Source organism: Vicia villosa, unplaced genomic scaffold (assembly GCF_029867415.1).
Source record: "Vicia villosa cultivar HV-30 ecotype Madison, WI unplaced genomic scaffold, Vvil1.0 ctg.001083F_1_1, whole genome shotgun sequence".
Classification (NCBI taxonomy): Eukaryota; Viridiplantae; Streptophyta; class Magnoliopsida; order Fabales; family Fabaceae; genus Vicia; species Vicia villosa.
The window spans coordinates 4,757-76,845 of NW_026705475.1; the positions used below are offsets into that span (position 1 = coordinate 4,757).

General features: G+C 34.2%; 4 protein-coding genes across 4 annotated transcripts; 2 read left to right on the plus strand and 2 right to left on the minus strand.

The window, feature by feature from the left end:
- Positions 1-23,545: 23,545 nt before the first annotated feature.
- Positions 23,546-25,464, minus strand: LOC131633164 (uncharacterized). The gene is made up of 3 exons (XM_058903881.1): positions 25,363-25,464; positions 24,753-25,147; positions 23,546-24,043 (listed from the first exon to the last, which is right to left on the minus strand). The coding sequence occupies exons 1-3, from the start codon at positions 25,462-25,464 to the stop codon at positions 23,803-23,805; spliced, it is 738 nt and encodes a 245-aa protein (XP_058759864.1). The 3' UTR covers positions 23,546-23,802.
- Positions 25,465-32,168: 6,704 nt separating this feature from the next.
- Positions 32,169-35,205, minus strand: LOC131633183 (uncharacterized). Its single transcript, XM_058903897.1, has 3 exons — positions 35,050-35,205; positions 33,368-34,866; positions 32,169-32,666 (listed from the first exon to the last, which is right to left on the minus strand). Exons 2-3 carry the CDS (start codon positions 34,735-34,737, stop codon positions 32,426-32,428), a joined length of 1,611 nt encoding a protein of 536 aa, XP_058759880.1. The 5' UTR covers positions 34,738-34,866; positions 35,050-35,205; the 3' UTR covers positions 32,169-32,425.
- Positions 35,206-54,988: 19,783 nt separating this feature from the next.
- Positions 54,989-55,447, plus strand: LOC131633165 (uncharacterized). Its single transcript, XM_058903882.1, has one exon. It carries the CDS (start codon positions 54,989-54,991, stop codon positions 55,445-55,447), a length of 459 nt encoding a protein of 152 aa, XP_058759865.1.
- Positions 55,448-57,002: 1,555 nt separating this feature from the next.
- Positions 57,003-58,967, plus strand: LOC131633166 (uncharacterized). Its single transcript, XM_058903883.1, has one exon. It carries the CDS (start codon positions 57,003-57,005, stop codon positions 58,965-58,967), a length of 1,965 nt encoding a protein of 654 aa, XP_058759866.1.
- Positions 58,968-72,089: the final 13,122 nt, after the last annotated feature.

A 72,089-nucleotide genomic window follows, 5' to 3' on the forward strand; every position in this document is an offset into this window, starting at 1 on the left:
GTTTTCAACAGAATTTGTAGCAGATTGTTTTCAACTTTAGTACAAGTGTCAAAGATACTTGAGATCTTTTCTCAAGTCCTCTCATAAAGGCATGGTTATTGAGGTTGAAGAGGTTCATATGATCAGTGTTCCTCATGTTCATCTGCAAAGTTGCTTGATAATCCTCAAGATTGTCAAGAATTGTGTGTTCCAAGAAGAAGGAACTGATGGCATACTGGTATGCAGCTACCAGTTGAAGAACAGATGTTCTGGTGCTAAACTTATGTAGTGTGAGTACATTTGTTTGGAACCTACTCCTGATCTGGAAGAGGAGACATCTGCTTTTTGTGTTGATTGGTCAGAATACAATCAACTGAACCTTCCATCCCAAATGTCAGCTTATTTCAGGCATAAGCTTATGGGAGTTGGAAGTAGAGCTCAGTGCAAGTGAAAGGATTCATTCAGGTTTTCTTTTCAAGACCTCTATGAAAATTCAAGATGAGCTTATATCTGGTATGTTCTTTTGATCAAAGGAACCAGATGTGTGAATTGTTTTCTTAATCATAGAACAGTTAATGGTGAAAACTGAATACTGTGTATCGTGCATAGTGAAATATGGTTTTGAATATTGTGTGATGATTCAAGGGAGTCAGATTACTGTGTGGAATCTGAGGTATTTTCAGGAGTTATGTCATAAGTGAATCTGTTCCAGAAACCTTGTTGAGATATGACATATATTATCCCTTAATCATGAATGATGTGTAGCTGACTGATGCAAAGGTTATTGTTTTAGGCCTGAGGTTTATTGAGGATAAATTTTAGTTGTTTTCCGCTGCATGGTATCTCTGTTAACCATGGTTTATGTAAGTTTAGTATCCTCAACTGGTGTATGAAGTATGTATAGGTATAACTCATGGAGTTAGTTGCCTCTAGTAGGGATGTTGTATAATGAGACTTTTATGTACAATGCATGGATAAGCTGTGTGGAGTTTCCATGATTGCTTGTTTGAGGGGGAGATTTGGTTAACCTCCCCACGTCTGATTCAGCCTTGTGTTTAGTTGGCTATTGAATGGTGTCACATGGGTTCTGGTTGTTGTGTGACACATTTGTAAGGAAAGATTCATCTCTCTCTTTCCTAAGGGTGAATCTAACTGGGAAAGGATTTAAGATCAATTGTTATTTGTGCAAAGTACAAGTATTTAATTGATTATCCTTGGAAGTTCAAGATAACTGATGTTCTTAAAGATGTTGGAACATCTCTTCTTCAAGACGATGTACAGGAAGGATAGTGCAATTGTTTTAAGATCTATCTCTTTGGTGGCAGCAGAAGCATATGATCACTGAAAAAGGTTTCCTGGCAAGAAACATGTTCAGCTTTGGAGTGCACAAGAAGAAGAAGACATCATAATCTTGATGGTGGTTACTTGGATCAGTTTATTTCTGATCTAGGTAAGGAAGTGCATTGGCTAATGCACACTGTGAAGTCAAGAACAAGTGGCAGTAGTCTTGACATCATGGAAATAGCTTTGCTCAAGGAAGTGGCATCCTTGGTACAGCTAGAGGATTAGTCTCTAACTAGTCCTTCTGATGACTCATGCATCAGAGTGTCTGATGTTGTTGGAAAAGAAGCAGGGATTCATAAAAGTGTGAGCTTGGATGACATAACTGCATAACTGCAGGATGGAGGTTGCGTACTCAAACTTGGTTTCACAATCAGGTATATGAGAGCATTGAACTCTGGTTCTGTAAAGGGAGGAAGTTCTTTCAAGTGGCAGAAGAAGGAGCTGAATTCAACAGCTAGATGTTAAAACAAAATGTGTTGACATTTGGTTCATCTCAGAAGTGGGTTCGAAGGATCAAGATAATCAACATATGGCAGCTGATTATTCTTGAGGATAGTCTTAGACAAATTACTTTTGGGCAGAAGAGTAATAAGTTGAAGACAAAAAGGAGGTGTTTTCTACTCACCTCTTGGAGCTTGTGGTAGAAGTTATGAGCTATCTATGAAAGAGTGCATCTTGTAATATAGATCTCCTATTGTGGGTGACTTATTGTATCCTAATCAAGCTGGTGGCGAAGTGGTATCTAAAGATTATCAGATGGTGCTTTTTTTTGTGTGTGTCGTGGTCATGTCATGCAGAGTAACTTTTAAGGGGGAGCTGTACGTTGCTTTGGCAACATTTATGGCCAAACAGGGGGAGAAGAGATTGTCACCCCAGATCATATTGAACAAGTTATTTCTATTCATGGTATGTGATAGTGTAGCTTGTGGAACTTATTCAGCAGGTCTGATGTTTTGATGTGCTTTAGCAATTCTGCATAACTGGTAGTTTGCTAGTTGTTTTTGTGCTGCTGTGGTGACAGAATGTTTTAGCCAAAAATTTGCCAAAGGGGGAGATTGTAGATGTTTTGATTGGCTGCATTTTGTGGTAAAACATTCATGTGTATTCTGTTGTCTTGACTAAGGTCATGACATGTGGTGTGTAGTGTTAAAGGTTATGCAGGTTCTGGTTGTGTAAGAATATACATGCTGTGAGTTGGATGTCATGCTCGATGTCATGACATCAGTGTACTGTTTGCTGTGAAGAATTGAAGTGAAGAATACTGTTTGCTGTGATTTATGCAGAACAGGTACAACATCAAGATGTTCTATGGAATGTCACGACATGCTCTGTGACATCAGTATTTGACAGCAGTTACTGTTATATTTAGCTGTCACGCGCCTGCTGAGCTGGAATATAAAGATTCAGTAAGTACTCAAAAGATGCAGAATATTCTATGGAATATTATGCAATCCTATGTGGCGCAGGTTTAAAGGTCAAGAGAATCAAGATTAGAATATTCGAGAATTATGCAGTTTCTAATTATGAAGATAAATTAGGAAACTTATGATTGAAGACCTTGTTTTTAGCAGAAAGTTTTCTGTGATTTGTAACAGCAAATAATGCTGTGATTGTAAGCCCAAGTCCAGTTGGGAATAGGTTATAAATAGGAAACTTTGTAACCTAGTTTATTGAGCTAGCCGGCGTGTAGAAAGATGTAACCATTAGGGTTAGCCGTGTAGGTGAACCTCCCGGTTTGTGGGAAGGTCACTGATTTGTGCCTCGAAGCCTGTAGGTAAGAGGTTTGTTTTATTCACTCAGAAGTTGTAAAACAATGAGTGGAGTTGTGTTCTTGGAGGAAGCTTTGAAGAAACTCTAAGATATGTTTATTTGTGTGCTTTGAATGTTGGTGATTAAGCCGTCGATGCAGTGGCTGAGTTGTTGACTGCTAGACATCATTGCGATGATTGGGAGTGGAATGGAGATATTCCATATCTAGGGAGAACCTAGGTAGAGGGGTCATTGGGTAGTGATTAAGTGAGGAGTTGTAAACTGGGAGTTTAGCTCTGAATTGATACTGCTAATAGTGGACTTCATCCCTGGCTTGGTATGCCCCCAGAGTAGGTTGATTGAACCGAACTGGGTGAACAATTCTGTTGTGTTGTTTATTTTCTGCAATGTTTATTTGTAAGTTCAGTTTGGATGTCATAACATCGTGCCTGACATTAGTGTGTGATTTAATGACTGTGCTAACACAGAATCTCTGCAAAGCAGATTTGTTTATGTTAACTGAACTGATATGTGATCACAACACTTTCAGACTTCTGGATGTTAGAAGTAATAAAAAAAATTGGGGGATCTGTATGTACTGCCTCAGCTAAGCTGATGACAGACCAGATGTCACGGCATCGTATATGACATCTGGGTTCTGTCTTACCAGAATTTCAATACCTCTCATTTTTTCCATAAAATCTCACATCAAATTCTAAATCATTTCTCAAATTTCTACTTCATATCCATTCTCTCTTCCTCCCCGGCAAAATGGCGAAGCGGTGGGAAACGTGTTTTCTTATGGTCATCACCGTTGTGGTGGTGATCATGTCCTTCTTCTGTCTACATAGTCCTGAAAAATGTGGACCTGCGATGGTTACACTCCCGATCATCTATTTTCTGTTAGTCATAGCATGGGTTATTAATCGTCATTCTTAAAGTTTGCCGTACCTCTTATTTTCTTAAATGTACCGTTTATTCGTCGTACTGTTCATTATAGTATGTAATGTTTGTACTGTCAGTATTAAATGTTGTACTGTTTGTCATATTGTTGCTTAATTATTCAGATAATATTTTGTGTGTTTTCTGCCAGTCAAATATTTATTTTTCTGTGCATTAAATGATTTTCAGGGTTATTATCGGTAATTTTGCTCGTGTACAGTAAATATTAGTTATTTATTATGTCTGTGTTTTTTAACAAGTCATGTAAATAAACTTTCATCTTTCACATAAAACAAAAACAACAAAAAGAAAATTAACTTTGACTGTTGATTTTTCACTCTAACTGTTACATGCCTGAATAGTCAGTTGACAGTCAAACTGCTGACAATACAATTCTCCGTGTTTTGTACCATCAATCAAATCAAACTTTTGCATTTCAAAATTCCAAGATTTTTGTCCTAGAAGTCTTCTGAATATCACATGATTAGCAGAGACTCAGCACTGCACAAAAATCAGGTACGCTTAATTGTCTCCTACACAAACAGTCCCTGATTAGGGTTTTTTTTTTTCAGGAGAAACAAGTTTTTGAGACCTCAAATGGATTTCATGGACCTCCATACATCTCAAAGTACCATCATACAAATTTTCAAACTTCAATTCACTCAGACGCACCGTCAGCAGCTCAAACAGTCAACAGACGACCCGTTTGACCCAAAAAGTCAACAGACAGTCAAAAATGAAATTTTTTGTCAACATCCATATTTTGTCAAAGGATTCATCATTTGATCATTGGATGATCATAATTCATCAAGGAAAGATCAAAAATCAACAAAACCCTAAGATTCAAAATTAGGGTTTTCTCCTAAAAAGTCAACTGAACTTTGACTGGTCATAACTCTCTCATCCTTCATCCAAAAAATTCAAACCAAAGCTCATTTTGAAGGAAATTCAATTATCTTTCAAATGCAATTGGTCCCATGGTCATTAGGTTCACCATTTCAAAAATATGAACCAAGACATTACAGGTCATTTTCAAAGTCAACAAAAAGACACTTTTTTCAAAAGGATACACAAGGAGCATCAAAAATCATTTTGACATGAGACAAAAGACATTGGTTAGAGGACTCTTTGAGGTTTCCAAAAAGTGCAAGATCTCCTTCATATGAAAAAAATTGAGGGATTTACACCTTGTTGAAGTTGGCTAAATTTTGGGAAAATGCATAAAACCAAGATTGCTCAAAAATGTATTTTTTCCAAATGGGGCCAAGTTTTCATGGTTCAAACATGTTTGCCATGATATAATGGGCCTCCCACGACCAAGACAAAGCCCACACCATTTTTTTTCCATTTTTGGTTTAATTTTATCCCATTTAAGATTAAAATGAAAATGGAAAATGGAAGGATAATGGATGGCTTAATTTCTAAGCATGACTCATCAAGGGAATCAATCAAACTCTGCCCCAAGCCAAAGTACAGCAGAAGGAGGGTTGAAAGTCAAGCCATGGTAGCTTAAATGCAAAGCCATAAGTGTTGAAAAAGTCAAGAATTCAACAAAAGCACTTAATGCTTTCTAGCTTAGTTCTTAAGCACTTCAATGCCTATATAAGAGCTATAACACTTCAGTAACAAAGGAGACACGAATTTAGAACCATTCTATGCTTGTAAACACACTTGTATCAATTTGAAATTTTGAAGGAAATTTAAAATTCGAATTTTAATTTCCAGCTTGTTTTAACACAAACTAAGTACTCAAACACATTCCCTGACCCTCACTAAACGTAACCAGATCAATTGCAAGCCTTGAAAACTGAATCAAGCACTACAGGTCACGATTTGTTCAAACAAAAATCAACTCGTATCTCATAATACATGCATGTTTAACAAGATGTAGACATATATTTGAGTTTAGTTTGATGTCCTGATCGTTTCTGGACATTTAATTAAGGTTTGGTTGAGTATTCACGAAACTACCATTTTAGGGTTCTTAGATCCTATTTAGGGATTTTTGTTACAAGCAAAATTAGAAGAAACTAAGGCCATATTTGAATTCAGGGGAGAAAACCCAATCAAAAGAGCCTATCGCGAAAAATTTCTGTTTTGGTTTACCCCTCTTCGCTATTTTTGCAGATTTAGGGTTCATCAGTTACAGCGCTTTTGCATAAAAGCGCTGTTAAAAGTGGCGTCTGGAGGTTGAAGACGAATATGTGTCCTCACCCCATTGGTTTACATGCGCGCGTTTTCTAAATTTAATTTTTCTAATCCAGTGTGCTGCAGGTATATCACGTGTCACACGCCTTCAGGCCTTCCACCATCAGATCCATCCATCTGCCAATCCAACGCTTCAAAACACGCACCCCCACCATAACTCATCATGATTTACCACACATGATCACTGCTTTATTTATTTTTCTATTTTATTTTAATTTCTTTGCAAAATTATTTTAAAATAGTTTCAAAAATCCAAAAAATACACAAAAAATATTTTTAAGTTGATAAAATAATATTTTATTTTCTGAAATAAAAATATTTTATTTTTCTTCATAATTTCAATATTTTATATAATTAATTAGTATATATTTATATATTTGCTTTTTAATTATTTTCAACCAATCAAAAAAAATCATAAAAAAAAAATTGTTCTTTATATTAAATATTGTTTATATATTATAAACTAATTTTTTACATATTTAGAATAATTTTCTCTTTAAGTTTTAATTATTTGTATAATTATTTGTATAATTATGTATTAATTAACTTAATAAATTTCAAATTAACTTCAAAAATTCCAAAAAAAATAGTTTTGTTTTAAAATTAATTGAAAAGCATTTTGAACATATTTTAAACTTAATCTTTAGGTTTAAATTTATTTTCATCTTTTTTCCTAATTTTAATTTAATTAATCATGCATTAATTATAATTAAAAACAAATCATAGAAAATCCAAAAACATTTCTTTATTTTTCTTGCAATTTAAATTCCTAGATAAATGTATAGGTTGTCAAACTCATGTAAATAGGCTAGTTTACATTTCCCGCAAAATCGATGTAATAGCGTAGATTTACTTTCCGCATTTTACATTTCTGCATTTAAATTCCAGCACATATAAAACTGTGTGTATGTCAAAGATAAAAATTGAATCGTTAGATCACTAACTTCAAAGATAAAATACCTGAATCAAAACACAATCACATTTGCACCTCTGAAGGTAATCCCTTTCTCATTCTTTTCAAAATCAAAAAATCAAATTCTATTATTTCAAACGCAAAATCGAACTTTTGTTTATATCCGGTGAAAGGATAGATTTTTAAAGGAAATGGGATAAAGACCTTATAACTCAGGGTAGACCTCCTAATTTGCTTGCTCAAATCAAAACAAACAAATCTCTCATATATCATTGTTTTTCAAAATAAAACTTTCAAAAAGACAATACTTTGTATATATCCAAACAAGGATCATTACGAAGTTAACGTTCTTTTTTCAAAAACATCTTTTGAAAGATAAAAACACTTTGTATACATCCGCACAAGGATCATTACAAAGTCAATTTACAAAGGTATTTGGAACCACATACGAGCATTTCAAGGCAATCAAAAGTAATTGAAAACAAGTGAGCTAAGCAAATAAAGAGCCCATGGATAACCATGGATACAAAGGGTGCTAACACCTTCCCTTTGTATAACCTACCCCCTTACCCAGAATTTCTTAAAGGTCTTTTTTTTGTTTCTTTTATAAACCTTTCCTTAATTGGATAAAATAAAAGGTCGGTGGCGACTCTCTGATTTTCAAACACAAAAGCAGAAACAAAAAGAGTCAGTTCGCGTATCTCTCCACGAGTGGTATGGCCAAAAAACCGAGTGCGCGACAGAGATGAACAGGAAACTTCTCACGGTGTCAACGTGATCTGAGACAAATCCATGGCCAATCGACAAGATGTAACACCAATGGTGTTGCCTAAACCTCTAATCTATCAAAAGCGGATTAGAGCCTCTCCAAGGGGAAAAGGGGTGATCAAACCTAACAAAATATATTTTTGTAACATATATATAAATCTGATTTACGAAGACCTCGCTAAGCGAGATGGAGGTCGCTAAGCGAGACTTCACTTATTTGAGTTAAACCCCCTCTGGGAGAAAATATCTGGAACAGTAAAAATGAACCCACTAAACGAGATGGACCTCGGTAAGCAAGCTTGCAAACACAGCTTTGGCTACTGTCTTGAAAGTGGTAGTGCACTACAACTCTGGCTAAGCGAGCTTATGCATAATTTTCTCCTTATTGCTCCAAAACTGCGTATTTGAAGTCGTGCCTTCGACACTTTATTGCTCGGGCTCTGATATACATCAATAACTATAAAACGAATGAAAATGGCCAAACGGTACAAAAAATGAATCAAAACTCAAGAAAGCACAATTTATACATATTAATAAACTAAGCGGGGAATTATTCAAAGAATATTAACAAAAGAACCGATAAGTGCCACAAATTACATACACAAAATATCGACATTTTGACACTTATCACCATCATACGAGCTTTCCAGTAATCATATTTGGTTCCATCCAAAATAGGAAGTGTGTTAACAAATACTCCTTGCATAGTATCAGAAAATATCTTCCATGGAGCTCACCCAAAAAATAGATCAAAGTGTTTGCTCTGATGCCAATTGAAATTATGGCACTAGCAATCCAGATGTTAAGAGAGATGTCTTAACACAATACACAATGTCAGGACAGATGTTATAACATCACCTGTTGACATAAAACACTTTCTAAAATAGGAGATTATGCATAAAGATAAACAAAACAGTCAATTGTTAACCCAGTTTGGTGCAACTTGTTAGAACAAGATTTGTTCAGATCAATATTCTTAGTTTTGATGATAACAATGTATATGAATTTTGCTTGAGATAATGTGGTACTCTAATCCTATGCAATTTCCATTTCAGGAAATATACAAAGAGTATGCACAAAATCAGCGCAAGAAGCACTGACTCAGAAGGTTCAAGTATGCAACATCAGAACATGCTCTCGCAAGACATCAGAAGATGGTCAAGCAGAATCAGAACATGGTCTAGTGAAGCATCAGAAGAACTTGAGATCAGAAGCAGAAGCACTGAAGTTCTCATGGTATCACGCTAGAAGCACTTCAAGGTCAGAAGACAAGAAGATGCTCTGCACCAAGCTGTTTGACTCTGATGATATTCAAACGTTGTTTATACAAACATCAGATCAGAAGCAAGTACAAGATGGCAGGCTACACTGACTGACAAAAGGAACGTTAGAAGCTACTAAAGGCAACGTCACTTAAAGCAGGAAAAGCAAGGCTCGAGGTAGTTGACAAAAGAGTGAAACATTAAATGCAATGCTGTACGGATCATGCAACGCATTAAATGCTCCCAACGGTCATCTTCTCAAACGCCTATAAATAGAAGTTCTGATGAGAAGCTGAATATAACACTTTGCGCAAACATACAGAAATGCTGTCAAATTCAAAAGCTCTCAAACTTCATCTTCAACCTCACTTCATTACTGTTGTAATATCTTAGTGAGATTAAGCTTAAACTTTAAGAGAAATATCACAGTTGTGATTATAGCTTTTAAGAAGCATTGTATAACTCTTGTAAGAATTTGTTTACATTCATTTGTAAAGAACTAGAGGAGATCAAGTTGTGATCGGATTCTCTAGAAAGTCTTAGAGGGTATCTAAGCATTGTGTTCCTAGAGTGATCAGGTTGTGATCAGAATACTCTAGAAGACTTAGAGGGTATCTAAGTGGAAAACCATTGTAATCTTGTGTGATTAGTGGATTAAATCCTCAGGTGAGGTAAATCACTCTAAGGGGGTGGACTAGAGTAGTTTCGTTAACAATGAACCAGGATAAAAATATTGTGTTCATTGTTTTTATCTTAAGAGTTTTTTAAAGTCACACTTATTCAAACCCCCCCTTTCTAAGTGTTTTTCTATCCTTCAATTGGCATCAGAGCGCCGGTTCTAAGGTGCAAGCACTTAACCGTGTTTAGAAAAGATTCAGGAAGAGAAAAACTCTAAGTCAAGATGGTTGAAACTCCAACACCTACATCTACATCTAGCTCTGCTGAGCAATACAATGGAAATGGTAACAATGGCTACACTAGACCACCAGTATTCGATGGTGGAAACTTTGAATATTGGAAAGATAAACTCGAAAGTTACTTTCTTGGTTTAGATGGTGACTTATGGGATCTTCTGGTGGATGGTTACAAACATCCAGTGAAAGCTAGTGGTGTAAAGCTATCAAGACAAGAAATGAGTGATGATCAAAAGAAGCAATTCAAAAATCATCACAAGTGTAGGACTGTTTTGCTAAATGCTATCTCTCATGCTGAATATGAGAAGATATCTAACAGGGAAACTGCCTATGATATATATGAGTCACTGAAAATGACTCATGAAGGAAATGCCCAAGTCAAGGAGACCAAAGCTCTTGCCTTGATCCAGAAATATGAAGCCTTCAAGATGGAGGATGATGAAAACATTGAGAAAATGTTCTCAAGATTTCAAATGCTAACTGCTGGATTAAGAGTTCTTGACAAGGGATACACCAAGGGCTGATCATGTCAAGAAGATCATCAGAAGCTTGCCAAGAAGATGGGGTCCTATGGTGACTGCTTTCAAAATTGCCAAGAATCTGAATGAAGTCTCTCTTGAAGAATTGATCAGTGCCCTGAGGAGTCATGAAATAGAGCTGGATGCTAATGAACCTCAGAAGAAAGGTAAGTCTATTGCATTAAAATCCAATTATAAAAAATGCACTAACGCTTTTCAGGCAGAAGAACAAGAGTCTGAAGAATCAGAATCAGAAGAAGAAGATGAACTGTCCATGATCTCCAAAAGGGTAAACCAACTCTGGAAAAGCAAGCATAGGAAGTTCAAGAACTTCAGAAGTTCTAAGAAGCTTGAAAAAGGAGAATCTTCTGGAAGCAGAAGATCTGACAAGAAGAAAGTCACATGCTATGAATGCAATGAGCCTGGTCACTACAAAAATGAGTGTTCAAAACTTCAGAAGGAGAATCCCAAGAAGAAGTTTCATAAGAAGAAAGGTCTTATGGCAACATGGGATGATTCAGATTCAGAATCAGAATCAGACTCTGAAGGCGAGCAGGCAAACATTGCACTGATTGCCACAGTTGATGATGGACCAGAATCTACATCAGAATCAGATTCTGAAGAGGTATTTTCTGAACTATCTAGAGAAGAGTTAGTTTCCATATTAACAGGACTTCTGGAACTTAAGGCTCATCTTAGTATCAAATACAAAAAGCTGAAAAAGCTATTTGATTCTGAAACTAAGAAGCTGGAAGTGGAAAATTCTAAACTGAAGGAAAAAGTTTTAAAATTATCCAAAGATATTAGATCTCCTTCTGACTCAGAAAAATCCATTCCCAGTCTCAATCATATTATGAAAGAATATGACTCGACTTTTAGAAAGTTCTTATCTAGAAGTATTGGCAGAAGTCATCTTGCTTCTATGATATATGGTGTTTCTAGAAACAAAAGGATTGGCGTTGGTTATGAGGGTGATACCCCACACAAATTTGAACCTGTAGATGATATGAAAATCACATACAAGCCATTGTATGATCAGTTCAAATATATCCACTCACATGATATTAGGCTAACTTCACATGCCAAAAGCTTTCATGATACACACACTAAGAAGCATGTGACATAACCTAGAAAATATCATGCTGCTAAACCTAAGGAATATCATGTTGTACCTCCTGTTGTTTATTATGCTAAAACCAAGTTCAATCAGAACTTGAGGAAAACTAACAAGAAAGGACCCAAGAAGTTGTGGGTACCTAAGGAGAAGATAATTTCTGTTGCAGATATCCTTGGCAGCAAAGAAGACAAAGCACAACATGTCATGGTACCTGGACTCTGGGTGCTCGCGACACATGACGAGAAGAAGTTCTATGTTCCAAGACCTAGTGCTTAAGTCTGGTGGAGAAGTCATGTTTGGAGGAGATCGGAAGGGCAAGATTATTGGCTCTGGAACCATAAGTACTAGTAACTCTCCTTCCATATCTAATATACTTCTCGTAGAAGGATTATCGCATAACTTATTATCCATAAGTCAATTAAGTGACAATGGTTATGACATAATCTTCAATCAAAAGTCCTGCAAGGCTGTAAGTCAGAAGGATGGCTCAATCCTATTTACAGGCAAGAGAAAGAACAACATTTATAAGATTGATCTTTCTGATCTTGAGAAGCAGAAGGTGACTTGCCTTATGTCTGTTTCTGAAGAGCAATGGGTTTAGCACAGAAGATTAGGCCATGCTAGTTTGAGAAAGATTTCTCAGATTAACAAACTAAATCTGGTCAGAAGACTCCCAAATCTGAAATATAAATCAGATTCTCTTTGCGAAGCATGGCAAAAGGGCAAGTTCTCCAAACCTGCATTCAAATCTAAGAATGTTGTCTCTTCCTCTAGGCCGCTAGAACTTCTGCACATTGATCTGTTTGGACCAGTCAAAACAACATCTGTCAGAGGGAAGAAATATGGATTAGTCATCGTAGATGATTATAGCCGCTGGACATGGGTAAAGTTCTTAAAACACAAGGATGAGGCTCATTCAGTGTTCTTTGAATTCTGCACTCAGATTCAATCTGAGAAGGAGTGCAAAATCATAAAGGTCAGAAGTGATCATGGTGGAGAATTTGAGAACAGATTCTTTGAGGAGTTCTTCAAAGAAAATGGTATTGCCCATGATTTCTCTTGTCCTAGAACTCCACAGTAAAATGGAGTTGTAGAGCGAAAGAATAGGATTCTACAAGAAATAGCCAGAACCATGATCAATGAAACCAATATGGCTAAGCACTTCTGGGCAGAAGCAATAAATACTGCATGTTATATTCAGAATAGAATCTCTATAAGACCTATTCTAAATAAGACTCCTTATGAATTGTGGAAGAACAGAAAGCCCAACATTTCATATTTTCATCCTTTTGGATGTGTTTGTTTCATTCTGAATACTAAAGATCATCTTGGTAAGTTTGATTCTAAGGCACAAAAGTGTTTCCTTCTTGGATATTCTGAACGCTCTAAAGGCTACAGAGTATACAACACTGAACATTGGTTGTAGAAGAATCAATCAATATCAGATTTGATGATAAGCTTGGTCTTGAAAAGCCAAAGCAGTTTGAGAATTTTGCAGATTTAGATATTGATATATCAGAAGCTGAAGAACCAAGAAGCAAAGTATCAGAAGCTGAAGATCTCAGAAGCAAAGGATCAGAAGATCAAGTTGCCGCGTCTTTAGAGAATCTCAGAATTTCTGAAGAGCCAACAGTCAGAAGATCTTCTAGACTCACCTCTGCTCACTCAGAAGATGTCATTCTTGGAAAGAAGGATGATCCTATCGGAACCAGATCATTCCTGAAGAACAATGCAAAAGGTCAATTAGGTCTTGTTTCTTTGATCGAGCCAACTTCTGTTGATCAAGCTCTAGAAGATCCAAACTGGATAATTGCCATGCAAGAAAAGCTAAATCAGTTTACAAGGAATGATGTATGGGATCTGGTTCCTAGACCAAAAGGATTCAACATCATTGGAACCAAGTGGGTCTTCAGAAACAAGTTAAGCAAAAAAGGAGAAGTTGTTAGAAACAAAGCCAGACTGGTTGCTCAGGGCTATAGTCAGCAAGAAGGGATTGACTATACATAAACCTTTGCACCAGTGGCCAGGTTAGAATCTATTCGCTTATTGATTTCTTTTGCCACTCAACATAACATCACAATATATCAGATGGATGTTAAGAGTGCCTTCTTAAATGGTTATATAGAAGAAGAAGTTTATGTTCACCAACCTCCTGGTTTTGAAGATTCTAAGTCTCCAGAACATGTTTTCAAATTAAAGAAATCATTGTATGGATTGAAGTAAGCTCCTAGAGCTTGGTATGAAAGATTAAGTTCTTTCCTTCTGAACAATGGTTTCACTAGAGGACAAGTGGATACTACTCTCTTCTGTAAAACATTTAAGAAAGATATTTTAATTTGTCAAATTTATGTTGATGATATTATCTTTGGAACATCTAATGCTACACTTGGAAAGGAGTTTGCTAAGTCTATGTAGGCTGAGTTCGGGATGAGTATGATGGGAGAACTCAAGTACTTCCTTGGGATTCAAATCAATCCAACTTCTAATGGAACATATGTTCATCAAACGAAGTATGTGAAAGAACTTCTGAAGAAGTTTAATCTTTCTGAAAGCAAAGCAGCCAAAACTCCTATGCATCCAACGTGTGTCCTAGGTAAGGATGAGGTAAGTAAGAAGGTAGATCAGAAGTTGAACAGAGGTATGATTGGATCTCTTCTATACTTGACTGCTTCTAGACCTGACATTTTATTCAGTGTTTGTTTGTGTGCAAGATTCCAATCAGATCCTAGAGAATCTCACTTAACAGCTGTTAAGAGAATTCTGAGGTATCTAAAAGGTACTACTAATGTTGGTTTAGTCTACAGAAGATCTAAAGAGTACAACTTTGTAGGATTTTGTGATGCTGACTATGCTGGAGATAGAATTGAAAGGAAAAGCACTTCTGGAAGTTGTCAATTTCTTGGAAGTCACCTGATCTCCTGGTACAGCAAGAAGCAAGCTACCATTGCCCTCTCAACAATAGAAGCAGAATATGTTGCTGCTGGATGTAGTACACAGATGCTCTGGATGAAAAGTCAGCTAGAAGATTATCAGATATATGAGAGTAACATCCCTATATTCTGTGATAATACTTCTGATATTTTTTTATCTAAGAATCCTATCTTACATTCCAAAGCTAAACATATTGAGATCAAACATCACTTCATTAGGGACTATGTTCAGAAGGGTGTTCTTTCTTTGAACTTTGTGGATACAGATTATCAATGGGCTGATATCTTTACAAAACCCCTTGCTGAAGATAGGTTTAAGTTCATTCTGAAGAATATCAATATGGATTTATGCCCAGAATGAGAAGATGAGAAGTTCTGACGTATGGATAAGTTCTGAAATGTATTTGGATATCTTCTTATAAGAAGTTCTGATTATGATCATTTAGAAGTTCTGATTCTGTTATTACTAACGCTTCATTATCTAAGTTGATTCAGAATCTCTTTTAAAGTAAAACAGTTGTCACCAGTTGTTCCAGAAGATGAACACGTGTTCACTCTTTTTGGACAAGCATGCGTACAGTTAAGGAGACGCCGCCCTAGGTAACTGTGCAAATCATTTCAAATTTCACATTATCTCTCCTAACGTCATCTCTCATTAAATGCATTTGATTCCATGTTTTCTGTAATCATATTCATTCAAACACGTATTGCATTTCATTTCAAATCTGTCCCTTTATATACTCATCTCCACATTCATTTCATTTTTTTCTCTCTCTTTTCATTCATCTCTCTCTTTCTTTTTTATTCATTATTTGCATAAACCCTAGTTCGTAACCGAACCTCAGTGAATCTTCATGCTTTCTTCATTAAGTTCTTCAAGAAAAGAAATGTCATCTGCTCATCTTGTTCGTCTCAAATACGGTTACACTCCCTTGAAGACATGCTCTATTCTGTCAACAGAACTGGAAGTTCTTTGTGAATCATCAGTAGATTTTGAAAATCTAAGGATACATGGTTTCAATACTAATGCTGAAACGATGGAACAGGGTTGGTCAAACTACCTTGGTAGATTGGTTGGACCAATATATCCTGATTTAGTAAAGGACTTCTGGGTTCATGCAACGGTTACTCAAACAGCTATCATCTCTTTCATTTTAGGACATGAGGTTGTGATAACTAAGAAACTTATCAGAAAGCTGTACAACTTAGAGGATAAAGACGGAAGCACAAGTGCTCTTCCTGGTAGAGTTGATTGGGAAACAGTTGATAAAGAAATATCCACTGCTTCTGGTATTGCATCTCATCAAACTGGTCGGTTGAAACCGTTCTACAAAGTTTGGGCTGAGATTATTCTAGGATCTCTCTATCATAGAAAGTGATCCTTCACCTCAACATACATCAATCAGGATCAGAAGTATGTTCTCTTCTGCATTGGTAAAGGGCTTGAAGTCAATATCTCAGGCATTCTATTTCAACATTTGAAGACAAATATTGAAGAATCACGAGATGAAGAACGCAAGAAGTTTCCAGACTTCAAGAAGAATGCTATTCCTTTCGCCAGAATGATTTCAGACATTCTGATAGAAAGTGACATGTTGGAACCTCTGAGAACTGTTGGAATGCCAAGGTTCTTTGGTGTCATTCAAGGACACGTTCTGAATGCTTTTGACCTACAAAGGTTGCGTCTGATTGAGAAGGTAACTTCTGTTCCAAGAATATTTCCAGATATTCTGACCAGAAGAATTCCTGTTGAAGGTTTTGCTTCCTTGTTCAAAGAAGAGATTAACAAGGCTATTAAGCGTTTCTTAAAGGCTTCTGTCAAAGCTCAATCTTCTGTTGATCCTCCATGGATTCGAGGAAGAGTTCTCCCTTCTCTGGCTGAGTTGCAGAAGAAGGAACAGAAGAAGAAAGAAGCAAGATTGAAGAGAAAAGCTTCAGAAGAAGAAGCTAAGCAAGCTAAGAAGCAGAAGATCTTTTATGATCCTTACAAAGTAAATTTCAAAGAATTCCAACAGAAGCGCATCAGGGATTCTTTCCGTGCCTTAAGAGCTGCTAGTTCCTCTCAGAATCAGCCTCTATCTTCTGAACCTCACAATCCCCTCACCATCCCAAACAGTATTCAACCACCTCCTTCTACTCTTATCCTTAATCCCAACCACTAAATGTTTGTCCCCCAACACCTTCTGATACTCCATCTTCTTCTACCCTCACCACAGAATCTCCACATTCTTTAACCCTTTCTTTACCTGACAGAAAATCCAAACCCTATTGCCTTCTGTACCCTGACTATAAATTCACCTTCAATCCTCCTGAACCACCTATTGATATAAACCTTGAGCTGTTTAAGCTTAACTTCAAAAAGAGGATGGAAATCTTGAAAGCAGCATATGACTCCAAGCTGGATCAAACTGCTACTAAGAAATTATGGAGACTATTTAGAAGGGACTTTTAGTTCGATGCTATGAACATCCAGAGAAGATGTGTTGCTGAAGCTTCTGGATCTTCTGGTTACTGCTTGGATCTTGATGATGGTAGGTACTATAATCCAATCAGAAATTGGAGATCTCTTAAGGAGAAGAAGTTCGTTGATGAGTTGGAAGATGAACCATGTCTGACTATGGTTGTATGGAAGCCTCTGTATCTGGTTCTAACTGGAGATTTTCAATGGCTATTCAACTGGCTAAGGGTGAATCCTTCTAAGGAAGCACCAGATTTGGTCATTCCTGAAGTTGTTTACCCTTCAGAAGTTGCTGCTCCCATTCCTCCAAAGAATCTGGCTGAGATTCTTCAAGCTCTGGAGAATGAAGATTCTGAGATCCCTGATCCAGAATATGCTGAAGATGCTTCTGAGTCAGACTCAGATTTTGGGATGGAAGATGCTGAGAATCATCCTGCTGAAGATGATATTCTCACTTTGGATGCTGCTGCTGGTAATGCTATCCCTCTGTATGATAGTCGTGCATCTTCTTCTGCTGAACCCTCCGCTCTGGTGAACGCTATCAAGGCTCTTCAACAGAATCAAGATGTTCTTGCCTCTCGCCTGGATAAACATGATGAAACACATGAAGAGTTTAGGACTTTCATGAAGAAGCAAACTGAAAGCACTTCTGGGATTCACGACATGCTGGCCAAGATCATGTCTAAGCTAGGCTAGTCATAGTCTTTTGAGTCTTAGTTGTCTCTTGTTCTTGCATCTGTTTTTCTTGCATTGTTTCTTGTATCTTCTAATACCTTCTTATGATCAATGAAATCTTCTTTTCTCTCATATTGTTTGTTTTTCATCTAAATCTTTTATGTTTTTTGATGATTATGACAAAAAGGGGGAGAAAATGTGATAAATGATCTGATTTATATTATCAGTTGCTGGGAGTAAGTCTCCACATTTCTAACAGAATTTGCAAGTTCTATGTCCTTGAGTTTTTTGCAGGAGTGAAGACATTCTAAAAAGCTAAACATGAGAAGCAAAGACATGGGGAAAAGCAATTCTATATAGAAACATGCTCATGGGATTTGAAGCAAGCTTAGTGCTGTGAAGCTTCAAGATCAGAAGCAAGAAGGAAGAATGTTCTGATATTCTTGTGATAGAATATGCTCCAACACATTCTTATCCCTTATATGTTCTGATACATTTTTTTTGTGCTCTGATACATACTATATGCTCTGATACATATTTTATGTTCTGATTCATTCATGCTCTAAATTTTGTCGTTTAGTTTGTTCTGAAACATTTCAGGATGTAGAGATGCTCTGATGATGCTCTGGTACATTCAACAATGTTCTGATACAATCTAGCATGCAATGATTCAAGAAGAAATTCAAAGGTCAGAAGCTGTCCTATGGAAGCAAGAAGCAGAAGCTCTGAATGTTCTGAAGTTCTAAGCATATGTGACCGTCTCATCTGAAATGGAAAATACTCAGGGAAGTCTTTTATTTATAAGTTTCTTCCGGTATTTATTTCAGGGGGAGATTCTTTATCTCAGGGGGAGATTGTTAATCTCAGGGGAGACATATTCACACACTATGTTTATATGCTTATGCTATAACTGTGTAATTGTCTTTAGTCGTCTGAAATTCTGATGGCAAATTCATATCATTTATATATGTTTTTGTCATCATTAAAAAGGGGGAGATTGTTAGAACAAGATTTGTTCAGATCAATATTCTTAGTTTTGATGATAACAATGTATATGAATTTTGCTTGAGATAATGTGGTACTCTAATCCTATGCAATTTCCATTTCAGGAATTATACAAAGAGTATGCACAAAATCAGCGCAAGAAGCACTGACTCAGAAGGTTCAAGTATGCAACATCAGAACATGCTCTCGCAAGACATCAGAAGATGGTCAAGCAGAATCAGAACATGGTCTAGTGAAGCATCAGAAGAACTTGAGAACAGAAGCAGAAGCACTGAAGTTCTTATGGTATCACGCTAGAAGCACTTCAAGGTCAGAAGACAAGAAGATGCTCTGCACCAAGCTGTTTGACTCTGATGATATTCAAACGTTGTTTATACAAACATCATATCAGAAGCAAGTACAAGATGGCAGGCTACACTGACTGACAAAAGGAACGTTAGAAGCTACTAAAGGCAACGTCAGTTAAAGTAGGAAAAGCAAGGCTCGAGGTAGTTGAAAAAAGAGTGAAACATTAAATGCAATGTTCTACGGATCACGCAACGCATTAAATGCTCCCAACGGTCATCTTCTCAAACGCCTATAAATAGAAGTTCTGATGAGAAGCTGAATACAACACTTTGCGCAAACATACAGAAACGCTGTCAAATTCAAAAGCTCTCAAACTTCATCTTCAACCTCACTTCATTACTGTTGTAATATCTTAGTGAGATTAAGCTTAAACTTTAAGAGAAATATCACAGTTGTGATTATAGCTTTTAAGAAGCATTATATAACTCTTGTAAGAATTTGTTTACATTCATTTGTAAAGAACTAGAGGAGATCAAGTTGTGATCGGATTCTCTAGAAAGTCTTAGAGGGTATCTAAGCATTGTGTTCCTAGAGTGATCAGGTTGTGATCAGAATACTCTAGAAGACTTAGAGGGTATCTAAGTGGAAAACCATTGTAATCTTGTGTGATTAGTGGATTAAATCCTCAGGTGAGGTAAATCACTCTAAGGGGGTGGACTGGAGTAGTTTCGTTAACAACGAACCAGGATAAAAATATTGTGTTCATTGTTTTTATCTTAAGAGTTTTTTAAAGTCACACTTATTCAAACCCCCCCCCTTTCTAAGTGTTTTTCTATCCTTCACAACTCACCTACTCTAGGGGCTACGAAGCTAGGAAGGAAATTCACTATAATAGTATTAATTCAAAGCCTAAAGAGTCCCAGTTTACCTAGGAACCTCCTAGATATGAGAAACCCCTCTCACTTCCCACAATCACCTCAGTGATAAAAAGTCACAATCACAACAAATGTATCAAAGAACCAAATAGAAGATTACACTTCCAATAAACAATACTTGATCTTGCTTAAAAGCCCCAACCAAGAACAATAATCAACTATTATGCTTAAAAGCTTCAAGAGTGAGAACAATCAGTCTACCTCAATGTATCAGAAGATACATGAGTGACATACAAATAAAATCCACGAAAACCTTAAAAGACTCCCAAAACCTAAACCTTTATTTTACACCCACTCTTTCTTCTTGTGAATCCTTGCTATACTAGGTTTAACAATTCTCTTTTTATATACTCTTGTAGTATGGGATTGGACTCTTGACAAATCCAATCTTCTCTTTTTTAATCAGCTGCAAGATCTTCACACAAAATAGGAACAAATCCAATAAAATTAAATCCAAATTTCCTAAAAATAGGTCTCAAAGATCCTTTTTATGAAACCAAATCAAATATGCATTGTCTGTAAAATATCCATGAATGGTTGCGCCTATATGAGTACCAGAATATCATTTTTCAATGAAATCTTCAAGGACTAAAACCAGTATGTACTGTCAAGATATTCTGATGTAACATGTCACAAAATCAGGCAGAACATTTGTCAAAACATATGACACCAGAACCTGTCATGAAAGTTGGTCAAGATGTTACAACATCTTGCTCAACATCAGATAAGAACCATGTTTTAGCAAAATTTATGCCAACCATAAAACCATGGATCTAACACATAGTGTCACCATCATGCAAAGTAGCCTTAGTGCTCAAATCCGAAGAAGTGCCTGCCACTATTGCATCTACCCAATCATACGTTGATTCCCTTGAATGATGTTGAAGATTTAAAGTTCCAGTACCCCAGCATTGCTAGGCTCATAGCCTAGGGTCTGCATCCAAGTCTAACTAAAATCTCTAGCATGGTCCCTCATTTGCAAATTGGCTCGTACCTCCTCTTCCAACAAGATGGGAAAGACATGAGAGCCTCATCATTGTTTATTTTTCCATCGATATTTGATATAAGGGCGTCTAACGACCCGGAAGAAGAATAAGTTTCTTCCTCCAAGGAAATCTCAGACACCCCTTGTGTAAAATTCCGATTTTTAACAGCGGGAATGTATTTTTAAAAGGGACTATTTCCATAAATAAATCAATTAAAGGTTTTCCTTGTACAAAATGGCACCCTTTATTATTATTATTATTATTATTATTATTATTATTATTATTATTAAACACTATGACAAATTTTGTATTTAAATTTGTTTTAAGAACTTAGCCTATGTTTTATAAAAGAAATTAGATAAAGCAGATTAGAACATAAAAACATACTATACATATAGATGACGAAGTGTCATAAGATATGAAGTGCTGATAGTGGTTAGAATACAATTCATAATGACAAAAAAATAAAAGTTCTCGGAAAATACTCGCGCATGAAAGCTACCCCAAGGAGAAAATTTCAGACCATGCCTAGTAAGTCACAGGAACCTGCCATCTAGTACTAAAATACGCCTACAATCCATGTACTATACCCCCTCACTAAGCTGGTCAAAACCTAATGACAACCACAATATGCACCCGCCACAGCTCCACACAACCCACTACAAGCGCTTGCTAGGGTGTGATCAGAGCCATCCTCATCATTTCTGCTCTCATAATCATGCTCTGAGGGATCATAAGTGTTGTCGTCCTATGCCTCATCTACGTCCAGATCCAATGACGACACAAGTTTCAGAGAAAAGTAAGTGAGCTCATTTATTGGAAAGATATCACGAGTGAACGCCGAGGGAAGTCCTAATAAATATCTAAGTCTTGGGGAGGTATGTATATATCACGAAATAAAGGCTCCCCTCCCACACCTAGTGTAACACCCCGATAATTAGATTTAAATATTTAATTAATTATTTGATGTTTTGATGTGATTATATGAATCACATTGATTTATAGATGATATTATGTGACGTGTGATGTTTATGTGATGTGTGTGGAGGGTAGTTGAATTAAGATGTTAGTTAGAATAATAATGTAAAATAGTCTAATTAGCATTGTTATTATTTAATTAAATAAAATAAGATATAGTGTGAGATAAGTTAGTAAGGGCAAATGATGAAGTTCATAATAAGGGTCCTAAGGCTAACTGGGTAAAAGAGAAAATAGGAGAATTATTCATTCAACGTAGAAGTTGGAGAAAAACGTGAAAGAAGAGAGAGCTAGGGCAAGAAGAGGAGAAGGAGAAGATCAACCATAGGAATTCGAAAAGGAAACCAGTTTGGCTAATAATCTAAGGTAAAGGGGTTATCATGATTATTATGTTTGATTTAAGGGGTTGATAATTGTATGTTGGGGTTTTGTGTTGTTCTTGATGAAATTGATGATCTATGACGATAGTTTATTTGATTGTATGATTAACATGTTGTATGATGACGATGACTGTTGTATTGGTGATTAATAATATGATTTAGATTTAAATACACCAATTGTTGAGGATTTGAAGGTTTAGGGTTGATGGAGATTGATGGAAATATGATGGATAATTGTGTTTTTGTGATTGGAATGATTAATACATAATAGAACTAGGATCATAAACCTTAAATTGCAGGAAATTATCGATTAAAACATGTTTTTGGACAAAAGATTGGGTCTAATTTGATGCAAGTCGGGCAGGAATTTTCTGTAGAATCGCAGAGCTCGCTTAGCGCGCTTTGGAAAATAAAATGGGTCTGATTATTAAAGGTATCACGCTTAGCGCGGTACAGGGTGCGCTTAGCGTGGTAATATGGGACAAAAATTATTATTTTTGAAAAATGATGTCAGAACATGGAAGCCTATATTTTATTATAATTTACGGGAATTTTCTGGAATTTACTATACACGTTTGGGCAGGTTTAGAAGGCATTTTGTATGTAACTTTGTTTTGTAAATTCTTGTGTTCCTATACTTGATTTTGATGAATGTTGTGTGTTGATTGACAACTTGATTAATTGATGATTGTGTCTTGAGTTGACCAAGTTGCTTATGATATTGTATGTTTGAATGATGACACGACTTTAATGAATACATGAATGATGATGCCATTTTGACTAGTCGTGGTCATTGATTTTGTGAACCTGAGCATCATGCATTTGTAGCATAATTGTAGGAAAAAATTCCAGTGATGTTGTAGGACCATTAGTCCAGTGACGGCCCTTAATCCCATTGTGCAGATTGAGTGCAATTTGTTGATGTTCTCCGGTTCCAAACAGGAATCGATCCTATGGTGGGGATCTTTGGAAAACGATGACTGAGTCACCAGTGAAGTATTAGTACCACATGCATGAGTCTATTTTCTTTTCATCGCATTATTGTGATATTGTGTGAATTATTGATGCTTGATTATTTGTGATGTGATTGATGATTTAAAGTAATGATGTGGTGATTAGGTGATGATGTGCAGGTGTGAGTAAGTATGAATACATGATTAGGTAATAATTTTAGGTAGTATAAAACAATCCATCAATTGATCAAAGATTAACATGTACTATAAATTAAATTAAAAGATCCATTGTAAGAGTTATGTACAGTTATATAATTACAATTGTACAAATATCCCAAGATTATTCCCTCTCTTTCACTGATCTTCACCCCAACCTATCCACCCCATAAAAAAAAAATCAAAAGATTGAAAAAAGTTCGATATAAGCTACAAAATTTTTTCATTTTTCTTTTTCTCTTTTCTCTAAATATATTTCCCTCCAACTTTCATCTCATTTTAACTTAAACTTCTTGAGAATTATCAAGAGGAAAACACGTATCCTCTCCACCAGTATTCCATAGAAAATGAGCATAATTTGCAGCATAGTAAGTGTTACTAGGTTCAGCTGAAATAGCCTCCAAATATGTCTCCTCAGCAGCCCACAAATCGTTTTTCACTTTCCATAAAAACATTGCGTATTTGTTAAACGACTCAGCATCCGGTGGCTCCACTTCTATAGCTTTTTTGAAGTATTCCTCTGCCCTGTATTTTCAAACCATATACAAAAATGTCAATAATACAACTACTTTTCACATGTTAATTGCTTTTCCTAACTATACAATTAAATTACGTTACATTTTTCAATCATATAATAAATAAAATAAAATAAAATCCTTAGTACGACTATGAAAAGTAAAGTCAATAAAATTACGTGTGAGATATTTGTTATGTGTATGATACACGAGTACATCACGTGCAGAAAACGATACAAAACTGGCTCATGAATCAGTGGTACACTGGTACAGAGAAACTGCACCGTAAACTTATCTTTCAATATTAAATTCGACAAAAAAAATATTTTGTTTTTTTTTTTTTCTTCCATTTTTGGTTAGATTTCCCATAAAATATAACTATAATAAATCAAATATCATTCCAAAATTGGGAAGAATAATGAACTATAGAAATCTAAAAATCAATAGCTAGCTAATAGTGGTCCAAAGAAAGAAATTTGCGTGAGTTCGAACCTACGACATACGACATAATCTCAGATACGTGGGTTCGAATCCGTCACATGAGATAATCTCTGATAGTGGTTCAGAGACATCTCATATGCGCGGGTTCGAATTTGCAATATGAGACAATCTCAGACAATCTACGACATCTAACCTATTTATCTTTTAATATACGAAATTTGGCCATGTGAGTTTTGAAGAGGGTAAAAATATGAAAAGATTCTATGGAATATACGCACCTTTCAAATTCATGTGCAACGATGTAAAGAAACTGAGCATAGTTAGCAAGTAAAAGACCATTGTTTGGTTCTTGAGACAAAGCGGTTTGATAAACAAGTTCTGTTCTCAAATACTCAGCATAATCATCAGATTCAATCATAGCAGAAATCGGTGAAACGAATCGTTTCATTGCTTCTCGATCTAAATCCACTTCCATTCTAGAAGCTTCTTCCACCATATTTTCCCATAGTTTTGTTTCCTCTTCTTCATCTTCTTTTCCTAAAACCGACTCCGGTTCATTTTCCCCTGTTTTATAAACACCTCCATTTGAAATCCCGGTTCCGGTTTGATCAAACCGGCCATCCCCATCGAACCCACTCGCCACCGGTTTGAATTTCCCGCCTCCCTTCTCTGGCTGAGTTGCAGAAGAAGGAACAGAAGAAGAAAGAAGCAAGATTGAAGAGAAAAGCTTCAGAAGAAGAAGCTAAGCAAGCTAAGAAGCAGAAGATCTTTTATGATCCTTACAAAGTAAATTTCAAAGAATTCCAACAGAAGCGCATCAGGGATTCTTTCCGTGCCTTAAGAGCTGCTAGTTCCTCTCAGAATCAGCCTCTATCTTCTGAACCTCACAATCCCCTCACCATCCCAAACAGTATTCAACCACCTCCTTCTACTCTTATCCTTAATCCCAACCACTAAATGTTTGTCCCCCAACACCTTCTGATACTCCATCTTCTTCTACCCTCACCACAGAATCTCCACATTCTTTAACCCTTTCTTTACCTGACAGAAAATCCAAACCCTATTGCCTTCTGTACCCTGACTATAAATTCACCTTCAATCCTCCTGAACCACCTATTGATATAAACCTTGAGCTGTTTAAGCTTAACTTCAAAAAGAGGATGGAAATCTTGAAAGCAGCATATGACTCCAAGCTGGATCAAACTGCTACTAAGAAATTATGGAGACTATTTAGAAGGGACTTTTAGTTCGATGCTATGAACATCCAGAGAAGATGTGTTGCTGAAGCTTCTGGATCTTCTGGTTACTGCTTGGATCTTGATGATGGTAGGTACTATAATCCAATCAGAAATTGGAGATCTCTTAAGGAGAAGAAGTTCGTTGATGAGTTGGAAGATGAACCATGTCTGACTATGGTTGTATGGAAGCCTCTGTATCTGGTTCTAACTGGAGATTTTCAATGGCTATTCAACTGGCTAAGGGTGAATCCTTCTAAGGAAGCACCAGATTTGGTCATTCCTGAAGTTGTTTACCCTTCAGAAGTTGCTGCTCCCATTCCTCCAAAGAATCTGGCTGAGATTCTTCAAGCTCTGGAGAATGAAGATTCTGAGATCCCTGATCCAGAATATGCTGAAGATGCTTCTGAGTCAGACTCAGATTTTGGGATGGAAGATGCTGAGAATCATCCTGCTGAAGATGATATTCTCACTTTGGATGCTGCTGCTGGTAATGCTATCCCTCTGTATGATAGTCGTGCATCTTCTTCTGCTGAACCCTCCGCTCTGGTGAACGCTATCAAGGCTCTTCAACAGAATCAAGATGTTCTTGCCTCTCGCCTGGATAAACATGATGAAACACATGAAGAGTTTAGGACTTTCATGAAGAAGCAAACTGAAAGCACTTCTGGGATTCACGACATGCTGGCCAAGATCATGTCTAAGCTAGGCTAGTCATAGTCTTTTGAGTCTTAGTTGTCTCTTGTTCTTGCATCTGTTTTTCTTGCATTGTTTCTTGTATCTTCTAATACCTTCTTATGATCAATGAAATCTTCTTTTCTCTCATATTGTTTGTTTTTCATCTAAATCTTTTATGTTTTTTGATGATTATGACAAAAAGGGGGAGAAAATGTGATAAATGATCTGATTTATATTATCAGTTGCTGGGAGTAAGTCTCCACATTTCTAACAGAATTTGCAAGTTCTATGTCCTTGAGTTTTTTGCAGGAGTGAAGACATTCTAAAAAGCTAAACATGAGAAGCAAAGACATGGGGAAAAGCAATTCTATATAGAAACATGCTCATGGGATTTGAAGCAAGCTTAGTGCTGTGAAGCTTCAAGATCAGAAGCAAGAAGGAAGAATGTTCTGATATTCTTGTGATAGAATATGCTCCAACACATTCTTATCCCTTATATGTTCTGATACATTTTTTTTGTGCTCTGATACATACTATATGCTCTGATACATATTTTATGTTCTGATTCATTCATGCTCTAAATTTTGTCGTTTAGTTTGTTCTGAAACATTTCAGGATGTAGAGATGCTCTGATGATGCTCTGGTACATTCAACAATGTTCTGATACAATCTAGCATGCAATGATTCAAGAAGAAATTCAAAGGTCAGAAGCTGTCCTATGGAAGCAAGAAGCAGAAGCTCTGAATGTTCTGAAGTTCTAAGCATATGTGACCGTCTCATCTGAAATGGAAAATACTCAGGGAAGTCTTTTATTTATAAGTTTCTTCCGGTATTTATTTCAGGGGGAGATTCTTTATCTCAGGGGGAGATTGTTAATCTCAGGGGAGACATATTCACACACTATGTTTATATGCTTATGCTATAACTGTGTAATTGTCTTTAGTCGTCTGAAATTCTGATGGCAAATTCATATCATTTATATATGTTTTTGTCATCATTAAAAAGGGGGAGATTGTTAGAACAAGATTTGTTCAGATCAATATTCTTAGTTTTGATGATAACAATGTATATGAATTTTGCTTGAGATAATGTGGTACTCTAATCCTATGCAATTTCCATTTCAGGAATTATACAAAGAGTATGCACAAAATCAGCGCAAGAAGCACTGACTCAGAAGGTTCAAGTATGCAACATCAGAACATGCTCTCGCAAGACATCAGAAGATGGTCAAGCAGAATCAGAACATGGTCTAGTGAAGCATCAGAAGAACTTGAGAACAGAAGCAGAAGCACTGAAGTTCTTATGGTATCACGCTAGAAGCACTTCAAGGTCAGAAGACAAGAAGATGCTCTGCACCAAGCTGTTTGACTCTGATGATATTCAAACGTTGTTTATACAAACATCATATCAGAAGCAAGTACAAGATGGCAGGCTACACTGACTGACAAAAGGAACGTTAGAAGCTACTAAAGGCAACGTCAGTTAAAGTAGGAAAAGCAAGGCTCGAGGTAGTTGAAAAAAGAGTGAAACATTAAATGCAATGTTCTACGGATCACGCAACGCATTAAATGCTCCCAACGGTCATCTTCTCAAACGCCTATAAATAGAAGTTCTGATGAGAAGCTGAATACAACACTTTGCGCAAACATACAGAAACGCTGTCAAATTCAAAAGCTCTCAAACTTCATCTTCAACCTCACTTCATTACTGTTGTAATATCTTAGTGAGATTAAGCTTAAACTTTAAGAGAAATATCACAGTTGTGATTATAGCTTTTAAGAAGCATTATATAACTCTTGTAAGAATTTGTTTACATTCATTTGTAAAGAACTAGAGGAGATCAAGTTGTGATCGGATTCTCTAGAAAGTCTTAGAGGGTATCTAAGCATTGTGTTCCTAGAGTGATCAGGTTGTGATCAGAATACTCTAGAAGACTTAGAGGGTATCTAAGTGGAAAACCATTGTAATCTTGTGTGATTAGTGGATTAAATCCTCAGGTGAGGTAAATCACTCTAAGGGGGTGGACTGGAGTAGTTTCGTTAACAACGAACCAGGATAAAAATATTGTGTTCATTGTTTTTATCTTAAGAGTTTTTTAAAGTCACACTTATTCAAACCCCCCCCCCTTTCTAAGTGTTTTTCTATCCTTCACAACTCACCTACTCTAGGGGCTACGAAGCTAGGAAGGAAATTCACTATAATAGTATTAATTCAAAGCCTAAAGAGTCCCAGTTTACCTAGGAACCTCCTAGATATGAGAAACCCCTCTCACTTCCCACAATCACCTCAGTGATAAAAAGTCACAATCACAACAAATGTATCAAAGAACCAAATAGAAGATTACACTTCCAATAAACAATACTTGATCTTGCTTAAAAGCCCCAACCAAGAACAATAATCAACTATTATGCTTAAAAGCTTCAAGAGTGAGAACAATCAGTCTACCTCAATGTATCAGAAGATACATGAGTGACATACAAATAAAATCCACGAAAACCTTAAAAGACTCCCAAAACCTAAACCTTTATTTTACACCCACTCTTTCTTCTTGTGAATCCTTGCTATACTAGGTTTAACAATTCTCTTTTTATATACTCTTGTAGTATGGGATTGGACTCTTGACAAATCCAATCTTCTCTTTTTTAATCAGCTGCAAGATCTTCACACAAAATAGGAACAAATCCAATAAAATTAAATCCAAATTTCCTAAAAATAGGTCTCAAAGATCCTTTTTATGAAACCAAATCAAATATGCATTGTCTGTAAAATATCCATGAATGGTTGCGCCTATATGAGTACCAGAATATCATTTTTCAATGAAATCTTCAAGGACTAAAACCAGTATGTACTGTCAAGATATTCTGATGTAACATGTCACAAAATCAGGCAGAACATTTGTCAAAACATATGACACCAGAACCTGTCATGAAAGTTGGTCAAGATGTTACAACATCTTGCTCAACATCAGATAAGAACCATGTTTTAGCAAAATTTATGCCAACCATAAAACCATGGATCTAACACATAGTGTCACCATCATGCAAAGTAGCCTTAGTGCTCAAATCCGAAGAAGTGCCTGCCACTATTGCATCTACCCAATCATACGTTGATTCCCTTGAATGATGTTGAAGATTTAAAGTTCCAGTACCCCAGCATTGCTAGGCTCATAGCCTAGGGTCTGCATCCAAGTCTAACTAAAATCTCTAGCATGGTCCCTCATTTGCAAATTGGCTCGTACCTCCTCTTCCAACAAGATGGGAAAGACATGAGAGCCTCATCATTGTTTATTTTTCCATCGATATTTGATATAAGGGCGTCTAACGACCCGGAAGAAGAATAAGTTTCTTCCTCCAAGGAAATCTCAGACACCCCTTGTGTAAAATTCCGATTTTTAACAGCGGGAATGTATTTTTAAAAGGGACTATTTCCATAAATAAATCAATTAAAGGTTTTCCTTGTACAAAATGGCACCCTTTATTATTATTATTATTATTATTATTATTATTATTATTATTAAACACTATGACAAATTTTGTATTTAAATTTGTTTTAAGAACTTAGCCTATGTTTTATAAAAGAAATTAGATAAAGCAGATTAGAACATAAAAACATACTATACATATAGATGACGAAGTGTCATAAGATATGAAGTGCTGATAGTGGTTAGAATACAATTCATAATGACAAAAAAATAAAAGTTCTCGGAAAATACTCGCGCATGAAAGCTACCCCAAGGAGAAAATTTCAGACCATGCCTAGTAAGTCACAGGAACCTGCCATCTAGTACTAAAATACGCCTACAATCCATGTACTATACCCCCTCACTAAGCTGGTCAAAACCTAATGACAACCACAATATGCACCCGCCACAGCTCCACACAACCCACTACAAGCGCTTGCTAGGGTGTGATCAGAGCCATCCTCATCATTTCTGCTCTCATAATCATGCTCTGAGGGATCATAAGTGTTGTCGTCCTATGCCTCATCTACGTCCAGATCCAATGACGACACAAGTTTCAGAGAAAAGTAAGTGAGCTCATTTATTGGAAAGATATCACGAGTGAACGCCGAGGGAAGTCCTAATAAATATCTAAGTCTTGGGGAGGTATGTATATATCACGAAATAAAGGCTCCCCTCCCACACCTAGTGTAACACCCCGATAATTAGATTTAAATATTTAATTAATTATTTGATGTTTTGATGTGATTATATGAATCACATTGATTTATAGATGATATTATGTGACGTGTGATGTTTATGTGATGTGTGTGGAGGGTAGTTGAATTAAGATGTTAGTTAGAATAATAATGTAAAATAGTCTAATTAGCATTGTTATTATTTAATTAAATAAAATAAGATATAGTGTGAGATAAGTTAGTAAGGGCAAATGATGAAGTTCATAATAAGGGTCCTAAGGCTAACTGGGTAAAAGAGAAAATAGGAGAATTATTCATTCAACGTAGAAGTTGGAGAAAAACGTGAAAGAAGAGAGAGCTAGGGCAAGAAGAGGAGAAGGAGAAGATCAACCATAGGAATTCGAAAAGGAAACCAGTTTGGCTAATAATCTAAGGTAAAGGGGTTATCATGATTATTATGTTTGATTTAAGGGGTTGATAATTGTATGTTGGGGTTTTGTGTTGTTCTTGATGAAATTGATGATCTATGACGATAGTTTATTTGATTGTATGATTAACATGTTGTATGATGACGATGACTGTTGTATTGGTGATTAATAATATGATTTAGATTTAAATACACCAATTGTTGAGGATTTGAAGGTTTAGGGTTGATGGAGATTGATGGAAATATGATGGATAATTGTGTTTTTGTGATTGGAATGATTAATACATAATAGAACTAGGATCATAAACCTTAAATTGCAGGAAATTATCGATTAAAACATGTTTTTGGACAAAAGATTGGGTCTAATTTGATGCAAGTCGGGCAGGAATTTTCTGTAGAATCGCAGAGCTCGCTTAGCGCGCTTTGGAAAATAAAATGGGTCTGATTATTAAAGGTATCACGCTTAGCGCGGTACAGGGTGCGCTTAGCGTGGTAATATGGGACAAAAATTATTATTTTTGAAAAATGATGTCAGAACATGGAAGCCTATATTTTATTATAATTTACGGGAATTTTCTGGAATTTACTATACACGTTTGGGCAGGTTTAGAAGGCATTTTGTATGTAACTTTGTTTTGTAAATTCTTGTGTTCCTATACTTGATTTTGATGAATGTTGTGTGTTGATTGACAACTTGATTAATTGATGATTGTGTCTTGAGTTGACCAAGTTGCTTATGATGTTGTATGTTTGAATGATGACACGACTTTAATGAATACATGAATGATGATGCCATTTTGACTAGTCGTGGTCATTGATTTTGTGAACCTGAGCATCATGCATTTGTAGCATAATTGTAGGAAAAAATTCCAGTGATGTTGTAGGACCATTAGTCCAGTGACGGCCCTTAATCCCATTGTGCAGATTGAGTGCAATTTGTTGATGTTCTCCGGTTCCAAACAGGAATCGATCCTATGGTGGGGATCTTTGGAAAACGATGACTGAGTCACCAGTGAAGTATTAGTACCACATGCATGAGTCTATTTTCTTTTCATCGCATTATTGTGATATTGTGTGAATTATTGATGCTTGATTATTTGTGATGTGATTGATGATTTAAAGTAATGATGTGGTGATTAGGTGATGATGTGCAGGTGTGAGTAAGTATGAATACATGATTAGGTAATAATTTTAGGTAGTATAAAACAATCCATCAATTGATCAAAGATTAACATGTACTATAAATTAAATTAAAAGATCCATTGTAAGAGTTATGTACAGTTATATAATTACAATTGTACAAATATCCCAAGATTATTCCCTCTCTTTCACTGATCTTCACCCCAACCTATCCACCCCATAAAAAAAAAATCAAAAGATTGAAAAAAGTTCGATATAAGCTACAAAATTTTTTCATTTTTCTTTTTCTCTTTTCTCTAAATATATTTCCCTCCAACTTTCATCTCATTTTAACTTAAACTTCTTGAGAATTATCAAGAGGAAAACACGTATCCTCTCCACCAGTATTCCATAGAAAATGAGCATAATTTGCAGCATAGTAAGTGTTACTAGGTTCAGCTGAAATAGCCTCCAAATATGTCTCCTCAGCAGCCCACAAATCGTTTTTCACTTTCCATAAAAACATTGCGTATTTGTTAAACGACTCAGCATCCGGTGGCTCCACTTCTATAGCTTTTTTGAAGTATTCCTCTGCCCTGTATTTTCAAACCATATACAAAAATGTCAATAATACAACTACTTTTCACATGTTAATTGCTTTTCCTAACTATACAATTAAATTACGTTACATTTTTCAATCATATAATAAATAAAATAAAATCCTTAGTACGACTATGAAAAGTAAAGTCAATAAAATTACGTGTGAGATATTTGTTATGTGTATGATACACGAGTACATCACGTGCAGAAAACGATACAAAACTGGCTCATGAATCAGTGGTACACTGGTACAGAGAAACTGCACCGTAAACTTATCTTTCAATATTAAATTCGACAAAAAAAATATTTTGTTTTTTTTCTTTCTTCCATTTTTGGTTAGATTTCCCATAAAATATAACTATAATAAATCAAATATCATTCCAAAATTGGGAAGAATAATGAACTAAAGAGATCTAAAAATCAATAGCTAGCCGATGGTGGTCCAAAGAAAGAAATTTGCGTGAGTTTGAACCTACGACATAAGATAATCTCAGATACGTGGGTTCGAATCCGTGACATGAGATAATCTCTGCTAGTGGTTCAGAGACATCTCATATGCGCGGGTTCGAACTTGCAATATGAGACAATCTCAGACAATCTACGACATCTAACCTATTTATCTTTTAATATACGAAATTTGGCCATGTGAGTTTTGAAGAGGGTAAAAATATGAAAAGATTCTATGGAATATACGCACCTTTCAAATTCATGTGCAACGATGTAAAGAAACTGAGCATAGTTAGCAAGTAAAAGACCATTGTTTGGTTCTTGAGACAACGCGGTTTGATAAACAAGTTCTGTTCTCAAATACTCAGCATAGTCATCAGATTCAATCATAGCAGAAATCGGTGAAACGAATCGTTTCATTGCTTCTCGATCTAAATCCACTTCCATTCTAGAAGCTTCTTCCACCATATTTTCCCATAGTTTAGTTTCTTCTTCTTCATCTTCTTTACCTAAAACCGACTCCGGTTCATTTTCCCCTGTTTTATAAACACCTCCATCTGAAATCCCGGTTCCGGTTTGATCAAACCGGCCATCCCCATCGAACCCACTCGCCACCGGTTTGAATTTCCCGCCTCGGCCGCTTCCTCCGTCGACTGAAGCCGTGTTATTACCATTCGAAACAGAGAAAGATTTAATCACAGACGAATCGAATTTCTGAAACTCACTATCCCGAAACTCGACGATAGACTCCGTCTCAGCCGGCGGAGCAACGGCGGCGAAGGCGGTGTTGCTCGACATTGAATGAACAGTAAAATTCGCCAAGAGAATCATAACATAAACCATTAAAGTTGGTGTATGAGAGAAAACTTGCTGAAATAGCCACACAAACGAAGCTTGCATTTCCCTTTGTACCCTTTCGAGAATCCCTTGTAAATCTTCGTAGAACAGAGCCTCTCTCATTTGAAGAGTGAAACATTGAAGCTCTCTGATAATAAAAACCATGGAAGAGAAAGCTTTCTTCACCGAACAACGCGCAGATTCACCAACTTCTCTGAACTCTTCTTTCAATCTCAGCTTCTTCTTTATAATCCGCAACGAAAACGGAAGCTCCACGCTGTTCGCTTTCCGTTCAATTATCGCCGGCATAATTTCCTCACCGCCATGGCTTCGGTTCCACGGCGGTTCAAACTCCGCGGCAAAGTTAACCACCGAAGAACCAGAACCAGAAGAAGAAGCTAAACTTGCTTTTAAACTCTCTTCGAACCCTTCCAAATCCATAATCGCATTGTTTTCACTTGAAATCTGGAATCGGAATGCTAAATCTTCGATTTTCTTCGCGAATTCTTCGTCGGAGAATGAATCTAAGCTTGCACTGAAAGCCCTTCTAATAGTACTTCTTCTTCGTGTGGTTGAAACTCGGTATTCATCGAAAGATCGAGACCGGTGAAGAACAAATTTTCTAGATCGAAACAAAGCTGAACATGAACATGGAAGGAATTTGTTTCGTGGTTTGGATGAAAGATTGGACGAAGGAGATGAAATTGCTGAAGCTAAAGTTTGAGATGAAGATGGAGAATGAGATAGAACATTATGCGACAAGTGCAAAACCTTAAGTCCCATAATGTTTCAATTAAGAAAAAAAACAAAGAAACAACAAGATGAAGAAAGAGAAGAATCAGAATCTGAGTTTTCCAAAAGATGAAACTTTTAAAAACTTGAGAATAAAACCACGAAAGTCCTCTTTTTAACCTGAAAAAAATTTAAAAAAATATATTAAAAAAAAGAAAAATTAATAATTCATCTCAAAAAGGCATAGAGAAAATCAAAAGAGTGTGAAAATGATTACAATTACCATAAAAATCGGATCCAATAACACGAAACTCAAGAATAACAAGATCCAAGAGAATTATAAGTAAAGTGTAACAAACTTACTTAGACGGTGGTGGTGGTGGTGGTGGAAGAGTAGTGACGTGTTAGTTCACGGCGGAGAAAATTCTCCGATGCGGTGGTTGACGACGGAGGAGAAGTGCAAAGCAATGCAGCTTCAGTCATACCGAAAAGGGGTTTAGCACAGGGGTGTGATGTATATATAGACAAAGAAGAAAATTGGAGAAAAAAATCTCAAATTATGACCGGCTGCGTCGGTAACAATGTTCCCACTTGTTTTTCATGGACCGCCTTAGTGTTTTACAGCTGCAGCAGGTTACCGGTCAATTTTGGGACCTACTATTTGCAATTTGCAAATTTGCGATAGTTAATGCTCTCCACTATTGATATTTTTTATAGGGTTTAATTAATTAATAATTAATTTTAAAATTAAGGTTACGACTTAGGGAAGACTTTTTATTTAAAAATCTGAAAAAAAGTGGTGGTCTTTTTTTTAAATTTATAATTATGGCTTTCCGAGTTTGGAACCATTTAGGTTAATAAAATATTGTTGTTAACGGTGTAAATCGTGAGATATATTCTTGTTAACGTGTGGAATATTTTAAAAATAAAGTAATAAAAATTTTCTAAGAGATAATATACTGAATAATAATTAACTTGGAAAGGAAATTTAAAAAAAAATATATTAAAATAGAAATATTTAAAGTTTGAATAAAAAATAGGTGTAAATAGTAATTTATGAACATGGCTAAAATGTAGGGAAAGTTCAAGGGAATATTGTGAAGAGATTCGTGTTGGCTTCGTTGAACTGTTGTTTTGAAATTTTAACGCGTGCAGCTATTTTAGTTTAACATTTGTTGTTTGGTGATGTTTTTAGGAGTATCTACTTGTGTTTTGTAGTTTGATTTTAGGGTTATAGCCCCTTTATTTATCAAAAGGAAAATTTATTTGCTAGGGAAAATTTACAATGGCATTGTTACATTAATGAAATTCTATTTTTTTTTATGAAAAGTGAAATTAAATTAAGGGGAATATTTACATAAAATTTCTTAAGTCTGGTTTGTACTATTTTTCAATAAAAATATGATCAAATATATAATTTTCTTACATATGCAATTTTTTTTTATTTTTACTCCTTAAATGATGTTAAAATACACTTGTCATATTTTTATTGACAAATAGCATAAATCACATCTAAAGAATTGGAGATAAATTTTCTCCTTAAATTAAAAGCTATATTTCTATATGTTTTTGGTAAGGATTTTTTTTATGTTATTTTGGTATGGGAAGATATGATTTTATACTTCATCTTTGAGAGATATTTTTGTTATAGAAAAGGTAATGAAATCTAAATTGAACATTTTGATAAATTTTTGGGTTAATAGGTATTTTGCCTCATATCATATAGGCGAATTTTGAAAAATCTCCTTATAAAAAAAAACTCCCTTTTACCCCTCATAATACCCAATCATCAAAATATGTAACACGTTGAACCTTGGACATTAGGCTTACAGAAGGCGCCCCTATCACTGGGCTGCGTGCTTCATATGTATCATTGCTTGCATCCAATATGTATATTACATTATTTTAATAAATATTATCATATAATTATTTAAAAATTACTATTACATATTATTATATAATTATATAATATATTTATTAAAAAATACTATTACATATTAAATATGTATAATATTTTCATCAATATTAAAATAAATATTATGAAAAATAGATCTCTAATTCATAATATTTATAAATATTTTTTCAATTACAACATATTATATAAATATTTTTCAATTACAGTTTATTTTAATTATATATTTTAATATTTTTCAAAATAGTTATGTAACTTACATATACGAAATATTTTTCATAATAATTATAATATTTATTTGATGATAATATAACATTTATTTTATGAAAATATTTATTTTTAAATTATACTTTCATTAGAATTATATATATATATATATATATATATATATATATATATATATATATATATATATATATATTTATTTATTTATTTATTTATAGAAGAAAATATTATATGTATCTCTAATTCATAATATTTATTAAATGTGAAATACATATTTATAGAGATCTCTAATTTATAATATTTATTAAATATTGATTATATAAATGTTTAAATAGATCTCAAATTCATTTGATGAAAATTATATGTATTTTTAAATTATATTATATAGATCTATTTAAATTATACTTTCATTTTAGATTATATTATAAAGATCTATTATATTATTTGATGAAAATATAATATTTATTTGATAAAAATATTTATCTTTAAATTATACATTCATTACAATTATATATATTCAATATTTATAGAAGAAACTATTATTTACATAATTTAAATTAAAAATATATAATAAATAATTTATTAAATATGAAATAAATATTTAAATAATAAGAGAAAAATGGATATGCACTGACAGTGTAAAATATTTTTACACTGTCAACCAATCATAACCATGTATCCAATTAAAACACAATTTTAATTTGAAAAAACTAATATGACATGACAAATGTAAAGATTTTGATTGATTGTATGTGTAAAGTTAGTTTACACTGTCAGTGCACTACCTTTAAACTCAAATAATAAATTAATAATATTAAACATAATAAAACGTTAACTAACATATAATAAATATTTTTTAAAAAAATATATGTTATAGTATTTTTTAAATAACTGTATAATAATATATGTTATTGAAATACATATTGAATGTAAGCATTGATACAAAGTATGCAACCCAGTGGTAATTTCCATTAAGCCTAATGAGAAGGGTTCAATACTTACTAGAGACAAATATTTATGGCGAAAAACTATACTCCCTCCGTTTTTTATTATAAGTCTTTTAGACTTTTCACACAGATTAAGAAAAATAATAATTGTTGTATGAAAATGAGAAATTATGAATGTTTTTACAAAATTATCCTTCATTAATGACATGTGGAAGATAAATTTATATAATTGAAAGGAGAGAAAATAATAAATATTTAAGGATATAATAGGAAAAATGGCATTAATTATTCATTGGAATTGTAAAGCGACTTATATTTAAATACAAATTTTTTTTCCAAAACGACTTATAATAAAAAACGGAGGGAGTATGATTTAGTATATATGATGATGTACATTTCTCTTTTTTTTTTTTTTTTTAGTCTTTTGGGTGTCCGGAAAATCATGATAACTTGAAGTTTAGGTTGGAGTAAAGTCTAATTAAGAATATTGTTTTGCTCATGATTTAAATTTGAAATATTTTTAGTAATTCATCTCTAAGTGAAATATAATAATAACTAGAGTTCAAATATTGAGTTTTTTTTAGTTGAAAATTTGGTTGTTGTTTAGTTGGAATTTTTTTTTTCTTTCAAAATATTCTAAGTGCATGTTAGGCCACAAAACACACATTATATCATAAAATTGATGAGGAAGTTAAAATAAGATTAGGTAAGACACAAGATATTATAAGTTATTGAAGAATTTCACTTCACACATTTCTGAAACATTTATAATCTTTAAAAAGATGATGAGCAATCTACTCCTTCACATACTCCGCTATACAATAAAGAAATGAAAGTAAGAATATCAGTGTGAGCTAAATTATCTTTACTTGGAAGCATTTTCTTCAATAATCCTTGGTATAAAAAGACATTTTAAGGGAATTACTTTATTCTAATCATAATTATTGGTGTCCATTAGATTATAAGCCAGATTCTGTATCAATAGACGATAACTATCTTTGAGAGACTATTTCTCTTCAACTAGGTCCTCTTCTTATATGAAAATTCTTCACCTCCACCACTACCATTCCCCTGCATTGAGCATCCATCCCAATTTGCACATCTCAACTGCGGATACATTTTAATTTAACGCTAACTTGTAGAGTATACTAAATCTATAACACAACATAATCCTTTTCAAACACATGTCCCACCAAAAAGATGTGTCCGCCCTATCACTAACCTCACATAACATATAGTTCTCAAACCATATATATGAACGCGCCTCATCCCTTTTACAAAATAATGGACAATCCTTCCACCATGCAAAAATTTTCCTGACCCCACCCGAGAAAAGAACCTATATCTGCTCCATGTTTATAAGATAAAACTCTAAAATAAAGTGCACATTGATCCACCCTCATTATCCACCTCCATTTTTCAAATAATGACACATTAATCTCCCTCGCACGACGAACCTTTGAACCACCTTTACCCCCAACCTAAACATGTTATATCCTAATGGATCTTTTTCACCTTATGAGATTCCCCAATATCTCCTCATTAAATTATATAAACAAGGATTCTATTTTTAAGATAATACAAAAATGAGCCTTGAAGAAAGAAAGAAAAGAAATCAGTATGGATGACTAGACAAATTTGAGTAACACACACAAGTTGAACTCCCGTCGAAAAACTCTTACACTTCCGCCCAAAAATAATTTTCTAATCTTATCCATCAATGGTTGTCAAAAAGGTAAGTTGTGAGGGCTTCCACCAATTTAAAGACTAAGATATTTGAAGGGAGATTTACAAACTTTGAAATTCAACACATGAGAAACCTCATTTAACCAAAAAACACACACATTAATATTCGCAAGTAACTTTTGTAGAAATTACCTTCAGACCTCATATGAAATCAAAAAGTAAAAGATTAACCTTGATTTCTCTAACATTAACACAAATTTTCTCCTGCAAAAATATGAATGTCATCTGCAAGTTACAAATGAGATCCCCTAAATTGAGGATCATCCTCAATATAATATCTCTAAATACGTCAATAGTAACGGAAGCGTGAAACATACAATTGATTCCATTGAATGCTACTAAGAACTAGATAAGTGATAAAGACTCACCTTGTCTCTGGCCCTTCTCCAAATTGAATGTATCAGTTGGGCTACCATTAATAAGAACACGGGTAAAAGCATAGTTAATACACTCAACTATCCAATATTTTTCATTTTGCTGGAAAATTCATCTAAATCATTGTCGCGCCCAAGAACTCCTTCTTGACTAAATCATTGAGTTTTTTAAATTCCACTTTAAAAAGAATGAGTTCCTTCTTCAATTTATTCACTTCATCCACTACCTCATTAGTAATAAGAATTTCATAAGAAATAAAATGACCCTTCACTAAAGTCTTTAAGATGATTTTTCCTATAAATACCTTCAACCTATTAGAAAGCACCTTTACCATGATTATATACATGCATCCCACTAAATATATAGGCTTGAAATCCAAAAGACATTATAGACAATCAACTTTGAAAAAAGCGTTAAACGCGTTATTTAACCCTTTTTGCCTTGTTGTTAACATGAAATTCGAGCAAAATCTCATCAAATCAACTTTAATATCACCCTAGAACTTCATCAAAATTCCAAATTTAACACCATCCGACCTTGAGTTTTTGAAATTATCGCACTCCCAAACAACCTTCTTTCCTTTGTCTTCATTAAAAGGATTTTCTAAAGAACTTTATATTAGGCATTAATTGTTTGGAAGTTTAGATTTTCAACATCAAACCTAACACTTTGTGCTTATGTAAAATGATTGGAAAAGTGATTGAATGTAATATCCCATATCAATATCACTCCTTTAATAGGAACTCTGTTTGACTCCAAACCATCAGTAAAATTGAATAGTTTCCTTGTTCCTATCATACCATGGAGGAATCTAGAATTATCGCTATATTCTTATAACCAAGGTAAACGAGAATTTTGTCATCGAAAATTCCATTTTCCTTTTAAAACGAAAAACACTTAAGATGTTAAATCCTGAATCACTAAAATTTCATATTCAATTAAGATGCCAACCTTTATTTTATCTTTCATGTCCTTAATCTTCTCATCTAAATTCTTAAAAAGGAGAAACTATTATTATTAAAATGACATCATTATTTATAATGTAAAGTCAAACTCTTACTACTAAATTGACACTTTTATAACAAAGTAAACTAAATAAATATAAAACATAAGTGCATATTTAACTATCTTATTTTATCGTTCATAAATAATGGTTATTTTATTATATTTTAATTTTGATCTTTTAATTTTCTTTTTTGTTGCAATTTTACTCCAAAATTAGAATTTTAGATCTCACAAATAGTAATTGTTGTGTAAATAATTGTAAATTCTAATCTTATAAGTGAGTTTCTTATTTACATATTCAAAAATTAAAATCGATTCGAAAACATATAAAACTTCAAATGGTGGAAATGATAATATGATGATGATAAACACCTTGACAATGATCATTATTTTTGTTTTCGAATGTGAAAATGTATTTGCCAACATTCTGACGATCAATTCAATAAAGAATATGAGTGTTAAGTTTAAATTTTAAAATAATATATAATGGAATATGAACATGTCATTAGGATTTATATTTGAGATTTAAGATATAAAAACCCTAGAACCTTATTTGAGACAAATGTCTCCTAGTATATGTGTCTTATAATCTTGGGACAATCTCATTTAATAGATATGTCCAGTTCCACGCCGGCTCTATCCCTTTTAATTTGGGTTGTTGTTTCTATAATGATTGGAATTTGAACAATCTAAAACAAAATAATTTATAAGATTAAAAATCATCATCATTAAAGGTTGAAAGATTAAATTGAGTTTAAAATTGAAATAAAAATTACATTTGAATAACTGAAAATATATTTAGAAAACATAATAAAAACACAGAAATAAAATTCTTACTAAAAAATTAAAATAAACAAAGAGTCAAGTATAATAATACTCACAAGTAGTGTTTTTCTATTGCGCGCAAGAAGGGCAAAAATCCAAAACAGAAAAACTACCAATCAACCAACATCACTAGAGTCACTAAGTAACACATTATGCAAGAAAGAAGGATGCCCAAAGAACTCGTGACTTCCTCCAACTTAGAGCTTCAAACTATATTTTTCCAAGGTATCAACGCTTCTGTTGGCTTCTCTATGGATCTTTAGAACTTTGACCTCCAAGAGGTTTGCCATGATAGACTTCATATTACAAACTATGTTCATGCCTTTCAACTTGATATTCTTTTCTCGGATTACAGTGACCGCTTCTTGATTATCCACTTGGATTTCAACTCGATTGAAACCTTTGGAGAGAGCTAGCTTTAAATCTTTAAACACACCCTAAAGCTCATCTACTGGCACATTACAATTACAACTCTTTTAGAGAAATCACCCAACCAAACACCCTCATTATTCCTAGCCAAACCTCTGCAGTCAGCTTTGTTATTTTTTGCAACTGCTCCATCAGTGTTGATGCAAATCCAATCTTAGCTAGGTTTATTCCAATCTGTAAAAATTATGTTAGTGCCTCTATTGACTACCTTCTTCTGCATAAGCATGTTATTCTTGTAATATCTTACTGTTTCCTTTATGTTCTCAACCAAATTATAAGGAGTAACATAATCTGTAATATAATTATGTTGATTCCTCCATAACTAAAGCTGGTGGCGAGAGGTGAACCATAAAGATTGTTAGTTATCATTACCCTCTATATTCCTCTTCAAATTCAACTTCATCTAGTCAAAAAGATTAACTTCGAAGAACATGTTATTGACTTTTGCTTCCAGAAGCTGCAACCACACAGGTTTCGCATGACGACAATCTTGTTGGATTTGGGTGAAAATATATATGTTAAAGAAGTCCTACATTGTTTATTTTTGTGAAGGAAGAGGGAGTCCAAAGCTATATATAGGACTCAAGTTCTTTGTTACAAGATGCACTTGTCAAAAGCACTTTAAGCTTGTATTTGACTTTCTTTGTTCTCTTATACTCTTGTTTTAGAGTATTGTGAGATATAGTTAAATATTTGTTTTGGAGGGTGTGGTGTACTGAGGCCTGAGTTAGTTTAGGGTATATTATGTGTTGTAACAATTTTCACATAGTGTCATTCTCAGGTTGTCTATTGACAACGACCGTGGTTTTTTCTCTAGTTTTGGAGTTTTCATGTTATGTTCTTGTGTTGTTATTTTGTTCCTCTTTTTTATCTATGTTTGTTATTTTTCCAACAATTGGTATAAGAGCTTTTGGTTCGATTTGGGGATAGGAGTTCTTAGTATGCTCTGTGGTTGCAGCTTTGTCTCATCTTCCACATCATGAAAGAAGGTTAGCGTTGTGAAAGAATTGTTGAGCTGCAGTCCCAAGTTGCGCTGTCCAGTTTGGATTAGAGAAAATTGATGGAAGAATTGTTTTTGACTTGTGGAAAGTTCAAGTTAAAGATGTGTTGATACAGTCAAATTTACATAAGGTGTGAGATTATGTCGATTGTTGAAGAGCTTCCTACCAACATGGAAGTTGCACCTTAAATTTTCAACCTAGTTTTCGGCATGTGAAAATTCTTGAAGTGGTTTAATTTCAAGTGAAGTATATTGTTCTTTAGATGGAGTATGATAGTTTTTAAAATTATGGTTGTTGGTGAAGACAATGCAAAATTTTTTGGAGTGGTGTAACTTTAAGTGACTATACTTTTTTGTGAAGACAATGAAAGTTAATGTATTATTTTCAACCAAGGTGGAGATTGTTGGGGTTGGTTAAAACTATATATGTTGAAGAAGTCCTACATTGCTTAATTTTGTGAAAGAAGATAGAGTCTAAGGCTATATATAAGATTCAAGTTCTTCGTCACAAGATACATCAGTCAAAAGCACTTTAAGCTTGTATTTGTCTTTCTTTATTCTCATATATTCTTGTTTTAGAGTGTTGTGAGATGTAGTTGAATATTTATTTTAGAGAGTTAAATGTCTAAATTGAGTTTTCTATTGGAAAAAAATTATATTTCAATAACCATAAAGTAATATTTAGAAAAGTGAGATTCAAGTATAGTAGAGGTGTTCGCGGTGCGGTTTGAGCGATTTTGACGGAAAAAATTATCCGAACCGCGAGAGAAAAAATCGTGCGGTTTAGTTCGGTTTGGTTGGCTTTTAAAAAAAACCAAACCAAACCAATGCGGTTTGGTTTGATTCGTTTGGTTTGATTTTTTATGAATATTTTATTGAGCCATACATACATATAGATGACAATATAACTTTGTATTTAAACATTCATACTCTATCAAGTAACAACAAAACTCGTCATATTTTGACAACAACTTTCCATTTAATATGTAAAAATTAAATTAGACAAAAATGGAATAATAAACATAAAATAATAGCATAAAACAATATAAAAATTATTATAATAAAACAAAAAAATAGAAGAGACAAGAGATTAGTGAAGATGAAAATGAAAAAACAAAAGAGTTGAGAGATTAGAGAAGAAGATGTCCGATAAAAACGAAATTGAAATAGGGAACATTTGCTTAAAAATGAGAAGGTGAAAAAGAAAGAATATAAGAGAGTAGATATTAGAGAAGAAGATGGAAGATGCGATAATGCTATTAGAGATTTGAGAAGATCGATACTGAAATCATATCTGTAAGAATTAGGAGATTGTTCGTAATCATAAAATTAATGTATAATAGATTTAAGTTTGGGTTGGACGTGGGTTAAGTAAAAGTTAAGTTGTGACATAATGCGGTTTGATTTGGTTTGGTTTAGTTTACAAAATACAAATCGCAAACCGAACTAAAACGTGCGGTTTTATTAAAAGATGACCCAAACAAATATGAACTAAATGCAATTTTTTGCGATTTCAAGTTAGTTTGATTTAATCTACTATTTCTATTGAGTTAGTTTAGTTTTGAAGAGCCCATGTACTAGTTAGTAATACTCCATTTCTAAAATGAACAAAGATTATGAAAGAAACTATGAGATAGAACTTTTGAGTCCAAGGCGGCATCATTCACGGGAACTTACGGATCCGATCTGACGGTTAACACACTGCCACGTTGTAAAGAATTACTCCATTTATTACTTTTCAAGATAAAATATCACCAACGAAAAAGCCATCGTAAAGATGAAGGTACCGTGATTCACCACCGACCCTTCAACTACAATTATTCTAAGGACACGTATCCTATTCATACACCCTCTCTACATCATTTTCTTCCTTTGTCTTCTCCTTCGTTATAGGAGTGTTGTTCAATTGTAGCACTCAAAATAGTACTAAGTACACACACCTTCACGTTCTTTTATTACTTATAGTACACCTTCACTTTAAGATATTTTGTTCACGATAGATAATATATGGCATACAATAAATTGTGTCAATTTTGAGAGCTTGTTTTGGGATATTTTTTTTAATGATTAGACTTCTTTTTAGTGTCTTTTTTAAAGCAATATTGACTTTTAAATAAATTTTTTAATTAATATTATAACAATTTAAAATGACTTTCTGTTTAGATGTATTTATGTAAAAACAATTATAAATAAATAACTTTTGATTTAGAATGAAATTTATTTTTTTAAAAACATTTTGATAGAGAAGGGCATTAGTAATAATCTCTTAATAAAAGAAGATATAAAATGACCCAATAATAATTATTATTTTTTTAAAATCAAACTCAATTTTTTAAACGATTTGTCTTTAAAAATTAGATTTAAAAATAATTTTTTTTGAATATTAATTAAATTATGATTTATTTCAGAGACAAAAAACATTTTAGTCGATAACATTTAAATTTGTCGAAATCAAAATTATACTTTTATAATTACTTTATTCTTTTACGCATTTGAAACAATTTGATTTTGTATTAGATTAAATAAATATTCCACTAACATTAATATTTAAACAACTTATAGCTGGTGACTGATAGTTGATAAGTTAATTAAAGTATTTAGTAAATTAACTATTTCATTAGCTGATAGATACAAAATTACATAAAAGATCATTTTAATTAATAAGGATAATAATATTTTATTAAAATAATAAGGATATAAATGAAAAAAAATCACAAGCTAAAAGCTACAAGCTCAAAAGCTACTTGAAATAGCTTTTGAAAAAAAAAACTAAAAGCTAGTAAAAAAGTTAAAAACTAAAATAACATTATCAAATAGAATTTTTCATTAATATGAGCTGAAAAACTAAAAACCAAAAGTTAAAAGCTCTTTTTTGAGTCTTACTAAAAATACCCTAATACCATAAATTAATTAGAATCATGATGAATAATAAACTTCTGATTCTATTAAGTTAATTTAGTTAATAACTTTGAAGACATACACAACTATAAGAATGCAAATTTAAATTTGTGATATCTATTTATTCACTTTTAAGAAATAAATTTTAATTATTAAATTATTAGATACAAAATTAAATATTTTAAAACTTTATAATTAAACTAGAACTATAATTGTGAGTTAAATTTAATGATATTCAATTTATCTGAGAGATATTAAGAGTACTAAGTAATGCATGACTTAAAACTTTGGTTTAATTGCAAGTTTAGTTTCTCTATTTTTTTTCCGATTTTGGTAGCTTAATTTTAAAACCACAATTTTGATCCCTTTTTTGAGTTTTCTGTTGAAAAAAGAACAAAAATATGCACTAATTTTGCAGAAAAAAGTAAAATAGGGGGACGAAAATTGCACATAAAACTTAAAAAGAAGACTAAAATAGCGATTTTTAAAATAAATGGATAAAAAATAATAGGGGGACTAAAATTATAATTAGCGCTAAAACTTTTTATTTGTCATGTTTATTCTCATTATTTTAGGTAATTAGCATTACATGTTTTAAAAAAATTAATTTATATAATATTCTTTTAGAAAGATTTTTTTTTAAAAAAAAGGCCAAATTAAAAAATATATTAACAATTAAAACAAGTCATTCTAGCACAAGATGCACGGAAGATGACAAGAAAGAATTCCAAATTACAACACAAAACTTCAAAAAAAAAAAAAAACACAAAGCTGTATACAACAAAGTTGGTAAGTAAGATAAAAGATTTAGCCTCCAAACTTGGTAATCAAAATCAAAAGTAACATATTTTGACTTTAACCACCAATAAGATTGAAGTTTTACCCTTTTTCATAATGTCTGCAAATGCTCCTCTTTTTTCTGAAAAGTACGAATGTTTCGCTCTTTTCAAATAACTCAAATCACAGAGAGCCAAATAGTATTAAAAAGCAACTGAAAATTCTTCGAAAAACCACTTCGCCCGCCAAACTGTAAGAGATGATCCAATAATTTTCCTTGAAATGTTGTTGAGAAACCTAGCCAATTTGAAATTATAGGCCATAATCTACCAAAAATCACATTTTACAAACAACTGATCGATGTCTTCATCCACGCCACAATTCACCACACATCTTTAATCGTTCATAGCAAGAATCCACCGCCTAGCCAAATTTTCCTTCGATGAAATACGATTCCAAAACAACTGCCATACAGAAATAGAAACCTTAAGCGACACAGTCTTAAACCACAAATTTTGAGAATTAACCTGATTGTTGTTGTCGTCAACTTCAGACAAATTTTTATAAGCACTGCAGACTGTGTAGCAAGAAGAGAGATGTAAATTCCAAACTCAATGATCTTCTATGTCCATCTACAAAACAACTGAGGGTGCCTTGAAGAAGGAAAGAAAGTAGACTGAAATGGACGATAGGACAGACTCAATGAGAATCAGACTACCCCCTATAACACCCCAAATCTACTCCGCAAATATACAGGAAAATCAGAGTGCATTAAAAAAGTATTCATCAAACGATGGGATGTCACATTTCGACTTAACCAAACAAACATACTTATATTGCATTTAATAAAGATACATAACATTCAGAACAAAACTTCATTTACCACTTACAACTTTAACTTATAATAAACATCTTTCACTTCTACTTAAAAACAAATGTCAACATGGAATACAACAATTAAGACTTCATAAAGCAACATAAGGACTTCATAAAGTCACTTCGAACATCCACAACTAATCTTGAATACCTGCCCATTTCCCATGGTAGGGGAAATATCAGCAAAGGGGTGAGATATCTTACAATATAAAGGAATGCATGATAAATAATATAGGAGATGTAGATCATACATAATTTCACCACTTCGCATCACATAACATCTTACAACAATTTTCATCAAGTCAGAACAACTTACCAATATAATACAACTTTCAAAACGGCCACAATGTCATTAATCAATTAAGACAACATATTCAAATTCACAATTACACTATCATCACGTCACAACAAACATATCATCGTCTCAACAATTCAAATCACATAATCAACTCATGAAACGGCAACAATGTCAACAATCAACCGTGATAATATATGCGATTCACAAGTAAGATTCCGACACATCACAACAAACATATCTTCATCAACTCGTCACATCACTAAAAACATAATCAAATAAGACTCAAATGTAATTCACATGTGAATCGACTTATGCAAATGCACGTGGTACCATTTGGAGCAAAACTCCCACTGTCTCAAAATTTGCCATTGGGCACACCGTCGCTATTTGCCATTAAGGCCATCGTCGCTTTTTGCCAATAAGGACACAGTCTCTTTATGCAATGGATGTGACTCAATAAATATAACATCCACACAAACACAACACGCATTACAAACAATACGTCAACATCGTCTAAATCACTATCGAACATTATCAATATAATGTCGAACTTCAACAACAAGAAAATCATCATCATTCATAAGAATGCGTCACTTACAATCACGTCGCTATGTTGCATCATCATCATCATGCAATAATACTTCACTTCACAACAACATTCACAACATAAAGCAATTCAATTCAAGGAAAGGGTTCATAAAGATTTCCAAGAATATTCAAAGCATATACAATGCATAGACATCAATTAGAGCTTCATGGAAGTTCAAACGACATTTAAAAACAAGTTAAGGTTCAAAAGATACATTACGTCAAAGTTTGAACAAGTTTTGCACAGCAAGGTCCCCTTAGCAACCTTCAAGCGCGCTTATGGAAATACAATTTCAATAACCCCGCTTCAAGCGGCCAAAAGCAGTAGCGAACCAATTCTGAGCTCCGCTTAGCGAGCCATCTTTATTTTTAAAAAAAAAACAACATATAATCATTCACACTCATCATGAATATCATATCACATATCATGCCAACAATATTATTACTAATCAACACCAATTCACATTTACATAAATACGATTCAAGTAACATGTTATCACTCACATATAAATCATACTCATAGTATTCACCAATTCAACATCTCATTATACATGTAGTAAACAATTGCCAATACATTTGTGCACACCCTCATCAATTCGTTACGGTATACAATATGAATAAATTACAACATATCATATCAACACATGTTATTCACATTTCATCAATTCATAACACATATTCACATACATACATACATGTTATTAAAACAACCACATCATAGTTAAGTCATCAAGTAATCATTCTCCACAAGAACATTCAAATAACACATATTCATTCATACACAACATGAATATTTCACCACATAACATGCCATCACAATGTTATTCACAAATTATCAAGTTATAACGCACATATACATAATTACATGTTAACAAAATCATAATTTATTCATCATGTGCTCACCATTCTACTTCTATCATATAGATAATTTCATTAGCTTCCCAACGCTTCGAACGACGCATAAAACGGAGTTACGGATCAAAAGTTATGACATTTTGAAGTTTCACAAAAAAATTTGATAGCAGGGTTCGCTCAGCGAGCTGGAGCCCGCTTAGCGGCCGCACGATTATGCAGAAAAAATACAGCAGCTAACAGACCTACGAAAATGCTATATCTCTACCCAAAATCACTTCCAATCAACAATTCAAAGTATATATGATCAGTATACATCATTTATCATCATCAAATCATACCAAAACATGTTTAGACCACCAATTTCATGAAATCTAACATAAACCCTAACAATACAAAACATCGAAATTGAAAGGTTAAAGGTTAAACACAAATCACAACATCACCCACTCATATAAACCTCTAACAATTCATCAATTGCTCAGCAACCATTCATTAATTCCAACATTCATCAACATTGTAAATCTCTACACATTCATGGATTTCAATTAAGAAGCCTAATCTCTACCATACCCATCATCATGCCAACCCTTAAAGAGTAAGAACCCCACCCTTACCTTAACAAAAACTTCACTTTCTTCAATGGAGTACTTTTCCTTCAAGCCATAGCTTTCCTCTTTCTTCCCTTCTTTCTCTTCTTTCTCTTCTTTCTCTTCTTTCCACCAAAATAAGTTGTGAGACTCAATCTCTAAAACCCTAACCTTACTATCTCATTAATGGGTTTAACCCATAACCCATCCATTGTGTTATGTTTCTTCCACTTAGGCCCAATTCATAATATTCCTCTAATTACTCAATTAAGCCAAATAACACACATAAATAAATAATCACATAACATAACGAATATTATTTCCAATAATATTCCAGAACTACAATCAATCCATAACGCAAATAATACTAACTCGCAATTGTATTTCTCCGAATAATCTGACCATAACTTAACTGCTCCAATCAACACATTAATCCAATTACGCCTTTAGAATAATACCGATAAACTCCGACTTCAACTAATTCCAACGAATAAATCCTTAACCAATTTAATTAACTAATTAATTAAATTTAGGGCGTTACACCCCCCATAGAAAGAAAGTGACTCTTCCATGTCGACAACTTTCTTTTGATCTGATCAATTAGAGGATACCAAAAATTGAGCTTCCAAGAATCAACACCAATAGGAAGCCTCAAATACCAAAAAAAAAAGGTAGGCGACCGTGTATACAGCTCATAACCACCGCTGCCTCATGCAACCAAGATTCAGCGACATTGACCCCAAACAACATCTTTTTATTGAAGTTAACTTTTAAACCCGATATACTCAGCCAACTTCGTTCCTCATATTCTCTCCAAAATTCCTTCAAGGTGAACTTTCTCCTAGACCTCCGCCACTACTTATGATGCTCGGACAGGAGATGCTCCCTACTCTCAACTATTGCAGGCTAATCTTGTTGTGCAAGGAGAAAATGATCTACTGAACAATGTTTATAACAGGGTGCATCAACATAATTCTCAAACCTTTACAGAAAGATTATGTAGGATTGAAAATAGCTTATAGCACACCAATCTAAGGAATAATATTGTGAAATAAGCTGCTTTGAAAGAGAACCAAGTTGTCACATATAAACTGGTATCGATCCAAGTAGCAACTCACCAAGCTAAGGTTTCACAACATCCGTAATGATCATGTAACAATAAGTGTCGGTATATTTAGAGCTAAGAGGATCTATGAGGCTTTGGAGCAGAACCAAAAAGAAGACAAAGGCAAAGCCATGGAGATCAACCTGGTCTTTTTGGTCAGAAAATTGAGAGGCAAGGAAATCCGACCTCCTACAAGTAACGATGAGTTTAGAGTACGACATTAATATATCAAAGCTTCATCATAAAGACTTATGGTTACCGCCATAAATTCCACATGTGTATGAATAAAGAAATTAAAAACACACGATTCCAATGTGCACATACAAAGGAAGAAAGCCACAAAAATGGAAAAAATTGGCTTTCCCCTCTTGGTAGCTAGCCACTTCAAGGCCAGTAGTGAGTCATCCAATGCGTCAACCTCGAACCACGTCTTTACCCGGGGGTAAGGAAAGGGTATCAACCCTTGGCCGGGCATGTACCCTACAAAAATCTAATAAAACTTTGAGCACTATCTTAGAGAGAAATCTACGTCCAAGAGGAATGGACTCGGGACTAAAAGGAATACCTCATAAACAAGTAAAAACATTGATAAGTAACAAATTAAAATATACATTGTAGGATGAACATGACAGAGATTACTTATTCATTGGATTACACGTGCCAAATATAAGCACGCCAGTCAAAAAAATAAAAGAAGACTAATCCACTAAGGATACTGCCTTTCGATCTTTAATAGTTCGATCAAGATGAACTTGCTCTTGGGATATTGGCATGGTGGGATAAATATACTTCACTTGTTTCCCGAATACCTCAAAGGCGTCCTTGGTAATGGGATACTTCTCCAATTTTTATATATTACTTTCCGGCAGGATCCAAAGACCAATTCGCTTCATCTAGAACAACCTCTATATGGGATAAAGATGTCCGAGTAGACAACAAAGCCTCATTATTCTCCGACACTTCTCGGGAAAGCAACTTCACCTTCTCATCCATATTGTCAAGATACTTAAAAGTCTCCATAATGGTATCCATAGCTAGAAATGAGACAGAAGCATCTTTGATTTCCTTTTAGTACCCATTCCTCTCAATAAAAAGGGCAACAACCCAATTTTGGAGCTTCTCTATGTATTATTAAAGACGGATGCGTAAGAAGGCATCTTCCTATCTAGCTACTTTTAACGCCATAATAAATGAAAATTGATGATTATGGTAAGCTAACCTTGCCAATTTCCCTTGATGGGGTTTCTTAGAGACTTCAGAAGTATGGGCAATCTACCAGAGAATGATGAATAATATCTTCTAAGATGTGAAAGGGGAAACACTAGAAATTTACATGCATGACATGATTGTAAAGTCTAGTGACGAAGACCTACACTACCTATATCTTAACCAAGTATTCCAAAGAGTCTGACAGTATATCATGATGCTCGAATCGAAGAAATTCACCTAACAGAAAGAGGAATAGAGGTCAACCCTGACAAATGTGAGACAATCATCAAGATGAATGCATCATCTCCCAAAACGAAGATGATGAAGCTCAACGATATGATAACAACTCTGAATCGGTTCATCTCGAAGTCTGCTCAATACACTTATCCATTTTACAAGTTATTAAGGAAGGAGGCACTATTCTAGTGGGCCCTAGAATGCAAATATGTTTTATCGTCCCTAAAGAGTTCTTTTCCATAATGCTAGTCTCTATAGGGCTGACCATAAGAGAAGTTCTATAGCTCTACCTTGTCGTATGCGAATACGCAGCTTCGTCTTGATCAGGGAGCCATATTCCCATCAAAGTATGATGCACTTAATCTCTAAAGCTTTGTCTGAACTAAAAATACGCTATCAGAAGATCGAGAAGGCAACCCTGGAATTAGTGTCCACGTGTAGGAAACTACGAAGGTATTTCTTAGCACATTCTATAGTTGTTCAAATTAGATTTCCCTTGAAACATGTACTCCACTACAACAAGTCAACTAAACCATTCACCTTTTCTAAATAATAAAGTCGTGAGGATTATCGTATCCAAAGAAAATAATACCTCGTAGTCAAAGTGACACGTTCTAATAAGGTTCGCAAAGAGATAACCATGGTTGACTTCAATGTCAAAGAAAACGTAATCTAGAGGTTTGATGGACAATCCGCGTACCAAGGACAAGAAGAAGGTTTTGAGGCCAAACTTAGATATCAGTCTCAACAATTCTCAGGTTGGGGACTAACCCTTTAATTGTGATAAAGGGAGTAAATGTTTAATGCAAAGTCCACCTCTGTCATATACCTAAGCGTTTCTAGTCGTCTATGGGTACCGGTCTTCGCTTGTTACACGTATTTCAACGAAGAATACGACAACCTATGAAGAGAACAAGAATCTATCCTAAATTGAAAGGTCTGTACAAGATTCAAGCTAAGTATTTTTCATTCGAAGATCAAGTAATTTGATTATGTTCTGGTATAACAATATTTGATATAAAGAACAGTATTTTTGTCAAAATAGTAAAAGTTACTCCTTCAAAAGCATGGTCAAAGAAATAAAGCGCATTAAATTGTAGTTGGCACACCCCTATCTTAGGAGCTATCCATTCCAAAGGCGTAGGCGGTGGAGCCTGAAGACGTCCACCAAACTAGACTCAAAACATAGGGGCAAGAACAGGGACCCAACTCTTGATTGAAAAACGGTCCCAGCGATGCTTAAGAGTTACTACAGTTCCCAACAAATGGGACACGTAATGAAGAAACGAAGAAATTATATTAATTTCCAACAAATGGAACGAGTAATGAAGAAATTAAAAAAGTTGTGTCAGCTTCCAACAAATGGGACAAGTAATGACAACACAAAAAAAAGTTGTGCCAACTCCCAACAAATGGGACAAGTAATGACAAAACATGCAACAAAGTTAGCAAAGCAAACTTTATTACCGAAGTGACCCTTGGTTCACCAATACTCCATTGAACCAGGGGCGGTTCTTGGGCCCGGCCAGGGTGGGCACATGCCCAGGCTCGGCCCAATATATTTTTTTAATATCCATGTGTTAAAAAAAGCAACAAAAAAAATTAAAAAAAAGCATAAAGAAAAAGAAGTGAAGAGAAATAGAAAACGGTAAAGTGACCGCGCCGCTTCACATTCTCCCTCAGTCACCGCACCGCTCTTCGTCCCTCTGTAGCCTACATCACCTTCTCCATCCTATCAAAATCATCCCTCATCTCTGTCTCCTCCGCCGTTCCACCACTTCTGTAGCCGCCGTCGACTCGTGGTTGGTCTCCGTTCCTCCTCCTCCGCGGCTCAACTCAGTCAGGCAAGGAAAGGTAATTTTTTTAAGAACTTGTTGAAGAAGATGCATAAAAATCATGAAAAACTTGTTTAAGAATTTGTTTGTTGAATAACTTGTAGGATATGCTTGTTTGTTTGTTTAATAGCTTGTTGACTTCAATTGTTTTTTATAATTTCTTTTATAAGTACTATTTAGAAGAAGTAGTCAAGGAGATGCTTATTATATTGGATTTTTTTAACTATTATGACTATTTTTTGAATTTAATATATTTAAAGTAATGTTGTAATGCATATCCTTAAACCTTAATGCTAGACAGCTGGAGAGATTTTGTCACGCGGCGGCATATGCTGGGAATGTTGTATATGTTTTTGTTTTATATGTGAGCAATGTATAGTTTTTGTTCAATATGTTTGTATTTTGAAGCACTTGTTCTATATGTTTGTATTTTGAAGCACATTAAAATATTCAAGTTCTATTAATCCTTAAGATGGGTTAAAAAAATAAAATATTTATTTGTGGATAATGGTTTTAATCCAAATAAAATATTTTTATGTTTATTTAATACCAGAACTAGAACTACCGCGTAATATGGTTAATGAGTTTAATCCAAATGAGATTGTGCGTGATCCAGATAGTAGGAAACAAATTGATGAGTATGCTCCGGATATTCAAGACCAAGTGAGGAGGGCATATATATTGAAGGGTCCAATGCAACCAGATTTGCCAAGCTTTCCTCGTACTTCATTTGGAAGTGTTAAAAGAGCATTTAGTAAATCATGGTATAAGAATTATTCATGGTTAGAATATAGTGAGATCAAGGATCTAGTTTTTTGTTTTTATTGCTTTCTCTTTAAGAAATCCGGGAGGGCCGAGCGCTTTGGTTTTGAAGTTTTCACTAAAAGCGGATATAAAGATTGGAAGCATTCATCTCAAGGATTTAAAGATCATGTTGGTAGTCATATATTTTTTGCAGTCTATATATTTTTTGCCCGGGCTTTAAGAATTTTCTGGCTCCGCCACTGCATTGAACCGTGTTCTCTAAGCTGATTAGATCACGAGGAATCCAGCCATTCGTGCAAAGCACCTCAATCTAGTCCTCATCAATTGACACAATTCCAAAAAGACTTCTCGTTTAATACATCAGGACAAGTCTTGGGAGTACTGTTATAGGTCGGCCAAAGATCCAATAAAGAGATCCACTTAATGTTCTAAAGAAAAACCCAATTATATACATATCAGTAAGACTTAAAGTACACACTTTTTATACTCCATTCTATTCTTTTTTGGACTAAATTATTAACTTGAGAGTTGAAATGTTAACTTTACGAATCCATCTCCACAGGGGCGGAGCTACAGCCCAGCGAGCCCGTGCATGCGTCCGGGCTTAACCCCTCCTTTTGTTGTATACTCCCCACCTAATAGTCGATTTTTAGACAACACCAGGGAAAAAATTAGTAATTTTTAGACAAAATTAGTAAAAACAAAGTGTGAATGTTTTAGACAAAATCAAAGATAAATTTTTTAGACAAAATTAATAGAAACAAGGTGTAAAATTAATGAAAATAAAAATGTAAAATTTTTGCCCAAACTCCCTAAAATTTCTGCCTCCGCCACTACATCTCTATAGTTCTATGTTCAGATATTTGTAATAGCGTCGTGTCAAGAGTTCATCATTAAAATTTGGGAAATGCTAACAAGTGCCCTTGGGGCACTCTTTAAGTGATTAAAGTGGTAAGTTTTTATTAAACTGTGTGTATTTAATGCATTAAAAATGTATTGAAAATTGAAATGCTAACTTTTATAAAGAATATTTTCTTTATTTAGTAAGTTTAAAGAGTGTCATGAGAACACTGGTTAGCGAGACCTTTAAAATAATTATGATTCTGACACAGAAAAGTTTCTTCAAAAAAAGAGTTAAATTTGTGTAAAACCATAATTTTCCACACACTTCTCTAACCATAATTTCAACTCATATTTGACCATAACTTAGAACTTATATTTTCTCATGAAAAACCATAAAATAGATGATGTATGTCCGTTGACAATTATTTTTATTAGCCCTTTTACCTATCCCGTTACGCAACGCAAGCTACTTTGGCTTTATGTGGTAACAACTAGAAAATTTGTTAGAGTTGAATCATTTGCCTGTTGCCGGTCATGACTAGCCACATTATTATTTTTATTAAACATAATTCAATACTATAATTCAAATATCAGACTTAAATACCGTAACATAACTATACAATTATAAATATATAAATTGTCAAATCATTTAATGACAACATACATAAATCTGAGGAGAAAAAATATGTGGATGCAAAAAAGCCATTATTATAAATAAAACTTTGTAATAATCTTAAAAAATATCATTGAACTTGATAACGAAAGTTAAATTTCAATAACAAAAACAGAAACGTTTCGTGAAACAACAGTAACAGAGATTTCTTATGGATTTCATGGTGAACTAGTCAGTACAGAGATTTTCGGCTTAAACTCCTAACCTTAGGGTTAGGGGCCTTGGTCTCGGTTCTGTTTGCTGGACCATTGTGAGATCCTATTCTTCAGTTCTTCTTTCTTCTTCTGTCTTTTTGGTTCTTGCGATATGGAGTGGCAGAAAGTTGTTAGGAAAGGCCAACGGAATCAAGACTTCCGTATGCGGTGGGACTCTTTCCCTTATGGAAGAATGCAGGTTGGACAAGAGGATGTAATTTCATCATTCTACTGTTCTGAGTTTCCGGAGAGGTGCAAAGCGGAAGACCTCTTCAAGCTTTTTGGTTGTGTTGGCAATGTGGTGGAGGTTGTGATACCGGCAAGGAGAAATAGATTTGGCAAAAGGTTTGGTTTTGGGAGATTCAAAGGTGTGCAGGACGAAAAACTGCTAGCGATTAAACTAGATAACATATTAATTGATGGAAAAAAGATACACGTGAACAAACCTAGATTCAATAGGAGTGAAGGCAAAGGTAGGGTTGCACCCTGGCTTCAGGAGAAGGCCCCTCCAAGGATGAATCGTGACTTTGTTCCCAACTATGTTGATAAAAATAAGTCTTTTGCAGAAGTTGTAGGCAAGTGTAAGGTTAAAGACCATAAGGAGGAGGAGGTGAAAGAGTGTCTGAATTATATCTCAAGTGAAGCGATTAAGAAGAGGTGGAAGAAGGCTTATATTGGGGAGGTTCAGTTTGCTGGAGAAACGTATAACGTTCAAACACATTTAGAGGTTGAGGGGTTCTTTCTGATAAAAGTTCACCCTTTGGGAGCTAAGTTGTGTTTACTGGAGGAGATTGAGGAGGGGGTTATTGAAGAACTGATCAACGAAGCTTCATCTTGGTGGACCCAATGGTTTAAATCTATCAGACCTTGGCAAGAAAGTGATGTCGACACTGAGAGAGCCTTGTGGATCAGAGTTTATGGAATCCCTTGTCACGCCTGGAGTTATGACTTTTTCGAATTAATAGCGAAGAGCCTTGGCAATTACATCTGCGTAGATGAGGAAACAATGTTAGGTAGCAAAATGGACATAGCCAGAATACTGATTAAAGCACCGTTTGTTTTCGCTCTAAATGAACACATGGAGGTGAACATAGATGGTTTGATGTACCAGTTGATTTTGAGGGAAGACACATACGGTCCTTCAAGCATAGTGGCCCAGAAGGTTGATTTGAAGAAGTCCCAATCCTCATCCTCCTTCTCCGGGGATTCCGGATCTGATGATGCCGAGGGATTTTGCGGCGAGGAAGATGAAAGTAGTGTGGGTGAAACTCCACTAACCATTGAGAAGATTCAGCCGGCGATAGGGGCGGATCCCAGCCGGAAGAAGGCGGAGCCGCACAAAAATGGGAGGAGGGAAGTTGTTTCACCGAAGGAAGCGCTTTTTGAGAAAAAGCTGTCAGAAGCAATAAATGAAAAGGAGATTTTCGATGCTGCTTTGAAGGTTGCGTGGGAGACGAAAAATAGCAATCATGAAAAAGATACCAAATACTCTGATTCAATATCTGAACCTAGTTTTTCTGTATCAAAAGTTATGGACTCCTTGGATTTTGTTGCGGGGGATACGGAAGGGATAACCGGCTCTGAGGAAGAGGTAGAGGAAGAAAATCTGCCACGTATCAAAAGCATTAAAAAAATTCAGAAAAGGAAGAATTTGATAAGGGCTAAATCCCTGGCAGAATTAAATGGGCCATTTATTAAACATCAAACAAAGCCCAAGTCCAGTAAGAAGTTTTTGAAGGGCCCTCTTAAAAAATCTCTGGTGGGGCCCAGCGATTTGGATGGAATTCTCCCAGAAACTAACTTTTCTCCCTCTTCCTTCGTGAATACTGTAGCGAGTAAAAAGGAGGAATTACTTTCTCCAGATAATAAACCGGCTGAGTCTGATATATTGAGATGTAATAATCGTATACTTTCTAATTTCGGTTCAGCAGCGGAAGGAAAGTTGAGGAGTTTGGTTTCCAAGCTAGGCGTCGTAACTGGAGATAACAAGAGGGACCCTACGAGGTTTATGTTGGTAAACAGTACTGAACAAGAAGTGTTGGAAGGGCGGGAGGTGCAATTAAAAAGGTTAAAATGATAGTGGGTACATTCAACATAAGGGGAGGCGGTAGTAAAATCAAGAGGAAGAGGATTAGTAGTATAATTCAAGGTGGGAAGGCAGACTTATTCCTTATTCAAGAAACCAAAATGAAGGAGGTTACTGGTGCAATGGCTAATAGTTTTTGGGAGAAGGAAGATATAGGTTTCTCTTATTCAGCGGCGGCCGGATTGTCGGGAGGCCTTCTGACCCTTTGGAAGAACAAATCGGTAACGGCTGTTTCGAGTTTTTCAGGAGAGGGCTACCTCGGCAATAAAGTTATGTGGGAGGGAGGTATTTACTATATTGTTAACATCTACTCTGCATGTACATTACGTGAAAAACGTACTTTATGGGCTAGACTACTGGAATTGAAACAATGTCACACAGATGGGGAGTGGATCTTTGGGGGAGATTTTAATGCGGTTAAGAAAAGGAGTGAGAGAGTTGGTGTTTTTTCGGGAGGAAACAGTGTGGAATGGAGGGAATTTTCGGAATTTATAGATGATAGTGGTTTGGTGGATGTCCCTTGCAAAGGGAAGAAGTATAGTTGGTTTTGTGGTAATGGTAAATCAAAAAGTAGAATAGATAGGCTGCTCATATCCAACATCATTGCTTCATCTTGGGGAGTCGTTGGTCAAATGATTGGCTCGAGGGATATTTCGGACCATTGTCCGGTTTGGTTGATCATTAATAAAGAGGATTGGGGACCTAAACCGTTTTTGTTCAACAATGAGTGGTTCTCCGATAAAGATTTTATCCCTTTCGTGAAAAAAGAATGGTTGGCGTTGAAGTTAAATGGGAGAGGGGACTTTGTTTTGAAGGAGAAACTTCGTCTTATTAAGGATAGGTTGAGATGGTGGAATAAAAATATCTTTGGTAAGTATGACTTGGAAGTAGAGGAAGGTGTTAGGGTCTTGAACGCTTCGGATGATAATGAGGGATGGGATGAAGAGGAGCAAGCTAGAAAATCAATGGCTAGTAAGAAGATATGGTTGAATCTTAAGATTAAGGAGAATATGCTTATTCAAAAGGCTAAACTAAAGTGGTTAAATGATGGTGATAACAATAGCAAGTTCTTTCATAGAGTTTTGAAAGAAAGGAGGAATAGGAATCATATAAGCAACATAAGTACAAGCGGAGGTTTGGTGGAATCGGTCAAGGAGGTCAAGGAGGCGGTTAAAACACACTTCGAAGAAAAATTTAAAGAAGAGATTTTTGATAGACCAACCTTAGACGGATTATTTCTTAGTTCGTTGAGTATGGAAGAAAGGAGCGGTTTGGAGGTTCCTTTTACGGAATTGGAGGTCAAAGAGGCGGTGTGGAATTGTGATGGTACTAAGAGTCCGGGTCCGGATGGTTTCTCTCTCTTATTTTTCAAGAGATGTTGGGATTTCATTAAGGATGATGTTCTAAAGTGCTTTAGAGATTTTCATCATGGAGCAAAGCTTTCAAAATCTATTACCTCATCGTTCCTTACTTTAATTCCGAAGTCCTCTAACCCTCTGGGACTCGATGAGTATCGCCCTATTTGTCTTGTGGGTAGCATCCATAAAATTATTTCGAAAGTTTTGGCTAGTAGAATCAAGAGGGTTCTTTCTTCTATCATTTCAAATTGTCAAAGTGCTTTTGTTCCGGGAAGACAAATGTTGGATGGAGTTCTAGTGGCTAACGAATTGGTGGACTATGCAACTAGGGAAGAGAAGGAATGTCTACTTTTTAAAGTGGATTTTGAGAAAGCTTATGACAAAGTTAGTTGGAATTTCCTTAGATATATGATGAGGAGAATGGGGTTTGGTCCTTTGTGGATAAATTGGATGGAAGCTTTGGTGTTTACTAGCAAGATGTCGGTTCTAGTCAATGGTAGTCCCACGACGGAATTCGAAGTGGAAAAGGGTCTTCGTCAAGGTGATCCCATTTCACCTTTCCTCTTTGTTGTAGTGGTGGAAGGATTGAGAGCGTTGGTTAATAGGGCGGTTCAAATCGGAGTTTTTAAGGGATGCAATTTGAACGGTAGGTGTTTCATCGACATTCTCCAATTCGCGGATGACACTCTATTGGTGGGGGATGGTAGTTGGAACCACCTTTGGGCTATTAGGTCGGTTTTGAAAGGTTTCGAGATGGTGTCGGGCCTAGGCATTAACTTCAACAAAAGTAAGATTATTGGTATTAACATAAACCCGCATTTTTTGGAAGTGGCAACAACTTTCCTTTCTTGTAGCACGGAGGCAAAAGAATTCAAATTCCTTGGTATCTATATAGGCTCGAATCCGAGAAGGGTCTCATCTTGGAGACCGCTATTGGATAGCTTTAGAAAAAAATTGGATTCTTGGAAAACGAGGTGGCTTAGCTTCGGTGGGAGGATCACCCTTTTGAAGTCGGTGTTGAGTAGCTTAGCGATTTTCACTTTTTCCTTTTATAAAGCCCCTAGGAAAATAATCACCGAAATTAATAAACTTCAAAGCAATTTCTTGTGGGGAGGGTTGGAAGAAAAGAAGAAAATTCATTGGGTGAGTTGGAAAGACGTGTGTCTTCCGGAGGAGAAAGGTGGTCTCGGCATAAGAAGTTTGGAAGAGTTTAACTTAGCGCTTCTTTTGAAGTGGAGGTGGAGAATAATAGAGGCTACGGATTCTTTGTGGTATAGGGTCTTGAAAGCAAGATACGGTGATATTAATTCTAAAGCTTTAATCGGTGAAAAGAAGACGGGAAATAGTAAGAATAAATCTATATGGTGGGCGGACATCACTTCGATGGAGAAAAATATTCCGGAGAATTTTCTTGTTGAGAATATCAATTTTAGTGTGGGAGTAGGCCATACAATTCCTTTTTGGCATGCTAATTGGTCGAATGTGGGAATAATTAAAAATTCTTTTCCGGATTTATATGCTATTTCTCATTTGCAGGAGGTCTCGGTGTCGGGTATGGGAGGTTGGTTGGAAGGGGAATGGCATTGGGGTGATTTCGGAGTTGTTCCCGGTGCTTATTCGGGGGCTGAAACTGACAGGGCAACATTAGCAGCGCTGCTGCCAGCGCCCTTGAGTGGTGGGGCAGCGGCTGTATCCGCGTTTTGGAAGCCGTCGGAGGGTCGGGATTTCTCCGTTTCTTCGTGTTTTGAAGAGTTGCGCAAGGTCTTGTATACATGTGGTCCGGAAAATAGATTTGATGGAGTTTTGAAGACTATTTGGAGAGTGGATGTTCCTCTTAAAGTTAAGGCTTTTGGATGGAGATGTTTCTTAAATAGAATTCCTACAAAAGACTCTCTGCAACTAAGAGGTATTCTTAACTCTTCTTCAAATCTCTCTTGTGCTTTTTGTAATGAGGAAGGTGAATCTTTAATCCATTCCTTCCTATCTTGTCGCTCGGTGATGGAGGTGTGGAAAGATATGGCGGATTGGATTGGGATGAATTTTAAAGTCACGCTCGACTTCAAAGAGAGCTTTTGGGATTGGAGTTCTTATTGTTCCCATATGAAGGTCAACCATAAGAAGGTAGGTGTTGTGTGGATGGCTATAGTGTGGAGACTTTGGTTGTACCGAAATGATATTATCTTTAATAACTCTTCGTGGAACAAGAGAGATGTGGTTTGGAGTTGTAAAGAGCTTGTTTGGCGATGGTCTTACATAGGAAGAATTACTCATCCAATTTGTAATTTTTATGAGTTTAGCAAAAACCCTTTGTTTTACTTAAGTTAGGTTCTTTTTGGTTGGGTAATTTTCTCTTGTTGGGTAGCTTGTGGCCTTCTTTTTAGAGGTGCTTTTGCATCTGTCTCTTGTAATCAAGTTCCTTAGAACTTTGGTTCTTATCAATACAACTTGCTTACAAAAAAAAAAATTTCAATAACAAAATAAAGAGATAATTAGTGTAACAAACCCAGCAACATAACAACTAACTAAAAGATATTAACTAACTAATAATAACTAATCTATTAGTTATGTTTAACAAAACGCATATTTAGAATTTTTAAAGACAACTAATATAAATTAAATCTTTAATTCATAATAAAATAATTAATTTGAAAAATAAATAACTTCAAAAGATAAAAATATCATAGGAATCATATTTTACCTTTGAGTGTTTAATCAAATAATTTAATTTTCATTTAATTAAAGATTAGTTCAAAGAGTTTGAAGTTGTAAGCAAAGGGGATTAGTTACACCAATAAATATTAATCATATTTTTCATTTTTCTTTATTTTCAAGCAAGCTAAATTTTTCAACTAATTAAAAACTAGGATTTTTCTTCCTCCTCGTGTAAGACATTATTTTTTTCTTTAAGGTTTTCTCAAATTATTTTGTTCATAAAATTACAATTTATTAAATAAATTATTAAATATACAAAACATTAATTTATTTAAAAAACAATAACTGATTTAATTAGTTGAAAAAACAAGACCACAAATTTCATATGTTTGAATCTAACGGTTGATTTTAAAAAATAATTATCTGATTTGAAATTATTGAGCGAATGTAACTCATGGTGTAACTAGATATATAATTACACCACGAGTTACACTCGTTTATAATTTTATTTCGAATAGATATTTTTTAAAATCAACTGTTGTGTTAAAACATAATATTATATAGATTATATCTATAAAGTTTAAAATTAATCTATATAACGTTAATTTTGATGTAATTTGTTGATATAATAAATTATTATAGATTAATCTCAAATTTTATAAATATGATAGTATATTTTAATTCAACAGTTGATTTAAAAAATTTTTATTTAAAATAAAATTATTAGCGAGTATATCTCGTGTGAGTAGCTCAAGTTATTGACTAGAAAAATAAGGTGTGAAGCAACTTTGGATTTTCCAGAAATTTAAAAGAAATGAATACTACTCCTATAATAATTAAAGCAATACATTACATTTAAGCATTTAAGCAGTGTTTTAAAAATCAGACCGGACATCAAACCGGTGAGGGTACTGGGTCATTGGTTATTGGTCGACCGCTGAATCACTGGTCGAACCGCATGACTAAACCGGGTTAAACCAGATAACTCGGTTGAATAGACCGATCGTTATAACAAAATTATATAAGTATAAAATATGTCGAACCGAGTGATTCAGTCTCTACAAAATATAACTAGCACTTAAATTTTTTGAAAATATCATATTATAAAAAAATTCACAAGTTCATAATTTAAATTCAAATTTTACACATAGGTATCACACACAATAAAATAGTACATAATTATAAAATATAATTGCAAACAAAAGTTTAATCGCAACATAATCTAATTGAATAATTTATAACAAAATAATTTCATTGTCTACTAAATATAATTTTAATAAAAGAAAAATTATTTCAATGTTGAGATCTCTTTCTTCAATATCAAAGTCATCGATAATAAAATCAACCGCATTTGCAACAAATTTTTTATTTTATTTTAATTTTTAATTAAAATAGTCAAAACGACATTGTTTTAATTTTTGAAATTAAAAAAATTAAAAAAGTTAAAAAATACATTTAAACCGCCGGTTTATAAAAACTGTCGGTTTTCCCAGTTTTAGCGGTTTACACCGGTTTTGACCGGTTCACATCGGTTCAATGACATTTTCGATCCACCTATTGAACCAGATAGGTTATCTGTCTGGTTCTCGGTTCAATCGGTCCGACCGGTCGGTCTGGTCTGATTTTTAAAACACTGCATTTAGGCACGTTGGAAAATTTTGAATATTTTAATTAGCCAATTGGCAATTAAGATTTGATGTTAAGCACTAATGATGCCAATGCCAAACAAAACATTAATGACGGTAGTGCGACAATTATAATCATTTTGTTTGATTCGATTTTACTTTTATTTATCTATTTATGGCCACCAAAAACAAAACCAAAATCAAAATCAAAAGTATAAGAAAAAAATAATATATAAATTTTTGGCTAGGGTGAGATATGAACGGTGCAGAATGAAACTCTAAGAAAAATAATATGGAGAAAAATAGAAATGGAAAATAAGGGCAAGTTGCTCTATCAATGTGTGACTCCATGAGGGTGACAATAGAATCAAATCAACTGCTAAAGCTTAACACTGAGTAACATATAATTTAAGGTGCAATCAAAGTATTCATTATCTTGAAATTAAGATACCTAATTTGATAAAATAATTTATAAAAATATATATATGTTTACGTAATAATTATTTAAATATAAAAATTAAATAATATTTAAATATAAAATATTATAGTAATCTTTCATTTGGACAACATATTTATATAATCATTATTCCAAACACATAGGCACTATTTTTTTTTTTACGATAGACAACGCTTTAAAGCGCTGCCTAAACTAGCAATGCTATAAGTAAAAACAGCGCTTTGGATTAATGTAAAAGCGCTACTATATGTCCCCTTTAGACAACACTTTGACTTTAAAGGCGCTTTCGTATGCACCCCTTTAGACAGCGCTTTCACTTTAGACAATGCTTTTGGTCATCTTTTAGGCATCACTTTAGACAGCGCTTTCTCATTTTTGGCAGCGCTTTTCCCCACTTCAAACAACGCTTTTCTCTTTCAGCGCTGTTTAATGTTCACGAATTTTTTTAAATATAAAACTTATTTTCACTTACAGAAAGCGCTGTCAATATATACAATAAATTTTCACCATATTTTGCATTAGGTTTTCACCACATTTTACACTAGATTTGGTATATATATATATATATATATATATATATATATATATATATATATATATATATATATATATATATAACAACTTGAAAATTCTACATATATATAACACCAAATTTGCATATACAAAAAATCTACATATATATAATTGATGATATATACAACAACAACTTGAAAATTTTAAAATGCTAAATTGATGTTAAATATACATATTACTCTCTTCGAGAATTTCTAAAAAACAACAACAATGAACTTGTTAGCTCTATCTTCTACATCTACACCAATAACCTGAAACAAAACCAAAAGATCGAAATTCATACCATGATAAAACAAAACTTTATTCGAATTTATACTCAAAACTCTAAAGTTATACTCAAAATTCTCATCAATGAAAGAAAGACAATATACCTTATAAAACTCTTAACTCCATAATAAATTGACATCATTCCTCCATAAGTTCATCCAATTGATCTTTTGAGTGATGAGCACACTTGAATTCGTCAAAGTACTACATAATAATATAACATAGTATGTGATTTAGATAAAACACTATGTCATTTTATGAGAAATATTAAAATAATTCCTAAGTTAGAAATTGATACCATGGAGGGAGTCTCTATTTGATCCAAAATAAGAGTTTCTTTCATAAACCTCAACAAGAAATAACCGCAATCTATACTATTACGGAGACTAGAACACTACACATGGAAAGAAAATACGGATATATATCAGGATATACCCCCTAACTTGTTTCATCAAGTATCATCACTAATATAATCAACATTGTGAAAATATACCTGCACTCTAATCCATGTAATGTTGTTGGCTCTACTCTTTGGTACTTGAATATCTCTTTGTGATCGAAAAGCTTGTCGAACGCTATAATAAAATATAAACAACGATTTAGAACAATCTCACATAGATAAATAAATATGCACACGAATATTTAGAACAATCTTAGTTATGTATCAATCACCGTCTTCAAATCTAGGTATGTACTCCAACCATTGTCTAACGAATCCAAATAATATACAATTTCTCTTACACGATTAATCGCAAACAATAACCAATTTCCACTGTAAGATTAAACAAAGGTTAGATGGAAAGTTTCTACACAACGTCAAAAAACAAAAAAATATAATAAGTGAAGTTAGGATGAAAATCTAACCCGTTGCCAGTATTATATGGTAAAAAGAACAACTTTTCTGAATCTTTGCGGGCCATAAATAAATTGAGTACATACGCTATGACATCATTTGGTTTTGTTTTGATTAACCCTGCATTGACAGTGTTGGGAGCTAAGAAAGCAAATCTTTCTTCCAATCCACGCGGGCGCATCACTTTGTCATACATAAACCTTAAATAAAAACATCATTAACATTAGACCATATTCATTGAAATGAGTAAATAAATTGTTCATTTAATTAAACAAAGTTGATCGGAGTATACCTGATGTATATACCGATAACACCGAGACCTAATTCCAAATGTTTAAAAACTTGATCCATATCCTCTCTACCAATTGCTTCCATGTATTCAAAACCAAAAATGTCTGCATTCATAGGTATAAGACGAGTACCACCATCTGGAATATCTATTATTCCTAGGTATGTCCGAAGGCACGTCCTATACTGAGAAATATGTTTTTTTCTAGCCGCGGTCTTCTTAGCAACAACCTTTTTTTGTGTGGAAATGTTGCTAATTTCAGGCCCATTACCCCTACCGACTTGTTCAATCTCTTTAGCATGAATCTAAATATCATAAAATTAGTTAGGTGAAGTATAAGATCACTAAATATCTCAAAATATGACTATTTATCATCTTCAACCTTATTAACAACTTCAATACAAAATATGACTATATATCATCTTCAACCTTATTAGGGTTTACTAAGGAACCCTAATACCAAAAAGTAAAAGAAATAAGGTTTTAATTTGTTTACCTTAACAGTATATGTGAACAATGCGACCGGAGAGACCTTGTGACGGTGCGGCCAGAATCATACAATCGTGCGCAGTCAGCGGAGGGAGTGAACAGTCGGCCGAAATCGTGCACAGTCGACCGGAGGGAGTGAACAAATGGAGGGAGAACGTCTGAGGGATTCATAGAAAGAGAAGAGAAGACGTACGCTTGGAAACAAAAAAGGAGAAATGAGTTAGGGATTCGTAAGTTTTGTTTTATTTTTTATAAATTAATGGCCTAAGGCAACGCTTTTCCAAAGCGCTTTCTAAAGGGGATCCTTTAGCAGCTCTTTATTTTTTCATTTTTGGCGTAGTGCCTTCAGTAGCGCTTTTTACGTGGGCCTTTCGCAGCGCTTTAGTGAAGCGTTTTTCAAAGTGGGCCTTTTAGCAGCACTTTTGAGAAGTGCTGTCTAAGGTGGGCCTTTTAGCAGCGCTTTGAAGAAACGCTTTCTAAAGTGGGCCTTTAGACAGCTCTTTTACACAGTTTTATATGTACGTTCCGTGTTTTATTTTTTTAACTTATAGCAGCACTTTTGGAAATAAGTGCTGTCTAAAGGGCGCTGTGTAAAACCCTTTTTGGCGTAATGAATTATAGTTAATTTTTTTTTAGACGTGCATCCGAATACAATTTATTTTTATATTTCAATTTTAAAATCGGGTGCGCCTCTTAAGGTGTGAGACCCAACACTTGTTTAGAAAGAAAGAGAAAAAAGTTAAAAGAAAAAATAGTTTTTGTAGATGTGTTGTTTTATTTAGTCAAACACATTTGAAAAGTGATTAAAATAAAATTTTAATTTATAAAGCAACATAATAAAAAAACAACTAAATAAGAGTTTTAAAGGAAAACATAAATAGAGAAGAAGAAAAGGCACGATGGCTGTTATGAGGAAAGAAGAGAAAATTAGCTTCTAGTGATATACGAATGTGTAGCAAATTTTATCAATTTTAGCTACAAATTTGATATGTTGTTTTTATCACTTAATTAATTTTATTTGTTTTCTTGTTGAGTAATTTTACATTCTCTAAGAGTTGTTTCGGCATGCTCACAATTTTGTGTAGGTGTTGTTTGAAGTGAGTGTATTTTCCATCTTTACTGTTTATTAATTAAGATTGGTATTCCTCAATGCTATAAGGAAGACTCTATGTATACCACCATTTACATATTTGAAGATTTTATTGGACTAGATATCATGATTTTTTTTCACTTTGAGGGAAGTTTTCCACATTAAAAGTATGGTGTCTTTGCTATTTAATTTTTCTCTTATTATTATTGTTCTTTGCAATTGGTTTTGTTGGTTGTCTGTTTAAATTGTATGTGTTTGTAAAAAATATTCCCCTTTAAAGAGACTGGTTATTTGATTATTTCCCAACAACCTCATGCATCAATAATAGGATCATTGTGGCTGTTGTCTTTGACGTATAACCTGATACAACCCCGACCACCTCCAGATCAATGTACTTGATGAGTTAAATCTATATAAATGAGCGACTTCTAAATTTCATGCAACATGATCTCTAAATTGTACATACTTCCAAATGATCGTATTGAAGTTTTTATTGAGATCAAAGTAAAATTCCTTAAATAATTCAAAATTAAAATATTTGTAAATATAAAAAAAATTAATTTGTTATAACAATAGTACCTCATAAGTTTTTATTTGTGCATAAAATAAAACATAACATAAAGTTTGTACCAAAATAAAACCAAAATATAGAATATAGAAAAGTAAGGAAAAGACTTCCACTAATCTAAAGCAATATCAAAACCAAGACCCATGTGAGCAACATTTCCATGAAAAGCTTTAGGTGTCAAAAATTTGGTTAATGAATCAACTAGCATTCTGTATGTCCCTATATGTTCTATCAAATATTTTTCTCTTCGAATCTTTCTTTCATACCAAGCTTCTTGATATCGATTAACTTTGACTTTGCAGAACTCATATTATTGTTGGAGTAAAGCACAATTGCACTATTGTCACAGTAAAACTTCAAGGGCCTTTCAATGCTCCCAACAAAGTATAGGCTTGTGAAAAAGTTTTGTAGCCAAATTGCATGTTTTGATGCTTCAAAGCAAGCCACAAACTTTGTTGCCATGGTAGAGGAAGCCATTAAAGTATGTTTGGAAAACTTCGAGGAGACGACTCCTCCAGCCAAAAGGAATATGTAACTATATGTAAAACGCCTTCTCTTCGGGCATCTTGCAAAATTAAATAACCCTTGACATGCTTTACTACTATCTAGTGGTGTATCCCAAGTTTGCTTAAATATTTGCTGAGAACTCTTACAATGAATGCTAAGTCGGGACGGGTGGAAACTTGAGCATACATAAGACTCCCCACAATTGAAGTATAGAGAACCTTATGCATATCTTCCTTTTAAAAATCCGTAGTAGGGCATTATTTAAGACTAAACTTGTCCCTCTAGCAATGAGCTAGTGTGTCTCCTAGGATTGTCTCCTAGAACGAAATTGGAGAACTATGAATTCTGTTGTAATTTCAAATGAGGAGAATCATCCTTTATATAGGAGAAAAAATGGTTCAAAAAGAAACAATCCATGGGCATTTTTAATGAGATCATCGATCATACTAATCAATTATCATAAGGGAATAATCAATTATTTCAAGCCCCAAATAGAAAATTTTGATTTCTAGTTATTGCCAATTATTAAGATATTCGTTCCGATTTATTTTGAGAATTACAAAGTGAAATAATTGATTATAGCACTTGGTCTAATCAATTATTTAGTTGTAACACAACTCCTAATTGGCTAAGCCTTAAAAATGTTTTAAGGTGATTTTAACAAGTAAAGATAGCCTCATAAAAGGTTTTAAGTGTGTGTGAGTTATCGTAGTGGATTTGGAATTACTTTCTAACTTTTACAAGACAACTACTAATTGAGTTAATTCAAATCAATTATTCAGTTGTAAAACAATTCCTAATTAATCACAAAATTCTCTAATCAATTGTCTAGGCCTTAATAATGTTTTTAGGGGATTTTAACAAGTAAAGATAGACTCATAAAAGGTTTTAAATATTGTATGAGTTTCCTTAGTATCTTATGAGTTACTATTCAAGTTTTACAAGACTTTAGTCACTCATATAAACACGACCAATAGAGCTTTCACACTTCTTCTCTTCCTCAACTCTGAAGCTTCAAGTTCCTTTTCCATATACACTTATCATATAAGCATTTCACTGGAACTTTGAATATTTTACTTGATGAGCCTTGAGATATACTCAATTTAATCACCATCATTAGAGTTAGAAAGTTTTTACTATCAACTTCAACAAGCATCAACATTTTCTTCATCAAATCACCAAGACAATCAACAAGATCAAGATCTTTTATTCATCAGTAGCTGCTTACGCTCCATACCTGCAAGCATATATATATATATATATATATATATATATATAATCTATTGGTTTTGGTACAATAATCCTATATTGTTACTTTTAAAAGGATATCATTTACACATAATACCAAGAGAGCGAATTTACTTCCACTGAACTTTTTGTATACACACATATCAATAAGATTAACCTTAAAATCAAATGAGGATATAATTTGATGAAAATTTTATAACCATTGAAGAGAAGCCTATTTAAGTCCATAGATAAATTTCTTGAGTATGCAAACCATAACCTTTAGGTATCCTAACACAAAGTTTTCTGGTTGCAGCATATATATTATGGCTTCAATGTTTCAATTTAGAAAACAAAATTTACATCCATCTGATGCAACTCTAAACCAAAATGAGCTATTAATTTCATTATAATCATTGCCAGTAATAGTTTCTTCATCAATGACAACAGTCCTTGTACTTCATTCCCCTCAAAGTTCTACTTCCTAAAGAAATCTAACATTTCTCGTTTTAATTTTTTTTCTAGTGATGGGGTTATCAAATTTTTACCATTGAGAGCGTTCAGTGCACCCATAAAATAATGAATATTGTCTTTGCGTTCAAGTTACATTCATGAGGTCTATAAGGTCCCGCTTCAACTTAACTTCCCCAAATGTGGAGGTGTCTAATGTTTGACTTTTTTCCAGTCCACAACAAATAAGCGGTCTTAGCTACTACTTTACTAGGTACTATATTAAGGATATAAACTACAGTTTTTAATGTCTCTCACAAAAATGACTTTGGAAGAGACGAATGACTAATCATACTCCTTATCATATTCTTAAGAGTCTGATTTCATTTTTCTGCAACTCTACTCATACTTGTTTTTTTCTTGATATTGTGTATTGCAGAACACTTCCATACTCAATTAGAAAAAATGCGAAGGGCCCTAAACATTGATTCTCGGAGGCAGATTTATGAAACCGTCTAGTTCAAAAAAATACTTGTCATAAGCCAATTTTAATTTTTTTTATATTAAAAATTGAAAATTTAATATGCCAACAAAAAATATTCAGAAAATTTTAGTAATATTTTTACCGTTTATTTTATTCAAAATAGTATATTTTATGTTTAAGAATCTCAATAGGAACTGTTAGGATCTGTAGGAACATAAATGAAT

Bases quoted from the DNA above. Each gene is read 5' to 3' on its own strand.
- LOC131633164 (XM_058903881.1), bottom strand. From the start codon at position 25,464: ATGGAGTATCAGAAGGTGTTGGGGGACAAACATTTAGTGGTTGGGATT. The intron at 25,148-25,362 runs GTGAGGTTCAGA...TCTGCAACTCAG, and splicing joins TTTGGGATGGTGAGGGGATT to CCAGAGAAGGGAGGCGGGAA. The intron at 24,044-24,752 runs GTGCGTATATTC...TTGAAAATACAG, and splicing joins GTTGCACATGAATTTGAAAG to GGCAGAGGAATACTTCAAAA.
- LOC131633183 (XM_058903897.1), bottom strand. From the start codon at position 34,737: ATGGGACTTAAGGTTTTGCACTTGTCGCATAATGTTCTATCTCATTCT. The intron at 32,667-33,367 runs GTGCGTATATTC...TTGAAAATACAG, and splicing joins GTTGCACATGAATTTGAAAG to GGCAGAGGAATACTTCAAAA.
- LOC131633165 (XM_058903882.1), top strand. From the start codon at position 54,989: ATGGTTAATGAGTTTAATCCAAATGAGATTGTGCGTGATCCAGATAGT.
- LOC131633166 (XM_058903883.1), top strand. From the start codon at position 57,003: ATGGAGTGGCAGAAAGTTGTTAGGAAAGGCCAACGGAATCAAGACTTC.